The 72,089-nt window shown below is 45.7% G+C and overlaps 1 protein-coding gene across 1 annotated transcript; it reads right to left on the bottom strand.

Annotated features, from left to right (window-relative positions):
• Positions 1-20,666: 20,666 nt before the first annotated feature.
• LOC143817606 (uncharacterized) lies at positions 20,667-69,732 on the bottom strand. The gene is made up of 6 exons (XM_077299096.1): positions 69,635-69,732; positions 69,366-69,585; positions 24,014-24,151; positions 22,811-22,957; positions 22,059-22,423; positions 20,667-20,961 (listed from the first exon to the last, which is right to left on the bottom strand). The coding sequence occupies exons 1-6, from the start codon at positions 69,730-69,732 to the stop codon at positions 20,772-20,774; spliced, it is 1,158 nt and encodes a 385-aa protein (XP_077155211.1). The 3' UTR covers positions 20,667-20,771.
• Positions 69,733-72,089: the final 2,357 nt, after the last annotated feature.

The following is a 72,089-nucleotide window of genomic DNA, read 5'->3' as shown; positions in this document are numbered from 1 at the left end:
ACCTTTCTATCTATTATCTATTTTTCTATCGTTCTATCTATCTATCTTTCTGTCTATTATCTATCTATCTATTGATCTTTCTATCTCTTATCTATCGTTCTTTCTCTCTATCTATCTATCTATTATCTATATATCTATAGTTCTTTTTATCTATATATTATCTATCTATTGTTCTGTCTATCTATCTATCTCTTTTCAGCTACCTATCACATTCTATCGAACCCTTCTAACTTTCTTATTCCTTCTTTCTATCTATTTATCTAACTCATCTATCTAAGAGCATATTACATACAACATACAACCGGCAACATAAACACTGTGACATACACCCAGCGATATACAACTTGTAACCTATCACATTTGACATGCAACATACGACTTTGAACATACTATGTGCGACATGCAACGTGCGAAGACAACATGCGACATACGATAACATGTGACACACAACATGCGACTACATGTCACATGCAACAACATGTGGCAACGTACAAGTACATGCGACATGCAACAACATGAAACTACATATCATATGCATCAACATTCAACAACATGCGACATGCAACATGCGACTACATGCAACAACATGCATCAAGCAACATGTCACTACATGCGACCACATGCGGCATGCAACAACATGCAACATACAAAACATGCGACTACATGTCACATGACACAACATGCGACATGCAAGATGCGACTACATGCCAAATGCTGCAACATGCGAGTACATGCGACTACATGCGTATTGCAACAACATGCGACTACATGTCGCATGCAACCACATGCGACAGGCTAAACCATCCGTCTACATGCAAAATTCATAACCATGCGCCATGTGATAGCATGCTCGTTGCGACATGCGGAGACATGCAGCATGTAACATACACCACATACATACAATACATACATACAGACATACAGTACATACAACATAGATTACATACTCACCATCACTTGTCACTTTGATCCCCGAAGCCAGTGTCATGTATAAAAAAAATTAAACTAAAAAAATAAAAAGTCCCTGTCCGCAGAAATCCTATGTAAACGAGTGTCCAACGACGATCTCCCGTTGAGAGCAGGAACATCTGCAGATGTGACTGCTCTCCAGGGGCTCCAAGAACACAATGAAGGTAGGAAAGTATCCTTCCACATTGTGTTACTCACAATGTATTCCTCCAACACTGTGACAAAATAGTCCCTGGCCTCACTTCTGCCAATGCTGTTCAGGCAGCTTTGCTACAAATTGAGACTAGGAAAAATGGTTGACCTCTTCAGTGATGCACTGCAGGAGACATTATCTCCTGTCATTGTGTCACTGAGGGTCCTATAGATCAGAGACATCACCCGATGTCACTGTGCTATAGGGGAGATCCTCCAGGGACACGCGTCACTTGTTGGACTACGGCGAACACAGGTAGTTTAAGGTTTGTTATTTATTTTTTTTTTAACAGGTCCAGAACTATGGTAAGTATGGTCAAATGAAGAATATTAAAAAAAAATTTTTGTAAAAATGTGTGTGTGTTATTAATCCATTACTATCAATTTATTACTAACGGATAGGTGTCTTATTTACGCCTCTCCGTTAGTAATCCGGCTTAATGTCAGCTTACAATAGCAAGGTGACATTAACCCCTTATTACCCCATATCCCACCGCTACACGGGAGTGGGAAGAGAGGGGCTAAGTGCCAGAATTGGCGCATCTGACAGATGTGCCATTTCTGGGGCGGCTGTGTACTGGTGTTTGTAGCCGGGGGGGGGGGCCAATATCCATGGACCCTCTCTAGGCTATGAATATCAGCACACAGCTGTCTGCGTAGCCTTTCTGGATATAAAATATAGGGGGACCCCACGTCAATTTTTTTTGGGGGGTCACCCTATTTTTATCGCCAGGAAAGGCTACGCAGACAGCTGTGGGATGGTATTCATAGCAGGCTACAAATATTGGTACACGGTCGTCGGCTTACCCCCTCTGGCGCAGAAAATTCCGCGGGAGCACACGCCGTTTTTTGGGGTTTTTTTTTCTGTTTTACATGGGATTCTGTTTGTCAAACTTCTGACTTCGTTACTTGCTTCCCACCATGGCTTCATGAAGTTTTGCTATCTAATTTTAAACCTGCTTCAGTTAGGATAATTTGACGTCAATGCCATATATCCACTGTGGTAAACAGTAAGGGTAATATATGAATGGTCCTAGACATAAGCACTGATTAGCTGTCTACATATCCTTTGATTGTTTGGCGGTACCTTTTTGCGACCGTGCACATGTTGCATGTTTGTTGCTTAAATTTTGGGTGCTGCTTATTATTATTATTGTTCATTTTTATAGCGCCATTTATTCCATGGTGCTTTACATGTGAAATACGGGGCAAATATAGACAAATACATTAAACATGAGCAAAAACAAGGCACACGGGTACATAAGGAGGGAGGACCCTGCCCGCGAGGGCTCACAGTCTACAGGGGATGGGTGAGGATACACTAGGAGAGGGTAGAGCTGTTTGTGCGGCGGTTCAGTAGGTTCAGGATCACTGCAGGCTGTAGGCTTGTCGGAAGAGGTGATTCTTCAGATTCTTTTTGAAAGTTTCTATGGTAGGCGAGAGTCTGATGTGATGGGGTAGAGAGTTCCAGAGTATGGGGGAAGCACGGGAGAAGTCTTGGATGCAGGTGTTGGAAGAAGAGATGAGAGGGGAGTAGAGAAGGAGGTCTTGAGAGGATCGGAGGTTGCGTGTTGGTAGGTACTGGGAGATCATGTCACAGATGTATGGAGGAGATAGGTTGTGGATGGCTTTGTAGGTCATTGTGAGGGTTTTGAACTGGAGTCTCTGGGCGATAGGAAGCCAGTGAAGGGCTTGGAATAGGGGAGAGGCTGGGGAATAGCGGGGAGACAGGTAGTTTAGTCAAGCAGCAGAGTGTAGGATGGATTGGAGTGGTGCCAGAGTGCTAGAGGGGAGGCCAGAGAGTAGGAGGTTGCAGTAGTCGAGGCGGGAGATGATAAGGGCATGCACTAGTGTTTTTGCGGTGTCGCGGTCAAGGAATGTGCGGATCCTGGAAATTTTTGAGTTTGAGGCGGCAGGAGGAGGCAAGGGATTGGATATGTGGCTTGAAAGAGAGGGCAGAGTCGAGGATCACCCCGAGGCACCGGGCGTGTGGGACTGGGGAAAGTGAGCAGCCATTGACATTGATGGATAGGTCTGGTGGAGGAGTAGAGTGAGATGGGGGAAAGACGATGAATTCTGTTTTGTCCATGTTCAGTTGTAGAAAGCGAGCAGAAAAGTATGCTGAAATAGCAGACAGTGCGGGATTTTGGTAAGTAAGGAGGTGAGGTCAGGTCCGGATAGGTAAATCTGCATGTCATCAGCATAGAGATGGTACTGCATACCGTGGGATTCTATGAGCTGCCCCAGACCGAAGGTGTAGATGGAGAAGAGTAGGGGTCCTAGAATAGAGCCTTGAGGAAAACCGAGTGACAAGGGGCGAGGTGAGGAGGTGGTGTGGCGGAGGCAGACACTGAATGTCCGATCTGTCAGATATGATGAGATCCAAGAAAGGGCAAAGTCTGTGATGCCAAGAGATGAGAGGATTTGTAGCAGAAGGGAGTGGTCCACAGTGTCAAAGGCAGAAGACAGGTCCAGAAGAAGGAGGACAGAGTAGTGTCGCTTGCTCCTGGCAGTTAGTAGGTCATTGGTGACTTTAGTTAGGGCAGTTTCAGTTGAGTGATGGGAACGGAAGCCAGATTGTAATCGATCAAAGAGGGAGCAGGAGGAGAGGTGAGAGGACAGTTCAAGGTGGATGTGTTGCTCCAGCAATTTGGAGGCATAAGGAAGAAGAGATATCGGGTGATAGCTAGACACAGAGGATGGGTCGAGGGAGGGCTTTTTGAGGATGGGTGTGATCTTGGCATGCTTGAAGGATGAGGGGAAGACACCTGTTGTGAGTGAGAGGTTGAAAAGGTGCGTTAGGGTTGGGATGAAGACCGTGGAAAGGTTAGGGATGAGGTGGGATGGGAGCAGGTCGAGACGCGTTCAGGTGGTGAGGTGTGATCTTGACAGGAGGGTGGAGAGCTGATCTTCTGTCATGGTGGAGAAGCTGGTTTTGGAGGAGCAGGGGTGAGCAGCTAAGAGGGGCAGTGGGCGCTGTGGGCCAAAGCTTTCTCTGCTCGTATCGATCTTCTGTTTAAAGAAAGAGGCAAAGTCTTTAGCAGAAATGAGAGGGGAGGGAGGGGGTGCAGGGGGACGGAGTAGAGAATTGAAAGTGTTGAAAAGCTGTTTAGGGTTGTGGGACAGGGAGGATATGAGAGATGAGAAGTAAGTTTGTTTTGCGGCAGTGAGCGCGGACTTAATGGCGAGGGACTGCTTGTATGCGGTGAAGTGGTCAGCAGAGCGGGATCGCTTCAATCTCCGCTCATCGATCCTGGAAGCCCGTCTCAGTTCTTTAGTCAGGCTGGTCAGCCAGGGCTGCCTGTTGATTGTACGAGTTTTGCTATGCATGAGCGGGCCGGCCGAATCGAGTGTTGCTGTTATTGTAGCGTTATAAAAAGCAGCAGCAGCATCTGTGTCATGAAGGGAGGCTATATCGGTAAGAGGGAGAAGGGACTCAGAGAGTGAATGTAAGTTGAGATGTTTGAGATTTCTGCGAGGGAGTTCGTGGAGTGGGGGTTGCACACTAGGAGAGGAGAGGGAAGAGAATGTCAGTAGGTTGTGGTCAGACAGGGGGAGGGATGTGTTAATGAGATTAGTAAGGGAGCAGAGGCGGGTGAAGATGAGGTCCAGCATGTGGCCATCTTTGTGAGTGGCCTCAGAGGACCATTGAGTGAGGCCAAAGGAGGCAGTCAGTGATAAAAGTTTAGAGGCAGCTGAGGTGGAAGTGTCAATCGGGATGTTGAAATCACCCTTGATGATAGTGGGGATGTCAACAGAGAGGAAATGAAGTAGCCATGTGGTGAAGTGGTCGAGAAAGGTGGAGATGGCTAGTTCTGGGGGGCGGTAGATGACAGCCAGCTGGAGGTTGGAGGGGGAATAGATGCGGATGGAGTGCACCTCAAATGAGGGAAGAGTAGCGGAGGGGGGTAGTGGGATTGGAGTAAAGGAGCAGGTGTCAGACAGGAGCAAGCCAACCCCTCCACCACGTTTGTTGGTGGAGCGAGAGGTGTGAGAGAGGTGGAGACCGCCGTAGGAAAGCGCAGCTGGGGAGGCTGAGTCAGAGGGGGTGAGCCAGGTGGCCCTCTGTTGTGAATTTGGATTCTGGGCTCCCCCGGTGGCCGCTTGTGGAATTGGACTTGTCATCCTCTTTCCTGTTTCACCTGGTTCCATCAGTAGTGGGTGTCGCTATTTAAGCTCATTTCTCTGGTGGTTTCTTGCCGGTCAACAATGTTATCTGATGCCTCTCAGTGCTTGTTCCTGCTTCTGACAACTACTAGATAAGTTGGACTTTTGTCCATGTTTCGTTTGCCTATTTGTTCCAGTTCACAGCTGAAGTTTTGTTACTGTGTCTGGAAAGCTCTCGTTGATCAGGGATTGCTACTCTGGTGTTATGAGTTAATGCCAGAGTTTAAGGTAATCTCTGGATGGTGTTTTGTTAGTGTTTTTCTGCTGACCATGAAAGTATACTATCTGTCTTCTGCTATCTAGTAAGCGGACCTCAAATTTGCTAAGACTATTTTCCTGCTGCGTTTGTTGTTTCATCTGAACTCACCGTCATTATATGTGGGGGGCTACTGTCTTCTTTGGAATATTTCTCTAGAGGTGAGCCAGGTCTTATATTTCCCTCTGCTAGCTATTTAGGTCTTAGGCCAGAGCTGGGCATCTAGCAATAAATAGGAAATGCTACCTGGCTATTTCTAGTTGCGCGGCAGGCTTAGTTCATGGTCAGTATAGTTCCATCTTCCGAGAGCTTGTCCCTCTATAGGCTTGCTATGATCTCTGCTTGCAGAGATCATGACAGTTTGACCGGCCAATAAAGTGTTAAAGACCCAGGTTGAGAAAGGAGAGTTATAAGAAGTCTGCTGGTATTTTTTTTTTTTTTTTTTTTCCTCCAGTTTGCCTTGCTGCAGTCTTTTTTCTCTCTCTCCTCCTCATCTCTGTATGGCTCTGTGTGCACCTGACAATAATGGATCTTCAGAGTGTAACTGCGGGTTTGAATAATCTCATCACGAAAGTACAAAATTTACAAGATTTTGTGGTACATGCTCCAGTATCTGAGCCGAGAATTCCTTTGCCGGAGTTCTTCACAGGGAATAGAGCTAGCTTCCAGAATTTCCGAAATAATTGTAAGCTTTATTTGTCCCTGAAGTCTCGTTCAGCTGGAGACCCTGCTCAGCAGGTTAGGATTGTGATTTCCTTGCTCAGGGGTGACCCTCAAGATTGGGCCTTCTCATTGCCAGCAGGGGATCCTGCGTTGCGCGATGTGGATGCGTTTTTTCTGGCCTTGGGCTTGCTTTATGAGGAACCTCATTTGGAACTTCAGGCAGAAAAAACTTTGATGGCACTATCTCAGGGGCAAGACGAAGCTGAGGTTTACTGCCAAAAATTCCGTAAATGGTCTGTGCTTACTCAGTGGAATGAGTGCGCCTTGGCGGCAACTTTCAGAGAAGGTCTCTCTGATGCCGTTAAGGATGTTATGGTGGGGTTCCCTGTGCCTGCAGGTCTGAATGAGTCCATGACAATGGCTATTCAGATTGATAGGCGTCTGCGGGAGCGCAAACCGGTGCACCATCTGGCGGTGTCTATGGAAAAGACGCCAGAAAGTATGCAGTGTGATAGAATTCTGTCCAGGAGCGAGCGACAGAATTTTAGACGGAAGAATGGATTGTGCTTCTATTGTGGGGATTCTACTCATGTTATATCAGCATGCTCTAGACGTACAAAGAAGCTTGATAAGTCTGTTTCCATTGGCACCATTCAGTCTAAGTTTATTTTGTCTGTAACCCTGATTTGCTCTTTGTCATCCATTGCCACGGACGCCTATGTTGACTCTGGTGCCGCTCTGAGTCTTATGGATTGGTCCTTTGCCAATCGTTGTGGTTTTGATTTAGAGCCTTTGGAGACTCTTATTCCTCTGAAGGGGATTGACTCCACCCCATTGGCTAATAATAAACCACAATACTGGACACAAGTAACCATGCGTATCAATCCGGATCACCAGGAGATTATTCGTTTCCTGGTGCTGTATAATTTACATGACGATTTGGTACTGGGATTGCCATGGTTGCAGTCTCACAATCCAGTCTTGGACTGGAGAGCAATGTCTGTGTTGAGCTGGGGATGTAAGGGTATTCATGGGGACTTACCTTTGGTTTCTATTTCGTCGTCCATTCCCTCTGAAGTCCCTGAGTTCCTCTCAGATTATCAAGACGTCTTTGATGAACCCAAGCTTGGGTCGTTACCTCCGCACCGTGAGTGCGATTGTGCCATAGATTTGATACCGGGTTGCAAATATCCAAAGGGTCGTTTGTTTAATTTGTCCGTGCCGGAACATGCTGCTATGCGGGAATATATAAAGGAGTCTTTGGAAAAGGGACATATTCGTCCATCTTCTTCTCCCTTGGGAGCTGGGTTTTTCTTTGTCTCAAAAAAGGACGGCTCTTTGAGACCATGTATTGATTATCGGCTTCTGAATAAGATCACTGTTAAGTACCAATACCCATTGCCATTGCTTACTGATTTGTTTGCTCGTATAGAGGGTGCTAAGTGGTTCTCTAAAATTGATCTTCGTGGGGCGTATAATTTGGTGGGGATCAGGCAGGGGGATGAGTGGAAGACCGCATTTAATACGCCCGAGGGCCACTTTGAGTATTTGGTCATGCCTTTTGGTCTTTCTAATGCCCCTTCAGTTTTCCAGTCTTTTATGCATGATATTTTCCGCGATTTTCTGGATAAGTTTATGATAATATATCTGGATGATATTCTGATTTTTTCTGATGACTGGGACTCTCATGTCCAGCAGGTCAGGAGAGTTTTTCAGGTTCTGCGGTCTAATTCTTTATGTGTGAAGGGGTCTAAGTGCGTTTTTGGGGTCCAGAAAATTTCCTTTTTGGGGTATATTTTTTCTCCCTCTTCCATTGAGATGGATCCCGTCAAGGTGCAAGCTATTTGTGACTGGACTCAGCCCTCCTCTCTTAAGGGTCTTCAGAGATTTTTGGGCTTTGCCAACTTTTACCGCCGATTTATTGCTGGTTTTTCGGATGTCGTTAAACCACTGACTGATTTGACCAGACATGGCGCTGATGTTGCTAATTGGTCCCCTCATGCTGTAGAGGCCTTTCAGGAGCTTAAGCACCGTTTTGCCTCTGCCCCTGTGTTACGTCAGCCTGATGTGAATCTGCCTTTTCAGGTTGAGGTTGACGCTTCGGAGATCGGAGCTGGGGCAGTGTTGTCGCAGAAAGGTTCCGACTGCTCCGTCATTAGACCTTGTGCCTTCTTTTCTCGCAAATTTTCGCCCGCAGAGCGGAATTATGATGTTGGGAATAGGGAGCTTTTGGCCATGAAGTGGGCGTTTGAGGAGTGGCGCCATTGGCTAGAGGGGGCTAAGCATCAGGTGGTGGTATTGACTGACCACAAAAATTTGATTTATCTTGAGACTGCCAGGCGCCTGAATCCTAGACAGGCGCGCTGGTCTTTATTTTTTTCTCGCTTTAATTTTGTGGTGTCATACCTACCGGGTTCTAAGAATGTTAAGGCAGATGCCCTTTCTAGGAGTTTTGACCCGGACTCTCCTGGTAATACTGAACCCACAGGTATCCTTAGGGAGGGAGTAATTTTGTCGGCCGTTTCTCCTGATCTGCGGCGGTCCTTGCAAGAGTTTCAGGCGGATAGACCGGATCGTTGTCCGCCTGATAGACTGTTTGTTCCGGATGATTGGACCAGTAGAGTCATCTCTGAGGTACATTCTTCTACATTGGCAGGTCATCCCGGAATTTTTGGTACCAGGGATTTGGTGGCAAGATCCTTCTGGTGGCCTTCCCTGTCACGAGATGTGCGAGTCTTTGTGCAGTCATGTGACATTTGTGCTCGGGCCAAGTCTTGTAGTTCTCGGGCTAGCGGACTGCTGTTGCCCTTGCCTATTCCTAAGAGGCCTTGGACACACATCTCGATGGATTTTATTTCAGATCTGCCTGTTTCCCAGAAGATGTCTGTCATCTGGGTGGTCTGTGACCGTTTCTCTAAAATGGTCCATTTGGTTCCTCTGCCCAAGTTGCCTTCTTCTTCTGAGTTGGTTCCTCTGTTTTTTCAGAATGTTGTCCGATTGCACGGTATTCCTGAGAATATTGTTTCTGACAGAGGTACCCAATTTGTGTCTAGATTTTGGCGGGCATTCTGTGCTAGGATGGGCATAGATTTGTCTTTTTCATCTGCTTTTCACCCTCAGACTAATGGCCAGACCGAGCGGACTAATCAGACCCTGGAGACATATCTGAGGTGTTTTGTCTCTGCTGACCAGGATGATTGGGTTGCTTTTTTGCCATTGGCAGAGTTCGCCCTCAATAATCGGGCCAGCTCTTCCACCTTGGTATCCCCGTTTTTCTGTAATTCGGGGTTTCACCCTCGATTTTCCTCCGGTCAGGTGGAATCCTCGGATTGTCCTGGAGTGGATGCGGTGGTGGAGAGATTGCATCACATCTGGGGGCAGGTTATGGACAATTTGAAGTTGTCCCAGGAGAAGACTCAGCGTTTTGCCAACCGTCATCGTCGTGTTGGTTCTCGGCTTTGTGTTGGAGATTTGGTCTGGTTGTCTTCTCGTTTTGTCCCTATGAGGGTCTCTTCTCCTAAGTTTAAACCTCGGTTCATCGGCCCTTATAGAATATTGGAGATTCTTAATCCTGTTTCTTTCCGTTTGGACCTCCCTGCGTCCTTTTCCATTCATAACGTTTTTCATCGGTCGTTATTGCGCAGGTATGAGGTGCCTGTTGTACCTTCAGTTGAGCCTCCTGCTCCGGTGTTGGTTGAGGGTGAGTTGGAGTACGTTGTGGAGAAAATTTTGGACTCTCGTGTTTCCAGACGGAGACTCCAGTATCTGGTCAACTGGAAGGGTTACGGCCAGGAGGATAATTCTTGGGTCAATGCATCTGATGTTCATGCTTCTGATCTTGTTCGTGCCTTCCATAGGGCTCATCCTGGTCGCCCTGGTGGATCTGGTGAGGGTTCGGTGCCCCCTCCTTGAGGGGGGGGTACTGTTGTGAATTTGGATTCTGGGCTCCCCCGGTGGCCGCTTGTGGAATTGGACTTGTCATCCTCTTTCCTGTTTCACCTGGTTCCATCAGTAGTGGGTGTCGCTATTTAAGCTCATTTCTCTGGTGGTTTCTTGCCGGTCAACAATGTTATCTGATGCCTCTCAGTGCTTGTTCCTGCTTCTGACAACTACTAGATAAGTTGGACTTTTGTCCATGTTTCGTTTGCCTATTTGTTCCAGTTCACAGCTGAAGTTTTGTTACTGTGTCTGGAAAGCTCTCGTTGATCAGGGATTGCTACTCTGGTGTTATGAGTTAATGCCAGAGTTTAAGGTAATCTCTGGATGGTGTTTTGTTAGTGTTTTTCTGCTGACCATGAAAGTATACTATCTGTCTTCTGCTATCTAGTAAGCGGACCTCAAATTTGCTAAGACTATTTTCCTGCTGCGTTTGTTGTTTCATCTGAACTCACCGTCATTATATGTGGGGGGCTACTGTCTTCTTTGGAATATTTCTCTAGAGGTGAGCCAGGTCTTATATTTCCCTCTGCTAGCTATTTAGGTCTTAGGCCAGAGCTGGGCATCTAGCAATAAATAGGAAATGCTACCTGGCTATTTCTAGTTGCGCGGCAGGCTTAGTTCATGGTCAGTATAGTTCCATCTTCCGAGAGCTTGTCCCTCTATAGGCTTGCTATGATCTCTGCTTGCAGAGATCATGACAGCCCTCCGTGTCCCGCGATAATGTGATCCCGACTTGCCGCGTTGGGTATCATCAAAGTATCAGCAGACCAACAACAAAGTAACAATTCACGGTTGTGGGGTCCCTTAGTCCAATAATCACCTTTTTTTTCACATATTCAAGGACCAAAATCCGCAAAAATAAAATTTACAATGATATAACATAACCGCGGGCTCACAAACAGCTATCCTCCACCAGTCAGGAGATGTAAAATCCCGATTTGAAAAGATTCAGGGAACCATGGACAATAAGTTACCTTCCCCAGGGCTTAAAAATTAACTGACAAAGTAATATTTTGGGATAAATATCATTAAGGTCATCAATCATTAAAGTTTTTCTTCAGGCTACTGCTACTCTGTCGTCCTTCTTTGCTTCTGGGATGGGTGGGTGGGGATTAATGTTCGACCCTCTTTGTAGCGACATCTGATCACGGCTCCTCCATGCGTCCTTTTTATCACCCTTTGTCCAGCATCCTTTTTCAACAGTCCTACGTCACTCTCACAAAAATCAGTTCCCCTTTAAAAAATAAAATACTTCCTACCTCTCTTCTCCCCACCCTTTACCCTGTCATAAACAAGCATTTTTCTATCTCACAAATCAAAAATGTCACTCGCTACCTGCTCTGGTCATGCCCCCCTCATTCGTACCCTTCTTGACATATCCTTTTACATCAACGTAAATATTTCTAAATGATCAATTTGCTTGATCTAACTAATTAATTAGATGTATCTATATGTTTTTGTTTATATATAATTTTTTTTAATTTTTTTATTAATGTAACAGGAACTTCATTTATTCAGTGTTTACTGGAGTAATCAGAAGCAAAGAGCACAGAACAAAAGCAGAAGACAAGATCACAAGTGAATACCGTATGAAAGTAAAATAAAAAAATTGTGAAAATATAAATATTGATTAAATAAATAATGCTTTGACAAATTAAATTTTTTTAGTCTTTCTTTCATTTGTTAAGTTTGTGAAACTTTCTACACATCATTTTCATCTAAACATGTCTCATTCTGATTTTATTACAAGGAAATTCCTTGAAAATAACAGTGCAGGAGCATACAAGAACAGCTAAGGACAGTAAAGGTGTGAAAAGATCAATATTACAAAGTGATTTCAAAAAATAGTAGTTAATAAAACATCTATTAAATTTAGTTTTAATTATTACATTATATTTGTCTATCTGTCGTTCTATCTTTCATAACAAATGTTATTCTACCTTTATTTCTAACGACCATTTCATATCTATCATTATTTTTGTCTATCATTCCTTCTCCCTTTTTTAGACTATTTTTAAATCATTCTCTATCATTAATGTTATCTCCAATTATATTTTTCTCATTCCTTCGCTGTCATTATTTTTCTCTCATAATTATTATTCTCATTATTACTACTATTATCTCTTAGTTACTTTTATATGTACATTACTGTCATGGTGCTGTACATGTTTAAAGCGGTTCCAAATCAAGTTTATAGTTAAAAAATTTTACAAGGAAAGACTGGGACAGAGTGGAGAAGACACTGACTTTCCGACTTACATTCGATGGGATAATGGGTAGGAGACAGAGGGTGGGGGACCAGCAGCTCTGCCACTGTTGACCTGTCAGCTCCGGCACATGGTGATGCAGCAGCTCAGGTGGTTGTTGACACGTCACAATGGTTATTCAAGGCTGTACGCTTTCTGTACAAAATTGGATTTAAATTTCCTTCTAAAACATACCAGGGTGGTGGATAATCGCACATGTTGAGGCATTGAGTTCAAGAGGATGCGTCATATTTGAGAGAAATTTTACAGGCAGTTGTTTGAGCAATAAATAAGTGTGGAGAGTTCCTGAAGATATTTATACATTAGATATGAGATATAGGGAGGGGACAGGTTTGGGGTAGCCTTGTAGATCACTGTTAGTAGTTTTAAGTGTATTATTTGGGTATTATAGAGCAAGTGAAAGAATTTTAAGAGGGTGTGAAACAGGGGAGTACCTAGGAGATAGGTGGATTAGGTGTGCTGCAAATTTTAGAACACACTGGAGTGGTTCAAGAGAGTTATCGTTGAGGCCACAGAGGAGGGTGTTGCAGTAATCGAGGCGGCAGATGAGGAGGGCATGCACAATAGTTTTACTAGTTAGTTGTCAGAGGAAAGGAACTGATTCCTAAAAGATTTTGGATTTGGAGGCCTCACGAGGAGGCAAGAGTTTGTACATGCGGTAGAAAGGACAGGCACAGGATTAGGATGCGAGAGTTGAAGAAGGATGACGTGAATGATGGACACTCCGTGATTATGGACATCATTGAGGGGACAGTGGTGCAAAAGAGTTACATCTGAGTTTCTTCCACATACAGGTGGAATTGGAAGCCATGGGACTTTATCAGTTGACTTAGCCAATTGGGATTAAGGTTATAGAAGGAAAAAAGTTGTGGCCAGAGGACAGACCCTTGAGGGACTACGACAAAGAGAGGGCGGGATGAGGAGGTAGTGTGTGAAAGAGAATCAATAAATGAGCGTTTGGAAAAGTATGAGGAAATACAATACAAGGGAAGGTATTTGTTGCAAACGGAAGCTGTAAGCTGTATTCTACAGTTTCAAAAGCAGAGGATAGGTCGATAAAGAAGAGGAAGTAGACATGTATGTTAGGTTAGGCTGTTAATAACTTTTTGGTAATTTTGGAAGGCAGATTTGATGTTGTCAAAAATATAACTAGATTAACTTTAGCATTTGTGAGCATTGATATGGGGCCATAGCTTAGCATAGCTGTTTGGTAAAGGATACAATTTTTTTACTATGTGTGTGATGTTGTCAGGTTTAAAGCCTGACGGCAATGTTCCAGAGTAAATGAGTAGGTTGAAGAGATGTCTTAGGGCTGTAATGTTCATGCTAATGAGTTTGGGGAGCTGGTGGGAAAGGATTGGGACAGGTGGGGAGGTGCAATTTGAAAAGTTGGTTGAGTAAGCTATCCTTCAGTGATGTTGAACGTTGAAGAGATGGGTTAGGGCTGGAATGAGCATGTTATTGAGGTTGGGGAGCAATTGGGAGGGGATGGGGTCAAGTGCACAGGTGGTGAGGTGTGATTTGGAGAAGAGGCGAGTAAGCTCTCCTTCAGTGATGTTGGAGAGGGAGGTTATTAGGGAAGGGCAGATGTCTGGTATATGGAGTGTTTAGGGTTGTGGAACAGTATTGTTTTCCGTTGTTTCAACGATATAGGTTTTGAATTTGGTGGAAAAGTCAGAGCAAAATAACTGTGGATTTTGAGGTGGCAGTGTTGGATGGAGAAGATAAACTGTTCTTTTAGATAAAGGTCTGTTTTGCAAAAATTACGATGATTTAGAAAGGTAAATTTAGCTTGGTATTTTATTTCCAATAACGCTCCCCGACCCAGGATGCTTGACACAGTCATTTTGGTGAAGTTGTTATGCCAGGGTTTGCCTATTGTTTTGTCGCACTTCACCATGAAAAAGAGGGTCTACTGAGTCTATGGCTGATGTGAGGGTGGCGTTCTAGAAAGCCATGTCGCTGTCCGTATCGTCAACTGAAGATATGGGGTAGAGGGGTATAACACAGTGTAAGACACTGTGAATTTCAAGTTGGGCAAGGTATATGCGAGGATGTGATAATGGCTAGACGTGGGGCGCGTCGGTAGATGGTGGTCCCATAGGGGACAGAAATACTTTGGGAGATTTGATAAAGAACACAGGCTGGTGAAGATTACGTCTCGTGTATGTCAGTCTTTGTGGGTGGCTGTGGAAGACAGCAGACAGCATTCTCTTGTGCTTAAATATAAGACCCTTGATGGAACATTAAAGGGAACCTGTCCCCACGAAAATCGCGGGTGAGGTAAGCCCACTAGCATCAGGGGCTTATCTACAGCATTCTTAAATGCTGTAGATAAGCCCCAGATGTTACCTGAAATAGGAGAAAAAGAAGTTAGATTATACTCACCTGGGGGCGGTCCCGCTGCTGGTCAGGTCGGATGGGCGTCTCTGTTCCGCTGCGTCGCCTCCTATCTTCATTACAAGACGTCCTCTTCTGATCTTCATCCACGGCTCCGGCGCAGGTGTACTTAGCTCTGCCCTGTTGAGGGCAGAGGATAGTACTGCAGTGCGCAGGCGCCGGGCCTCTGACCTTTCCGGTGCCTGCGCACTGCAGTACTATCCTCTGCCCTCAACAGGGCAGAGCTAAGTACGCCTGCGCCGCAGCCGTGGCTGAAGATCAGAAGAGGACGTCTTGTAATGAAGATAGGAGGCGACGCAGCGGAACAGAGACGCCCATCCGACCTGACCAGCAGCGGGACCGCCCCCAGGTGAGTATAATCTAACTTCTTTTTCTCCTCTTTCAGGTAACATCAGGGGCTTATCTACGGCATTACAGAATGCTGTAGATAAGCCCCTGATGCCGGTGGGCTTACCTCACCCGCGATTTTCGGGGGGACAGGTTCCCTTTAATTTTGTAATCAAGAAATCTCTTGTGTATTATTTTTTATGAAATAGTAATTTTTATTTTTTTTTATTTTTTTTTTAAATTAAAGGACAAATGTGAAAGACACAATGCCAAACTGCATCATTAATGAGTGCGATAGTAGGACTGGTAGACAGGGTCAGAGCCGTGATATTACTTTACACCCATTTCCAAAGGATGTTAAGGCAATTACACAATGGCTGCTCCAAACTGGTCAAGTGTTTTCCAATGTTGATCTATTAGCACAGAATATATTGGATGGAAACAAGAACGACAAATATCGTTTATGTTCTAAACACTTCACATCTGATTGCTACATTCACAATGTTAGTGGACGATCATTGCGTCCAAATGCTGTACCATCCATATTCCCTCCTTTAGAAGAGGTACAATTTGTAATTCAAGAAAATTTGACAATAGGTAAACGTAGTCATAGAAAAAGGCAACGACAAACAGCAGAAAGTAGCAGCTCAGTTTCAACTGATACCCGTAGTGTCAACATAGATTTTTCGGATGCATCAGAAAAACAGTTCTGTAGTATTGCCACACAGACAGACTTCACACTGGAAAATTCAACAGTATTCTTCCATCAAGTGTTGGGATGTGAAGGAAATAATGGTGATGAAGTAATACCTGATTTTGAAAATTCTGCAAAGGGTGAAGAACAACCATTATTTTCAACGCCAAATTTTGAGACAGATTTACAATCCCCATTAAAGAAAAGACAACAGGTTCAAAATTCTAATGTAAAGAAATCATTGATGTTAGAAAAGCAATTTTTACAAGGGATAAGAACACTATCACCAATACCTTATAGTGCAGACATCTCTAGTGGTGAAAATCAGAAAAATACTATTACAGAAGATTCAGATTATATTCCAGAATTGCCAAGTGCTGTAGAATCGGATCTATTTGGTTTTGCATCTCTAAGCTTTGAAGATCAATTACCGATCCATGGTGAGGAATGTGTTCAAACCATTAAAGAAACTGTTGCTGAAAGGAAACTAGTTGTATTCGAATCTTGCTTAGATAATCTATTTAAAAAAGTGAAATGTCAAGAAGTTAACGGATGCAAAAATTTAATAGTAAGTGTCAGAAAAATAGTTGAGGGTAGTTACATCAAAGTTATTGGCACATGCCGACTGGGTCACCAAAGTCATATTTTTGAATCACAGCCAAAAATCGGAAATTTTGCAGCTGGAAACATCTTGCTGGCTTCCGCTATTCTATTCAGTGGACTTAATTTTCAAAAAGTTCATGAACTTTTTAACATTTTTGGAGTGTTGTCAATATCCCAAACAACTTTCTACAGGTACCAAAGCAAATTTTTATTCCCTGCTATTGACATTGCTTGGAAAACAGAACAAGAAAATGTTACAAAGGAAATCATTCAAAAAAACATCATAGTTTCCGGTGATGGACAATGTGACAGTCCTGGTCACAGTGCTAAATACTGTGTCTATACCGTCATGGACACCATATCTGACAAAATAATAGACTTTGAGGTTGTGCAACAAACCCAATGCACATCGTCTGTTGCTATGGAAATTTATGGATTCAAAGTTTGTATGGATCGCCTACTCACTTCTGGATTTAAAATCAAAATTTTTGCCTCTGATAGACACGTCAGCATAAGAAGCAAAATGCGTAAAGACTATTCAGAAATCAACCATCAGTTTGATGTGTGGCATTATGCAAAATCGGTAAAGAAAAAACTAAAAGCGGCCAGTCAATCTAAGCTAAGCAAGGAGATAATTCCTTGGATAGACAAAATTGCACTACATCTCTGGTGGTCCATTAAAACCTGTAATGACAATGTTGAATTGTTACAGGAAAAATGGTTGTCGTGCCTGCAACACATAACAAACATACATGAGTGGGATGGCTGCAACATGTACCACCAATGCAGTCATGGACCACTGGTAGAAGATGCGGAGGATGGTCAAATTCTGTGGCTAAAAAAAGATACACCACCTTACCTAAATATTAAAAAAATTGTGACAAGCCGACAATTGTTCCAAGATTTGCCACACTTAGTGCACAATTGTCACACAGGATCTTTGGAAAATTTCCATAGTCTTGTTTTGAAATACAGACCCAAACGCATCCATTTTGGGATAGATTCAATGGAAGCACGGACAAAACTCGCTGCTTTAACACACAATTATAATGTTGGCAGACAAATTGCAACAATTAAGGTACCCCAAAAAAATTCAGAAGCTGTTGGCACAACACGCACAAAAATTGTGTTTCCTAAAGGAAGAAATAGATGGATTGTACGTGATGTTTTTGAAAAAGTATCGGTGGAATATTTAGAGGAGCTCTCTGTAAATGTTCTGAGAATTGCCAAAGGAGAGATATCTTCTCCATGGATCTCCAGAACTCCTTGTATGCCCCCCAATATCAGCAACAAAGAGCGTCCAAAAAAAGAAGATTTAAAAAAAAAAAAGAATTTTCAGATTTAAAAATATTTAGATCAGCCCTCAATTTTGTAAACTGAAGTAAATTGATATGAAAAAGCACTAAACAAGTAATACAAAAATAAATGTTACCGTGTTTGGAAGATAACTCTTACAAACACTGATTTACTCCTTGAATAGTGTTTTTATTATACCACCAAAAAGTAACAGTTATATTACAAGGGTAGATGTCAACCACAAACAAAGTTTTATGATTTAATTTCACCTGCATTAGGGGTTTATCTATTAAATTTGGCTAAGGATGTACATAAGCCAACGTTGTTACCTGAAAAATGCGAAAACAAAGTTTATGTTATACTCGCCCATGGGCGTTCCAGCAGTGGACCAGTACAATGTGCGTTTCGTTATGCTCTGTTTCCTCCAAACAAAAGAGGATGACATCCTCTTCTTGTCTTGCTGTGACGGCCAGGGCCCAGGCGTACTTTGTGTGCCGTATTGATGGCTGAGCAAATTAATGCAGTGCGCATGCGCTGTGCGCCTCTTGCCTTTCACGTCTCCTGTGCACATCATTAATTCATCATAAGCTTTCGAGTTTATACAAAAAACGCCAGCAACAGAGCCACTAAAGAAACACAAGAAGAGGACAATACACTATTAAAGGGAACCTGTCAACATGAAATTCGCAGGTGAGCTAAGCCCACCGGCATCAGGTGCTTATGAACAGCATTCTATAATGCTGTAGATAAGCCCCCGATGTTACCTTAGAGAAAAAGACTTTAGATTAAACTCACTCAGGGTGTGTTCTCGCTGTTGGTCCTGGTCCGGCGCCTCCCATCTTCATCAGGTGACGTCCTTTTATGGTGTTCATGGTGTGGCTCCGGCGCAGTAGTACTTTGTCAACCCTGTGGAGGGCACAGCAAACTACTTCATTGCGCAGGCACTGTGAATTTTCAGAGAGGCATGGCGCCTGTGCACGGCAGTACTTTGCTCTGCCCTCAACAGGGTTGACAAAGTACTGCTGCGCCAGTGCCGCAGCGTGAATACAAGAAGAGTACGTCATCTGATGAAGATGGGAGGCGCCCGCCACGGCCCAGCAGTGGTAACGCCCATTGGGTGGTTTTAAAATAACATGTTTATTATTTATTTGTTTTTTGTGTTTTAGATATTATATGTTCTAAATATAATAAAAATTACTTTGGTTTGTATGATCATATTAAGTTTGTTAATAAAAACAATGAATAACTTTATGTAATTTTTTTAATATGAATAAATCCACCATAAAAAAATTTGTATTTAATTTTTAAAAAAATGAATGACAAGGGAATATATTTTTAAACTATAAAAATGTAAAATTGTAAAAGCAGGTCAATTACATGAAAGGGAATACTAAAACCCAACGGCATAATGGGGTTATCTAATGCATACTCTTAGGCTGTAGATAAGCCAACGAAGTAAGACAAACAGAGGTTATATTATACGGAATCATTTTTGGTCACAATGTGTTGCAGTACGATGTTGGTATTGGTCAAATGCATCACATTTTGATATGATGACGTCCTATTCTTGTTTTCCTTCTGAGTCTCGGGTGCAAAATTATTTTATTTGTCCTGCTGAGGTCGGAGCAAATAACTACACTGCGCAGTTGATGAGACCCTCCCTGCACAGGAGCCTTGAAATTTGAAAAAGAATAGGCCGTTATAGTATAAAATTGCCAGCCGCTGGACACGTTCTGCAACGACAATCGTACAGTGCTGCATCGTGATCGTCCATTTGAGACTATCCTCTAAAATGTATTTGTTATCCTTCATGACACATCGTTTAGTCTAGAATATGCATGTCCACGTGGTATATAGACCATTTTCAAAGTATATTGCACAGCCACGTAGCATACCACCCAGGAACATTGTATATTGGCCAGCCACATTTTTTTGTTTTTCCAGTCAGATAGTAAATTGATTCTTCTAAAACGCTAAATCTTCTGGGTAATTTCACTATGCAGCGCCGGGACCAATAGATGGCAGAAGGCGGGTTCGGCTCGGTGGAATACGGAGGGTTAGACTAGCAGTTTTTTAATTATTATTATTGTAAACATAATTTTTTTTTAATATTTAAGCCACATAGGCAGCATAAATATTAATAATTGGGGGATAGACACAGGGTAAATAGGGGCATTAACAGAGTGTATTACCCGCGCAAAAACGCGTTCCCTTGCCGCCTGTTAGCGGTGGCAGGACTGGAGTATGCAGGCGAGAGAAATTGACTGCGGGTATTTTTGGAGCGTGCATTTTCTTCCGGACTATGCCCGTCGTTGATTGGTCGTGGCTATTTTGCCACAACCAATGTTCAAATTTGATTTTCATGATATAAAGAGGCCGCGTCCAATGAATAACTGTGAGAGACAGACAGAGAGACGGAAGTTACCCTAAGGCTATTACATTGTTGAAAGAATACTCTGTTGTTATTGGTGAAATGTAAGGCATATTCAGGTGACCTAAACAACAACATAGCGCAAATTAAAGATTTACGCACCTCACCTGGGAGAGTGAGCTGCTAATGTCTAAAAGCCGGACAGACCACAGCTAACCTGATCTTTTTACCCTGGATTGAGTAATGCTATCATAATAAAACCATGGTACAAGGTCGATTGTAATAATACTCATTACTCTGATGATTTTTATCACATTTATTTCAAACCCTTGAAAATAAATAAAATTTTAGGACAAGAAATATTTTATGTTAAATAATTAAATTTTTTTAAACCTCAATATCTAACAATTACTTTTATACAAACAATGCTACTTTGAATAATTATTATTGTATCATTGGTGAAGACAGTTTCCATGTTAATAATTATAATTTGGGCCATGGAAAATCACAAAATATATATATTTTTTTATTTTTTTTGTTTCATTTGAAACACAACATCAGTAAATTACATAACAACCTATTTTTTTAAACAACGGTTATTGTAATACAAAATCAATAAAGTAATCACTATTCTAAAGCCATAAATTCGGCAGCATAGTCATTGCTAGGCTTAAAACCCATATATTCATCATCATCGTCTGGAAAAGCAAAACGGACTTTATTAACAACACATGATGGTATGGGTCGTCTATTTCCGGCACCTAAGTATCCGTGGATCCATGCAGTAAAGGTTCTATAAGCTGTTTTCCGTAGTTTTCTGTAATAAATATAAATAAAAATAACATTAATATTTTATTAATCAACAAACACATGTTATAACTTTTAATTTTTATATTAATGTAAAAATTTTATCTTATTTGGAATGTTTATATTATTTACCTAAATTTTTATTTTTTACAATAAAATGGTATTAATTTTTTTTTTTTTTTTTTAAGAAATACTACAATTAGAGTTGTATAGTTACATAGGGAGTGCACATGCATTCTTCTGGAGTACCATTAATCACTAATACTGTCACACATTATTTATGTTCTTGTTGTAATATTAAATTTGAAATATACACTAAGAATGTTTTTACTCCTCCCCTGGTCTCCCATGCCCTGAGTCCTCCTGCACCCCCCATGCATTCCCTGCCCCTTGTCCACGTGTAACATGTCTGCCCTGGTGTCAAGTCTCCCCTGTCTCCTTTCTCAACGTGTTTTCCATCAACCCTGTCCTTGTAATCCCTGTGCCCCCTTCTTCCCTGCTCCCAAGTCTCCGTCCAGTATTCCTCTGTCCCCTTGCAGGCATTGTGTCCCTATCCACTGTGCCCTCGGAGTACCCTTGTGCTTGTCTCCCTTTCCCTCTAGTCCCCGTGTGTTCCACTGTGCCCTTGTCCCCTTCCTATTAGTCCCTAGTAGTCCCCTTGTGCATCTATCCCTTGTCCCCGTGTGTAGCCTTGTGTCAGTGTCCCTTGCCCACTAGTCCCTATGTGTCCCCTTGCGCCTGTCTCCCTTGTCCCCTTATGCTTGTGTCCCTTGTCCACGTGTTCAAGTCTCCCTTGCCCATTAGTCCCTTTTTGTCGCCTTTTCAGTGCAAAAGTAAATTTGATATACTGATTTTTATAATAAAATATTTTGGCATGTTGGGGGGGGGGGGACTTTTAGAAAATTCGCACTTGGGCCCATAACTTTATTAGTTACTATTCTGTTTTCAATGTATGCAGTCTCCCCAAAATATTTTTTAAAAAACAGCTATGAAATGTAAAAATCAATGCAGTAATACTTTTCATGAAACCATACAAGCGTACTTTTGAAAAACATACTGAATAATATGCTCGTTATGGAGTAATAATAATACTTAAAACTGATTAACCTTTTAATTTCCTTTGATGGAGGTGGATGTAAATTATGATCCACAGTTCTTAGTACAATATTAACTGTTTCAGTGCGTTCACAGAATGTGTGAAAATACTCATGTAGAGTTATACAACTAAAATCCAACATATATTGTTCAGCATTTTGAATCTCTTGACAACAAATTGATTCAATATTGGTGGGCATTGCAACACAGTTTCCACAGTGACACCAATCATTTTTCCCTATTCTATTTTCTTCCGTGTCATCGTTGAATTCAATGTAATTTTGATAGTTGATACACAAAGGGTTGGAAGGAAAGCACTCTTCACTTTCACAATCCCCACCAAATTTACTATGAAGTTCAGCAAGCATTTTTTTCATCTGTGGACAAATGTAAAGGAAAGATAAAAGAAAATTTTAAAAATGTAGAAATATGTTAATTGAACATTTCGATATAGCTTGCATATATCTTTTGTCTAGGTGTCTCTCTCTGTATATATATATTAAGATATAGACATATAGTAATCTGAATGTATGTCTAGATATATGTAGTCAGATATATAAACATATATTAATACGTGCTACATCATGTAGTGTGATGCACGGATGTATATGTAGCTATGATGCCCCGAGGGTGAGTCTAATGTGTTATGGTACCACAGCCACACTCCACAGCCATAAAAGATTGTGTCGAAGTCTATAGAATAATTTTGTTACACAAAGTCATTAAAATCGCCTATTCTACAACAGTATATCCGTTAAACACACCTCTTCATCACTGCTATCAGCATGAGTCATCATGTTACTATCGGTGATGACCAATCCTTCATCCAAAGGTCTATCACCAATATAATTACTATCAATAACATCGTTTGTTGAGTTACTTGCAACATTTTCATTCTCATCAAATAAAGTCTAAAAAATAAATAAAACATTATAAAAAATTTATTTAAGTTTCATAATAATTGAATAAATAATTATAATTTTCTTTAAAAATGAGAATATATTTTATACATTATATTATAGTTAAAAAAAACAAGCCTAATTCCTTGTCAAAAGGCCTGAATAATAAGTAAATTTGGTATAATGTGACTGAGCAGTAACAATAAAACCCTAAATTTATGTGTTGTTGGCAAGGTACGACTTTGTAGGTTTTTTTTTTTTTTTCCGTATTAAAAAAAAGGATTTGAAAAGATTTCAAACAAGAAAATGCCAACAGTATTTTGTTATAAATAGTGTTGATCATTCAGATAATGCAATAATCGGTTATTGTACGCTAATTGCTGTATTGGAATACCGATACCGAGTTCCGATATTTTTGTGATATTGGAAATCGGTATTGGAGTGTGCGGTGCGTATGGTTACAAGGGTCTGGAGTAGAGGAAACTCTCCTTTAGGCCCTGGGATCCATATCAATGTAAAAAATAAAGAATACAAGTAAAAAATATGGCTATACTCACCCCTCCGACGAACCCTGGCTGTCACCGCTGCAAGCGTCTGCCTCCGTCCTTACCAATACTGTGAGTGAAGGACCTTCTATGACGTTGCAGTCAGGTGACCGGTCACCTGAGCGCTCACGTGACCACTCACCTGACCGCGACGTTATCAAAGGTCATGCACTCACAGGCAGACGCTCGCAGCGGTGACAGCCAGGGTTCTTCTAAGGGGTGAGTATATCCTTTTTTGTTTTTTATTTTATTCTTTATTTTTAACGTTAATATGGATCCCAGGGCCTGAAGGAGAGTTTCCTCTCCTTCAGACCCTGGGACCCATGGAGGATACATACCGATATTTGTGTCACATTTACTTGTATTAGTATCGGTACTTGGTATGTGCGAGATCAGATATTTTGCCGGTATCGGCCGATACCATCCGATACCAATACTGGCAAATATCAGAAGGTATCGCTCAACACTAGTTTGAAATGTATATCTATGAATGTTGAATATAAATAATTAGAAGTTCACATACCTGTATGTTTTCGTATTTATCTTCTACAATACATGACAAAATGTTGTAGTTTGTTTGCAAAACCAACTCTGAATCAGCTCCCCGTGATATTTGCATTATTAGACCATCACCGTCAGTTATCAAAATGTTTTCTTCTGTCTACAATCAATAAAATGAGGATATAGACAAATTAGTTAAACGCATGAACGTCACAGCGCTATGATGCAGAGTCATATTTTTTCTTATCAAACCTTTGAAAATCATAGTATTACGATTACTATTATTTCGAAAATTAAGTCTTGGACACTTTTGTGTGATGTAAAACCCAAGCGCCAGTAGTCCTAAAAGATCAATCAACACATGGCCTAACCACAAAGACATAGTTGTAAAGTTATGCATAGAAAATGTGGAATATAAATGCAATAGATACAATACTTTACAAAGGTTTGATGAATGTGATGAGTAATAGATAATTAAAATTTGAAAAATAAATTACTTTGTCAAGAAAATTAGGTAGTAGACATAATGATTTTTGTACAATAATATCGTATAAATTTTTGAAAAATAGTAAAATTATTTTAATGAAATATGTGTTAAATAAAAAGGTGTATAACAAATACAAGTATTGATAATTCACCATCATGGAATCCTCCTCATTGCGTCATTTTAGCTCTGCGTAAAATTAACATATGTTTTTTAGAAATCGTAATGAAATCAAAAGAATATGGATAGCCAAAATTATATTTTCTATTCCATTCAAAAACAAAAAAAAAATTACATAGTTATTATTATTATGGTGTTTTTTTCCCTAGGTTCAAGGAACATATTGTAATCATATTTCGTATATTTTATTATTATATTTATTTCTCCTCCGAATTTTTCAAAATTAATGCTGCACTAACAACTCAGCACAGAGACCTCGTTCAGGCACAGTTTCAAAGCCCTTGGTGGGGACAGGTGTGCTATGTATTTGAGGAGTCGATCTGAATTTTATTTTTTGAAAAGATCGCATTTATAAAAAAAAAATTTCACATAGGAATTCATAGCGACGTTTCCATGACCACAAACTTGACCTTCCAAAGATGGCATCTTTGCAAATGTACGTCGTCCTTTTTAGGACATGATCATTTATCAAAGCAACAAACATAAAAATAAAGTGACTATGACACTCAAACACTCCGACAACCGACACCCCTATACCCTTACACCCTACACTGTAAGTGACCCCCCATTCCTGTATGTGAAAAGTAAGTGCACCCCCTTCACAATTACATAGTTATTAAGGTTGAAGGAAGACTGTAAGTCCATCTAGTTCAACCCATAGCCTAACCTAACATGCCCTAACATGTTGATCCAGGGGAAGGCAAAAAAAACCCATGTGGCAAAGAGTAAGCTCCACCATGGGGAAAAAAATTCCTTCCCGACTCCACATACGGCAATCAGACTAGTTCCCTGGATCAACGCCTTATCAAGGAATCTAGTGTATATACCCTGTAACATTATACTTTTCCAGAAAGGTATCCAGTCCCCTCTTAAATTTAAGTAATGAATCACTCATTACAACATCATACGGCAGAGAGTTCCATAGTCTCACTGCTCTTACAGTAAAGAATCCGCGTCTGTTATTATGCTTAAACCTTTTTTCCTCCAGACGTAGAGGATGCCCCCTTGTCCCTGTCACCGGTCTATGATTAAAAAGATCATCAGAAAGGTCTTTGTACTGTCCCCTCATATATTTATACATTAAAATAAGATCACCCCTTAGTCTTCGTTTTTCCAAACTAAATAGCCCCAAGTGTAATAACCTGTCTTGGTATTGCGGACCCCCCAGTCCTCTAATAACCTTGGTCGCTCTTCTCTGCACCCGCTCCAGTTCAGCTATGTCTTTCTTATACACCGGAGACCAGAACTGTGCACAGTATTCTAAGTGTGGTCGAACTAGTGACTTGTATAGAGGTAAAATTATGTTCTCCTCATGAGCATCTATGCCTCTTTTAATACATCCCATTATTTTATTTGCCTTTGTAGCAGCTGCCTGACACTGGCCACTGAATATGAGTTTGTCATCCACCCATACACCCAGGTCTTTTTCATTGACGGTTTTGCCCAGAGTTTTAGAATTAAGCACATAGTTATACATCTTATTACTTCTACCCAAGTGCATGACCTTACATTTATCCCCATTAAAGCTCATTTGCCATTTATCAGCCCAAGCTTCTAGTTTACATAAATCATCCTGTAATATAAAATTGTACTCCCCTGTATTGATTACCCTGCAGAGTTTAGTGTCATCTGCAAATATTGAAATTCTACTCTGAATGCCCCCTACAAGGTCATTAATAAATATGTTAAAAAGAAGAGGGCCCAATACTGACCCCTGTGGTACCCCACTGCTAACCGTGACCCAGTCCGAGTGTGCTCCATTAATAACCACCCTTTGTTTCCTATCCCTGAGCCAGCTCTCAACCCACTTACACATATTTTCCCCTATCCCCATTACTCTCATTTTATGTAACAACCTTTTATGTGGCACCGTATCAAAAGCTTTGGAAAAGTCCATATATACTACGTCCACTGGGTTCCCTTGGTCCAGTCCGGAACTTACCTCTTCATAGAAGCTGATCAAATTAGTCTGACATGAATGGTCCCTAGTAAACCCGTGCTGATACTGGGTCATGAGGTTATTCCTCTTCAGATACTCCAGTATAGCATCCCTTAGAATGCCCTCCAGGATTTTACCCACAGTAGAGGTTAAGCTTACTGGCCTATAATTACCGAGTTCAGTTTTTGCCCCTTTTTTGAATATTGGCACCACATTTGCTATACGCCAGTCCTGTGGTACAGACCCTGTTATTATGGACTCTTTAAAGATTAAAAATAATGGTCTATCAATGACTGTACTTAGTTCCTGCAGTACTCGGGGGTGTATCCCATCCGGGCCCGGAGATTTGTCAATTTTAGTTATTTTTAGACGCCGCTGTACTTCCTGCTGGGTTAAGCAGGTGACATTTAATGGGGAATTATTATCACTAGTCATATTGGCTGCCATGGGATTTTCTTTTGTAAATACTGATGAAAAAAAGTCATTTACCATATTGGCTTTTTCCTCATCCTCATCCACCATTTCCCCCAGACTATTTTTAAGGGGGCCAACACTGTCATTTTTTAGTTTCTTACTATTTATATAGTTAAAGAATATTTTGGGATTATTTTTACTCTCTCTGGCAATGAGTCTCTCTGTCTCAATCTTTGCTGCCTTGATTTGCTTTTTACAGAATTTATTTAATTTTCTGTATTTATTTAATGCCTCCTCACTAGCTACTTCCTTTAATTCTCTAAATGCTTTCTTTTTGTCACTTATTGCGCCCCTTACAGCTCTATTTAGCCATATTGGTTTCCTCCTATTTCTAGTATGTTTATTCCCATACGGTATATACTGTGCACAGGTCCTATCCAGGATGCTAATAAATGTCTCCCATTTTCTTTGTGTATTTTTGTGTCTCAGGATATCGTCCCAGTTAATTGCACCAAGATCCTCTCTCATCCGATGAAAATTTGCCCTCCTGAAGTTTAGTGTCCTTGTCACCCCTCTACTACACATCTTATTAAAGGAGACCTGAAAACTTATTATTTCATGATCACTATTCCCCAAGTGACCCCCAACCCTTATATTTGATATGCGGTCTGGCCTGTTGGTTAATATTAGGTCTAGCAGTGCCCCCCTCCTTGTTGGGTCCTGAACCAGTTGTGAAAGGTAATTGTCTCTCATAGTTGTCAAAAACCGATTACCTTTGCTGGAACTGCAGGTTTCTGTTCCCCAATCTATTTCAGGGTAGTTGAAGTCCCCCATAATAATGACTTCTCCTTGAGTCGCAGCTTCATCTATTTGCTTTACGAGGATATTCTCCATTGCTTCCATTAGTTTTGGAGATTTATAACAAACCCCTATCAGTAATTTATTATTTTTTCCCCCTCCCCTTATCTCCACCCACAGGGACTCTACATTTTCATTAAATTCACCTATATTATCACGCAGGATGGGTTTTAAGGAAGATTTTACATATAGACACACCCCTCCCCCTCGCTTATCTGTACGGTCACCCCTGTATTGCACCCCCATTCCCGTGTGTGCCCATTAAGTGCACCACCAGGCCCATGTGTGATAATTTATTGAAAGCCAGGCCCGTGTGTGATAAGTCAGTGGACCCCTGGTCCCATGTGTGAATAGTTATTGATCCCCTTCCCCCGATCCCGTGTGAGAAAATATACGCCACGTTACTATGTGTTAAAAGTGCTGCTGGCCTCGCTGTTCAAGCACCTTGTATTTCCTTCAGGAAATGGCCATTTAGTTTTTATTTTTTTCTTAATTGTACTCACATCATTAATTATTGTTTCTTGTTCAGCGCTTTCCATTCTAATTACAAAAATATAAAAAAAAAAAGGCAATTAGAAAATTAAATTGTTAAAAATATATATTTTATAAAATGTAAATAACTTTTTTAACATATATATAAAAAGTAAGACAGACATTGTTTAAAAACGAGGCTTGAAAGGCAATCTGGCACCACAACACCATATAATAGTTAATGAAAAATTAATCTGGGTCTTATGTCCAGCACTCACAGATTCCGTCACGTTCCTGTGAAATGTATGAAAACCAGATTGTACAATAGTCAACAAGGGCCGGTGCATGCATATGCGATGGACGTTGTGTATCTGGTACGGCACTTCACATCTTCATAAGATGATGTCCTCTTCTTGTCTTCCTGCATAATCTACGGTGCAGGCGTACTTAAGCCCCCGTCTCACATAGCGAGATCGCTGCTGAGTCACAAGTTTTGTGACGCAACAGCGACCTCAGTAGCGATCTCGCTATGTGTGACACGTACCAGCGATCAGGCCCCTGCTGTGAGATCGCTGGTCGTGTCGGAATGGCCTGGACCTTTTTTTGGTCGTTGAGGTCCCGCTGACATCGCTGAATCGGTGTGTGTGACACGGATTCAGCGATGTCTTCACTGGTAACCAGGGTAAACATCGGGTTACTAAGCGCAGGGCCGCGCTTAGTAACCTGATGTTTACCCTGGTTACCAAAAAAAAAACAAAAACAGTACATACTCACCATCTGATGTCCGTCAGGTCCCTTGCCGTCTGCTTCCCACACTGACTGAGCGCCGCAAAGTGAAAGTGAAAGTACAGCACAGCGGTGACGTCACCGCTGCGCTCTGCTCTCACTGTACGGCGGCTCTCAGTCAGAGCAGGAAGCAGACGGCAAGGGACCTGACCGACATCAGATGGTGAGTATGTACTGTTTGTTTTTTTTGGTAACCATGGTAAACATCAGGTTACTAAGCGCGGCCCTGCGCTTAGTAACCCGATGTTTACCCTGGTTACCCGGGTGCTGCAGGGGGACTTCGGCATCGTTGAAGACAGTTTAAACGATGCCGAAGTCGTTCCCCTGATCGTTGGTCGCTGGAGAGAGCTGTCTGTGTGACAGCTCCCCAGCGACCACACAACGACTTAGGCTACTTTCACACTAGCGTTAACTGCATTACGTCGCAAATCCGTTTTTTGCCGAAAAAACGGATGCGTCAAAAAAAGTGAAAAACGTATGCAACGCATACAGCATTTCGACGGATCCGTCGCAAATCCGCTAAACGTTTCCGTCGAAAATACTGGATGCGTTGCATACGTTGCATCCGTTTTTACTATCCGTTGCATCCGTTTTTCCGACGGATCCGTTTTTAAAATGGGAGGCTCCCAAATTTGATTGGCTACTGGAAAATATGGAAAACTATATAGTTACTGTTTTTACAGCCCATCTTTGAGGGTTTTAGTTTTGTGGCAGCGATGGAAGGTGTTCTTGTGAGCATTGCTAGTTTGGTTACCGACTAGTGTTGAGCATTCCGATACCGCAAGTATCGGGTATCGGCCGATACTTGCGGTATCGGAATTCCGATACCGGGATTCCGATACTTGCCGCGTATCGGATACCGGAATCGGAAGTTCTAAGATTCAAAAAGCAGAAATTCAGCCAATGAGATTGATTCCAAGTGTGGGCACATCCTGTTTAGCATGGAGGGCATGAAACTACTGGCAAGGCTGTGATTGGCTGGTGTAATGATGTCATGATGCAGTTTAAAAGTCGCTGGCGCCATTTTGCGATCACTCTGCTGTGAATTCAGTTAGTGACAGGACGCTGTTTGCTGACTGAGGGACAGTTTAGAGATAGCGATTTGCTTCTTTGTGCTTTCCAAAGGCTAATTTAGCAACCGCTGTGTTCACCTACTATTCACCTTGCTTTTGCCTTGTAGCGCTGTTTTCACAGCAATCTGCAGGGTCTGTGTGTGTGTGTGTGTGAGTGCAGCCCAGTCTCCAGTCTGAGTGCAGCCACATAGGCCATCCATAGTTGGTTGTATTCAGTTCAGGGAGGGTGGTTCATTGCCTCATACTGTTCCTTTTTTTTTTTTTTTTCCCAAGTAGTGTAGTCTGCTGCTAATTTATTCAAAAAAATCCTATTAGTGTCTTTCCACCCGTCTCCAGCTAATTTGTGGAAAAACACTACATAGGATAAAGTAGAGGAGGGTTTTTGGGCCTTGCAGCGCCGTTTACGGCTGTCTGCACGGTCTCCGTGTGACTGCAGCTCGCCCTGTAATCTGTGAGCAGCTGTAGCCTGGTTGTCTCCAGCTCAGGGTTTTTCACTGCGTCATACCGCCAAATCAATTTTCTTTTTTTTCAAAGTAGTGTAGTCTGCTGCTAATTAATTTAAAAAAATCCTATTAGTGTCTTTCCACCCGTCTCCAGCTAATTTGTGGAAAAACACTACATAGGATAAAGTAGAGGAGGGTTTTTGGGCCTTGCAGCGCCGTTTACGGCTGTCTGCACGGTCTCCGTGTGACTGCAGCTCGCCCTGTAATCTGTGAGCAGCTGTAGCCTGGTTGTCTCCAGCTCAGGGTTTTTCACTGCGTCATACCGCCAAATCAATTTTCTTTTTTTTCAAAGTAGTGTAGTCTGCTGCTAATTAATTTAAAAAAATCCTATTAGTGTCTTTCCACCCGTCTCCAGCTAATTTGTGGAAAAACACTACATAGGATAAAGTAGAGGAGGGTTTTTGGGCCTTGCAGCGCCGTTTACGGCTGTCTGCACGGTCTCCGTGTGACTGCAGCTCGCCCTGTAATCTGTGAGCAGCTATAGCCTGGTTGTCTCCAGCTCAGGGTTTTTCACTGCGTCATACCGCCAAATCAATTTTCTTTTTTTTCAAAGTAGTGTAGTCTGCTGCTAATTAATTTAAAAAAATCCTATTAGTGTCTTTCCACCCGTCTCCAGCTAATTTGTGGAAAAACACTACATAGGATAAAGTAGAGGAGGGTTTTTGGGCCTTGCAGCGCCGTTTACGGCTGTCTGCACGGTCTCCGTGTGACTGCAGCTCGCCCTGTAATCTGTGAGCAGCTATAGCCTGGTTGTCTCCAGCTCAGGGTTTTTCACTGCGTCATACCGCCAAATCAATTTTCTTTTTTTTCAAAATAGTGTAGTCTGCTGCTAATTTATTCAAAAAAATCCTATTAGTGTCTTTCCACCCGTCTCCAGCTAATTTGTGGAAAAACACTACATAGGATAAAGTAGAGGAGGGTTTTTGGGCCTTGTAGCGCCGTTTACGTCTGTCTGCACGGTCTCCGTGTGACTGCAGCTCTATCTGTTGTCAGTTCAGCCCCCAAAAAATAAATAAATAATAAAGTTCACCAAACACACCAGTTACACCACTTTACATTTCTGTAGGCCACATTAGCTCATATTTGTGTCTAGTCCACACTTTAGATAATTAGTGCTTCTTATACCTGTTAGGAGGAGTTGCTCAGGAATAAGCACACAAATCCGTTAGTACTTTTCTGCTTATCTTTATCAGTCAACCAAGATGAAGAAGGCAGTGAGTAAGGCACGGGGGCGTGGGAGCCGTCGCGGAGCAGGGAGGGGACGTGGGGATTCTGTGCCTGCTGCGGGCACCGGTGACTCATCAGCACCCACTTTCACCAGGCAACAGTCGTTCATGCGAAGCTTTGTGTCCGAGCGCCGTACACCGCTGCTGCGTGAAGAACAAATTGAAGCTGTTGTCGGATGGATGGCAGCTAATGCATCAACTTCCATTAGTGCCACATCCTCTCAGACACAGAGCACTGGAGAGCAGCCATCTGTCTCTTCACCACCTGCCAAATTGCCCAGGCAGACAGAGAGCCCAGGACAGGAGCCGTCTCTACTTCTGTTCTCTGAATCTCTTGGCTTGGAAACAGGGGGCCAGCCAAGCAGCATTGGAGAAATGGAAGAAGAGGCAGGGTGCAGTGATGCCCAACAGCTTTTTCTGTCTTCCTCTGAAGAGGCGGGTGGGCCAGTGGCTCCGGTCACCACATCGCAGGCCGCATCAGCTGATGATGACACTCAGGTGCCACTTACTGGTGCGTGCTCTGCTGCTGAGACTACCCAGGAGGAGCAGTTGGGGGCAGAGGGTAGTGTAGATGATGAGGTCCTCGACCCATCTTGGCGTGAGGGACAGGAAGGTGGTGGGAGCAGCTCTGAGGAAGAGATTCCCCGTACGGCCCAAAGAGGGAGAGGGAGGGGGAAGACTGCGGATCCTGCAGCCTCCGCTTTGGCACCCGTTAGGAGCATGTCTCTTCCAAAAGCCAAAAAGGGCGCTCCCAAGACTTGCAGTGCCTGGTCCTTTTTTGACACAGTTGCAGATGACATTTGCTATGTCAGATGCAACGTGTGTCATCAAAAAGTCAAAAGAGGTCGAAATGTCAGCAACCTCAATACCTCCAACATGTGGAAACATGTGCGCAACAGGCACCCGGCGGAGTTAGAAAAACACACTGAAGAGGTAGGCCAACCAACAGCGGCAGCTACCACCTCTTCAGCTCGTGTTGCCTCTTCCTCTACCTCACACGCAGCTGGTTCGGCGTCCTCCCAGGATCGCCGTGGAAGAACCTCTGCCCCTGTTGTCCAGAGACCCGCTGTAATTCCACCCGCAGCGCCACTTTCCCAGTCATCCACACACTCCCAGCCCAGTCTACAGCCATCGGTAGTACAGGCATGGGAGAAAAGGCGGCCTTTCTCGTCAAACCACCCACGAGCACAGGCTCTGACTGCAGGCATTGCCAAACTTCTGTCACTGGAAATGCTGTCATTCAGGCTGGTGGAGACTGACAGCTTCCGTGACTTCATGTCATTGGCAGTCCCACAGTACAAAGTGCCCAGCCGCTTTTACTTCAGCAGGCAAGCCGTCCCTGCCCTGCAGAAGCATGTGGAGGGACACATAAAACACGCGCTACTGAACGCCGTCAGTAGCAAGGTCCACCTCACCACCGATGCGTGGACCAGTCAACATGGACAGGGGCGATACCTTTCCCTCACTGCCCATTGGGTTAATGTCGTTGAGCCGGGTACAGACCGTGCGAGTGGCGCAGGACGTGTCCTGCCCACTCCAAGGATTGCAGGAATCCATTCTGTACGCATTGACTCCTCCTCTTACACCAGTTCCTCAGAATCATCGCTGCAGGAGCCGTCACAGTCCACCTCCACATGGACCCGTGATGAACGTGTACCTGTTACGACCGACATGAGCACAGCCGTGGCCAAACGTCAACAGGCCGTCTTGAAATTAATTTTCTTGGGGAATCGTAGCCACACAGCGCAGGAGCTCTGGAATGCCATCAAGCAGGAGAGCGATGTGTGGTTTGTGCCAGCGAATCTCCAGCCAGGCATGGTAGTGTGTGATAATGGCCGAAATCTGGTGGCAGCTCTGGGCCTCGGCAACCTCACTCACATCCCATGTCTGGCACATGTGCTCAATTTGGTCGTGCAGAGCTTTTTGAGGGACTATCCGGATCTTGATGCACTGCTGCACAAGGTCCGCCTAGAGTGTGCTCACTTGCGGCGTTCCAGCACGGCAAAAGCGCGCATTGCGGCTCTGCAGCGCCGACACCGCCTGCCGGAACATCGCATCATATGTGACCTACCTACCAGGTGGAATTCCACGTTACATATGTTGGAGCGGTTGTGTGAGCAGCAGCAAGCTGTAATGGAGTACCAGCTGCTTCAGGCGCAAAAAAGTCGCAGTCAGCGCCGTACAGACTTCACAACCACAGAGTGGGCCACTATGAATGACGTCTGCCAGGTTTTGCGTCCCTTTGATTATTCCACGCGGATGGCGAGTGCAGATGATGCACTAGTCAGCATGACTGTCCCCCTTATCTGCCTGCTTGAAAAATCACTGCAAGCGCTAAGGGATGATGTTGTGGAAGAGGTGGAGGATGAGGATTCACCATTTCCATCATCTTCTGGACAGTCAGCGCCACGTGGTTCCTCACAAACGCGTAGGCAGGGGACCGTTTGTGAGGAGGATGAGGAGGAGTCAATGGAGGAGGAAGACATCCGTCCAGAGGAGGGAGTTACACAATTGTCCAGTACTCAGTGTGTACAGCGAGGGTGGGGTGATGACGAGCGGGCAGAGATCACGCCTCCAGCAGGGGACAGCGTTTCTTGGGCAGTTGGCAGTCTGCAGCACATGGTGGATTACATGCTGCAGTGCCTGAGAAACGACCGCCGCATCGCCCACATTCTCAACATGTCTGATTATTGGGTGTTCACCCTCCTCGATCCTCGCTACCGGGACAACGTAGAAAGCCTCATCACACCGTTGAACCGGGAGCGAAAAATGCGGGAGTACCAAGACACACTGGTCAATTCCATCATCTTCTCCATTCCAACTGAGAGAAGTGCTGCTAGTGCATTCCAAAGCAGCTCAGTGCGTCCAGGCCGTGGTGGAGGCTCTGCACAAAGAGGGAGCAGAAGCAGTGCCTCTGCCCAAGGCAAGACCAGTATGGCCGAACTGTGGCACAGTTTTCTGTGCCCGCCACAAAAGTCTACACCATCACAGACGGCTCCAGTCAGCAGGAGGCAACGGTTCCGTCAGATGGTGACAGACTACATGTCTTGCCCTCTTGCTGTACTCCCAGACGGCTCTTCCCCTTTCAAGTTTTGGGTCTCAAAGCTGGATACATGGCCAGAGCTAAGCCAGTATGCATTGGAGGTGCTGTCTTGCCCTGCGGCCAGTGTATTATCGGAACGTGTCTTTAGTGCTGCAGGTGGTGTACTAACTGACCGTCGCATGCGACTATCCTCCGATAACGTTGACCGGCTTACTTTCCTGAAAATGAACAAGGCCTGGATCTCGCCGGAATTTGCCACTCCTCCTCCTGATTGAATAATTAGGTCACTGTATACGTTATCCAGGTCTCCTGTTGTGTTCATCTTTCTACCACCTGAACTTAAATTCCTGGGCTCCAACACCGCCAGTTGAGGCTCAGACGTGCCGTCTGCACAGTCAAAACATACGACCCAGTGTTATTGGGTTTCAGTAATGTCAGCTGATCCCCAGCTGTGTAGCCGGCAATGTGTCATGCGACCGCCACGCTGACACAACAACTGAAATGTAAGGGAATCTGTCCCCCCCCCCCCAAGGCGTTTGTTACTGAAAGAGCCACCTTGTGCAGCAGTAATGCTGCCCAAGGAAAAGGTAGCTATTTTTGTTTAGCTCCTTGCACACGCAGAACTTAACACTTATAAAATGTGTCCACTGATACCGTAAAACCGTCCCGGAGGTGGGACTTTACTTCGTAATGTGACGCAGCCCAGCCGTCATTCCTACCCCCCCGGCGCCGCGCACCGGCTCCTCAGCGTTGTTTTATTCCGTCCTGGAGCCTGCGCTGTTATGTTATCCCGTGGCCAGGCACACTTAGCGCTGCCCGTCTTCTGGCATCATTTGGTGTCTGGATGGCTGCGCCTGTGCGGCCGCGCTGGCAGAGAGCCCGCCTCGCAGTGTCTTCTGATTTAATCCCACTGGGGGCCTGGGATCCATGGACATGCGCAGTGCATATCTGAACCTCCACCTCTCACTCATTTCCCTATGGCTTCTTCAGACTGTTCGGTGTCAGCTGGTCCCTAACAGCATGCCACGGCCGTGACACCGCACAGTCTGAAGAAGCCATAGGGAGATGAGTGAGAGGTGGAGGTTCAGATATGCAGTGCGCATGTCCATGGATCCCAGGCCCCCAGTGGGATTAAATCAGAAGACACTGCGAGGCGGGCTCTCTGCCAGCGCGGCCGCACAGGCGCAGCCATCCAGACACCAAATGATGCCAGAAGACGGGCAGCGCTAAGTGTGCCTGGCCACGGGATAACATAACAGCGCAGGCTCCTTGACGGAATAAAACAACGCTGAGGAGCCGGTGCGCGGCGCCGGGGGGGTAGGAATGACGGCTGGGCTGCGTCACATTACGAAGGAAAGTCCCACCTCCGGGACGGTTTTACGGTTGCAGGGGACACATTTTATAAGTGTTTAGTTCTGTGTTTGCAAGGAGCATGATGAAAAGAGCCACCTTTTCCTTTTGCATCTTTTGTGCTGCACAAGCTGGCTCTTTCAGCTACAAACGCCTTGGGGGGGGGTTAAAGGTTCCCTTTCGACTTTCTCAGGCTTCGGTGTCATGATCTCTGCAGGCAGAGATCATAGCAAGCCTATAGAGGGACAAGCTCTCGGAAGATGGAACTATACTGACCATGAACTAAGCCTGCCGCGCAACTAGAAATAGCCAGGTAGCATTTCCTATTTATCGCTAGATGCCCAGCTCTGGCCTAAGACCTAAATAGCTAGCAGAGGGAAATATAAGACCTGGCTCACCTCTAGAGAAATATTCCAAAGAAGACAGTAGCCCCCCACATATACTGACGGTGAGTTCAGATGAAACAACAAACGCAGCAGGAAAATAGTCTTAGCAAATTTGAGGTCCGCTTACTAGATAGCAGAAGACAGATAGTATACTTTCATGGTCAGCAGAAAAACACTAACAAAACACCATCCAGAGATTACCTTAAACTCTGGCATTAACTCATAACGCCAGAGTAGCAATCCCTGATCAACGAGAGCTTTCCAGACACAGTAACAAAACTTCAGCTGTGAACTGGAACAAATAGGCAAAACAAAACATGGACAAAAGTCCAACTTATCTAGTAGTTGTCTGAAGCAGGAACAAGCACTGAGAGGCATCAGATAACATTGTTGACCGGCAAGAAACCACCAGAGAAATGAGCTTAAATAGCGACACCCACTACTGATGAAACCAGGTGAAACAGGAAAGAGGATGACAAGTCCAATTCCACAAGCGGCCACCGGGGGAGCCCAGAATCCAAATTCACAACAGTACCCCCCCCTCAAGGAGGGGGCACCGAACCCTCACCAGATCCACCAGGGCGACCAGGATGAGCCCTATGGAAGGCACGAACAAGATCAGAAGCATGAACATCAGATGCATTGACCCAAGAATTATCCTCCTGGCCGTAACCCTTCCAGTTGACCAGATACTGGAGTTTCCGTCTGGAAACACGAGAGTCCAAAATTTTCTCCACAACGTACTCCAACTCACCCTCAACCAACACCGGAGCAGGAGGCTCAACTGAAGGTACAACAGGTACCTCATACCTGCGCAATAACGAACGATGAAAAACGTTATGAATGGAAAAGGACGCAGGGAGGTCCAAACGGAAAGAAACAGGATTAAGAATCTCCAATATTCTATAAGGGCCGATGAACCGAGGTTTAAACTTAGGAGAAGAGACCCTCATAGGGACAAAACGAGAAGACAACCACACTAAATCTCCAACACAAAGCCGAGAACCAACACGACGATGACGGTTGGCAAAACGCTGAGTCTTCTCCTGGGACAACTTCAAATTGTCCATAACCTGCCCCCAGATGTGATGCAATCTCTCCACCACCGCATCCACTCCAGGACAATCCGAGGATTCCACCTGACCGGAGGAAAATCGAGGGTGAAACCCCGAATTACAGAAAAACGGGGACACCAAGGTGGAAGAACTGGCCCGATTATTGAGGGCGAACTCTGCCAATGGCAAAAAAGCAACCCAATCATCCTGGTCAGCAGAGACAAAACACCCCAGATATGTCTCAAGGGTCTGATTAGTCCGCTCGGTCTGGCCATTAGTCTGAGGGTGAAAAGCAGACGAAAAAGACAAATCTATGCCCATCCTAGCACAGAATGCCCGCCAAAATCTAGACACAAATTGGGTACCTCTGTCAGAAACAATATTCTCAGGAATACCGTGCAATCGGACAACATTCTGAAAAAACAGAGGAACCAACTCAGAAGAAGAAGGCAACTTGGGCAGAGGAACCAAATGGACCATTTTAGAGAAACGGTCACAGACCACCCAGATGACAGACATCTTCTGGGAAACAGGCAGATCTGAAATAAAATCCATCGAGATGTGTGTCCAAGGCCTCTTAGGAATAGGCAAGGGCAACAGCAGTCCGCTAGCCCGAGAACTACAAGACTTGGCCCGAGCACAAACGTCACATGACTGCACAAAGACTCGCACATCTCGTGACAGGGAAGGCCACCAGAAGGATCTTGCCACCAAATCCCTGGTACCAAAAATTCCGGGATGACCTGCCAATGCAGAAGAATGTACCTCAGAGATGACTCTGCTGGTCCAATCATCCGGAACAAACAGTCTATCAGGCGGACAACGATCCGGTCTATTCGCCTGAAACTCTTGCAAGGACCGCCGCAGATCAGGAGAAACGGCCGACAAAATTACTCCCTCCCCAAGGATACCTGTGGGTTCAGAATTACCAGGAGAGTCCGGGTCAAAACTCCTAGAAAGGGCATCTGCCTTAACATTCTTAGAACCCGGTAGGTATGACACCACAAAATTAAAGCGAGAAAAAAATAAAGACCAGCGCGCCTGTCTAGGATTCAGGCGTCTGGCAGTCTCAAGATAAATCAAATTTTTGTGGTCAGTCAATACCACCACCTGATGCCTAGCCCCCTCGAGCCAATGGCGCCACTCCTCAAACGCCCACTTCATGGCCAAAAGCTCCCGATTCCCAACATCATAATTCCGCTCTGCGGGCGAAAATTTGCGAGAAAAGAAGGCACAAGGCCTAATGACGGAGCAGTCGGAACCTTTCTGCGACAACACTGCCCCAGCTCCGATCTCCGAAGCGTCAACCTCAACCTGAAAAGGCAGATTCACATCAGGCTGACGCAACACAGGGGCAGAGGCAAAACGGCGCTTAAGCTCCTGAAAGGCCTCTACAGCATGAGGGGACCAATTAGCAACATCAGCGCCTTGTCTGGTCAAATCAGTCAGTGGTTTAACGACATCCGAAAAACCAGCAATAAATCGGCGGTAAAAGTTGGCAAAGCCCAAAAATCTCTGAAGACCCTTAAGAGAGGAGGGCTGAGTCCAGTCACAAATAGCTTGCACCTTGACGGGATCCATCTCAATGGAAGAGGGAGAAAAAATATACCCCAAAAAGGAAATTTTCTGGACCCCAAAAACGCACTTAGACCCCTTCACACACAAAGAATTAGACCGCAGAACCTGAAAAACTCTCCTGACCTGCTGGACATGAGAGTCCCAGTCATCAGAAAAAATCAGAATATCATCCAGATATATTATCATAAATTTATCCAGAAAATCGCGGAAAATATCATGCATAAAAGACTGGAAAACTGAAGGGGCATTAGAAAGACCAAAAGGCATGACCAAATACTCAAAGTGGCCCTCGGGCGTATTAAATGCGGTCTTCCACTCATCCCCCTGCCTGATCCGCACCAAATTATACGCCCCACGAAGATCAATCTTAGAGAACCACTTAGCACCCTCCATACGAGCAAACAAATCAGTAAGCAATGGCAATGGGTATTGATACTTAACAGTGATCTTATTCAGAAGCCGATAATCAATACATGGTCTCAAAGAGCCGTCTTTTTTTGAGACAAAGAAAAACCCAGCTCCCAAGGGAGAAGAAGATGGACGAATATGTCCCTTTTCCAAAGACTCCTTTATATATTCCCGCATAGCAGCATGTTCCGGCACAGACAAATTAAACAAACGACCCTTTGGATATTTACAACCCGGTATCAAATCTATGGCACAATCGCACTCACGGTGCGGAGGTAACGACCCAAGCTTGGGTTCGTCAAAGACGTCTTGATAATCAGAGAGGAACTCAGGGACTTCAGAGGGAATGGACGACGAAATAGAAACCAAAGGTACGTCCCCATGAATACCCTTACATCCCCAGCTCAACACAGACATTGCTCTCCAGTCCAAGACTGGGTTGTGAGACTGCAACCATGGCAATCCCAGTACCAAATCGTCATGTAAATTATACAGCACCAGGAAACGAATAATCTCCTGGTGATCCGGATTGATACGCATGGTTACTTGTGTCCAGTATTGTGGTTTATTATTAGCCAATGGGGTGGAGTCAATCCCCTTCAGAGGAATAAGAGTCTCCAAAGGCTCTAAATCAAAACCACAACGATTGGCAAAGGACCAATCCATAAGGCTCAGAGCGGCGCCAGAGTCAACATAGGCGTCCGTGGCAATGGATGACAAAGAGCAAATCAGGGTTACAGACAAAATAAACTTAGACTGAATGGTGCCAATGGAAACAGACTTATCAAGCTTCTTTGTACGCCTAGAGCATGCTGATATAACATGAGTAGAATCCCCACAATAGAAACACAATCCATTCTTCCGTCTAAAATTCTGTCGCTCGCTCCTGGACAGAATTCTATCACACTGCATACTTTCTGGCGTTTTTTCCATAGACACCGCCAGATGGTGCACCGGTTTGCGCTCCCGCAGACGCCTATCAATCTGAATAGCCATTGTCATGGACTCATTCAGACCTGCAGGCAAAGGGAACCCCACCATAACATCCTTAACGGCATCAGAGAGACCTTCTCTGAAAGTTGCCGCCAAGGCGCACTCATTCCACTGAGTAAGCACAGACCATTTACGGAATTTTTGGCAGAAAACTTCAGCTTCGTCTTGCCCCTGAGATAGTGCCATCAAAGTTTTCTCTGCCTGAAGTTCCAAATGAGGTTCCTCATAAAGCAAGCCCAAGGCCAGAAAAAACGCATCCACATCGCGTAACGCAGGATCCCCTGCTGGCAATGAGAAGGCCCAATCTTGAGGGTCACCCCTGAGCAAGGAAATCACAATCCTAACCTGCTGAGCAGGGTCTCCAGCTGAACGAGACTTCAGGGACAAATAAAGCTTACAATTATTTCGGAAATTCTGGAAGCTAGCTCTATTCCCTGTGAAGAACTCCGGCAAAGGAATTCTCGGCTCAGATACCGGAGCATGTACCACAAAATCTTGTAAATTTTGTACTTTCGTGATGAGATTATTCAAACCCGCAGTTACACTCTGGAGATCCATTATTGTCAGGTGCACACAGAGCATACAGAGATTAGGAGGAGAGAAAGAAAAAAGACTGCAGCAAGGGAGACTGGAGGAAAAAAAAAAAAAAAAAAAAAAAATTCCAGCAGACTTCTTATAACTCTCCTTTCTCAACCTGGGTCTTTAACACTTTATTGGCCGGTCAAACTGTCATGATCTCTGCAGGCAGAGATCATAGCAAGCCTATAGAGGGACAAGCTCTCGGAAGATGGAACTATACTGACCATGAACTAAGCCTGCCGCGCAACTAGAAATAGCCAGGTAGCATTTCCTATTTATCGCTAGATGCCCAGCTCTGGCCTAAGACCTAAATAGCTAGCAGAGGGAAATATAAGACCTGGCTCACCTCTAGAGAAATATTCCAAAGAAGACAGTAGCCCCCCACATATACTGACGGTGAGTTCAGATGAAACAACAAACGCAGCAGGAAAATAGTCTTAGCAAATTTGAGGTCCGCTTACTAGATAGCAGAAGACAGATAGTATACTTTCATGGTCAGCAGAAAAACACTAACAAAACACCATCCAGAGATTACCTTAAACTCTGGCATTAACTCATAACGCCAGAGTAGCAATCCCTGATCAACGAGAGCTTTCCAGACACAGTAACAAAACTTCAGCTGTGAACTGGAACAAATAGGCAAAACAAAACATGGACAAAAGTCCAACTTATCTAGTAGTTGTCTGAAGCAGGAACAAGCACTGAGAGGCATCAGATAACATTGTTGACCGGCAAGAAACCACCAGAGAAATGAGCTTAAATAGCGACACCCACTACTGATGAAACCAGGTGAAACAGGAAAGAGGATGACAAGTCCAATTCCACAAGCGGCCACCGGGGGAGCCCAGAATCCAAATTCACAACACTTCGGCCTACATTGTGTTCCTCTGCTTTTCCACCTGTCCCTGGGCTCCAACACCGCCAGTTGCCGTCCAGAAGTGCTGTACGCACAGTCAACAGTCCCTCCTCTGTTATTGGGGTTCAGTAACGTCAGCTGTTCCCCTGCTGTGTGTGTGGCAATCCCTCCTTCCTCCTCCAACCTCCTCCTCCTCCACCCGTCCCTGGGCTCCAACACCGCCAGTTGCCGTCCAGAAGTGCTGTACGCACAGTCAACAGTCCCTCCTCTGTTATTGGGGTTCAGTAACGTCAGCTGTTCCCCTGCTGTGTGTGTGGCAATCCCTCCTACCTCCTCCAACCTCCTCCTCCACCCGTCCCTGGGCTTCAACACCGCCAGTTGCCGTCCAGAAGTGCTGTACGCACAGTCAACAGTCCCTCCTCTGTTATTGGGGTTCAGTAACGTCAGCTGTTCCCCTGCTGTGTGTGTGGCAATCCCTCCTACCTCCTCCAACCTCCTCCTCCTCCACCCGTCCCTGGGCTCCAACACCGCCAGTTGCCGTCCAGAAGTGCTGTACGCACAGTCAACAGTCCCTCCTCTGTTATTGGGGTTCAGTAACGTCAGCTGTTCCCCTGCTGTGTGTGTGGCAATCCCTCCTACCTCCTCCTACCTCCTCCAACCTCCTCCTCCTCCACCTGCCCCTGGGCTCCAACACCGCCAGTTGCCGTCCAGAAGTGCTGTACGCACAGTCAACAGTCCCTCCTCTGTTATTGGGGTTCAGTAACGTCAGCTGTTCCCCTGCTGTGTGTGTGGCAATCCCTCCTACCTCCTCCAACCTCCTCCTCCTCCACCCGTCCCTGGGCTTCAACACCGCCAGTTGCCGTCCAGAAGTGCTGTACGCACAGTCAACAGTCCCTCCTCTGTTATTGGGGTTCAGTAACGTCAGCTGTTCCCCTGCTGTGTGTGTGGCAATCCCTCCTACCTCCTCCAACCTCCTCCAACCTCCTCCTCCTCCACCTGTCCCTGGGCTCCAACACCGCCAGTTGCCGTCCAGAAGTGCTGTACGCACAGTCAACAGTCCCTCCTCTGTTATTGGGGTTCAGTAACGTCAGCTGTTCCCCTGCTGTGTGTGTGGCAATCCCTCCTACCTCCTCCAACCTCCTCCTCCTCCACCCGTCCCTGGGCTCCAACACCGCCAGTTGCCATCCAGAAGTGCTGTACGCACAGTCAACAGTCCCTCCTCTGTTATTGGGGTTCAGTAACGTCAGCTGTTCCCCTGCTGTGTGTGTGGCAATCCCTCCTACCTCCTCCAACCTCCTCCTCCTCCACCCGTCCCTGGGCTTCAACACCGCCAGTTGCCGTCCAGAAGTGCTGTACGCACAGTTAACAGTCCCTCCTCTGTTATTGGGGTTCAGTAACGTCAGCTGTTCCCCTGCTGTGTGTGTGGCAATCCCTCCTACCTCCTCCAACCTCCTCCTCCTCCACCCGTCCCTGGGCTCCAACACCGCCAGTTGCCGTCCAGAAGTGCTGTACGCACAGTCAACAGTCCCTCCTCTGTTATTGGGGTTCAGTAACGTCAGCTGTTCCCCTGCTGTGTGTGTGGCAATCCCTCCTACCTCCTCCAACCTCCTCCTCCTCCACCCGTCCCTGGGCTTCAACACCGCCAGTTGCCGTCCAGAAGTGCTGTACGCACAGTCAACAGTCCCTCCTCTGTTATTGGGGTTCAGTAACGTCAGCTGTTCCCCTGCTGTGTGTGTGGCAATCCCTCCTACCTCCTCCAACCTCCTCCTCCTCCACCCGTCCCTGGGCTTCAACACCGCCAGTTGCCGTCCAGAAGTGCTGTACGCACAGTCAACAGTCCCTCCTCTGTTATTGGGGTTCAGTAACGTCAGCTGTTCCCCTGCTGTGTGTGTGGCAATCCCTCCTACCTCCTCCAACCTCCTCCAACCTCCTCCTCCTCCACCTGTCCCTGGGCTCCAACACCGCCAGTTGCCGTCCAGAAGTGCTGTACGCACAGTCAACAGTCCCTCCTCTGTTATTGGGGTTCAGTAACGTCAGCTGTTCCCCTGCTGTGTGTGTGGCAATCCCTCCTACCTCCTCCAACCTCCTCCTCCTCCACCCGTCCCTGGGCTCCAACACCGCCAGTTGCCGTCCAGAAGTGCTGTACGCACAGTCAACAGTCCCTCCTCTGTTATTGGGGTTCAGTAACGTCAGCTGTTCCCCTGCTGTGTGTGTGGCAATCCCTCCTACCTCCTCCTACCTCCTCCTCCTCCACCCGTCCCTGGGCTCCAACACCGCCAGTTGCCGTCCAGAAGTGCTGTACGCACAGTCAACAGTCCCTCCTCTGTTATTGGGGTTCAGTAACGTCAGCTGTTCCCCTGCTGTGTGTGTGGCAATCCCTCCTACCTCCTCCTACCTCCTCCAACCTCCTCCTCCTCCACCTGCCCCTGGGCTCCAACACCGCCAGTTGCCGTCCAGAAGTGCTGTACGCACAGTCAACAGTCCCTCCTCTGTTATTGGGGTTCAGTAACGTCAGCTGTTCCCCTGCTGTGTGTGTGGCAATCCCTCCTACCTCCTCCAACCTCCTCCTCCTCCACCCGTCCCTGGGCTCCAACACCGCCAGTTGCCGTCCAGAAGTGCTGTACGCACAGTCAACAGTCCCTCCTCTGTTATTGGGGTTCAGTAACGTCAGCTGTTCCCCTGCTGTGTGTGTGGCAATCCCTCCTACCTCCTCCTACCTCCTCCTCCTCCACCCGTCCCTGGGCTCCAACACCGCCAGTTGCCGTCCAGAAGTGCTGTACGCACAGTCAACAGTCCCTCCTCTGTTATTGGGGTTCAGTAACGTCAGCTGTTCCCCTGCTGTGTGTGTGGCAATCCCTCCTACCTCCTCCTACCTCCTCCAACCTCCTCCTCCTCCACCTGCCCCTGGGCTCCAACACCGCCAGTTGCCGTCCAGAAGTGCTGTACGCACAGTCAACAGTCCCTCCTCTGTTATTGGGGTTCAGTAACGTCAGCTGTTCCCCTGCTGTGTGTGTGGCAATCCCTCCTACCTCCTCCTACCTCCTCCAACCTCCTCCTCCTCCACCTGCCCCTGGGCTCCAACACCGCCAGTTGCCGTCCAGAAGTGCTGTACGCACAGTCAACAGTCCCTCCTCTGTTATTGGGGTTCAGTAACGTCAGCTGTTCCCCTGCTGTGTGTGTGGCAATCCCTCCTACCTCCTCCTACCTCCTCCAACCTCCTCCTCCTCCACCTGCCCCTGGGCTCCAACACCGCCAGTTGCCGTCCAGAAGTGCTGTACGCACAGAGCCAAACACCTCGCCAATGTGTTAGTGGGGTTCAGCACCGCCAGCTGTTCCCCTGCTGTGTATACGGCAACGTGTACTGCGACCGCCACGCAGGCACAACAAGTTAAATGTAAGGGAACCTGACCCCCCCCCCCCCCACAGGCGTTTGTTACTGAAGGAGCCACCTTGTGCAGCAGTAATGATGCAAAGGGAAAAAGTGCCTCTTTTCGTGATGCTCCTTGCACATGCTGAACCAAACACTTATGAAATGTGTCCCCACACAGCGTTAAACCGTCCGGTAGGTGGAACTTTCCTTTGTCGTGTGACGCAGCACAGCCATCATTTTTACCCCCTTGGCGCCGTGCGCCGCCTCCTCAGCGTTGTTTTAATCTGTCCCGGAGCCTGCGCTGTTAGGTTAGCCCTTGGCCATGCACACATGTTGCGCTGCCCGTCTTCTGACCTCATTTGGTGTCAGGCTGGCTGCGCCTGTGCGGGTGCGCTGGCCGAGATCCCGCCTCGCAGTGTCGTCTAATGTAATCCCACCGCGGGCCTGTGATCCGTGCCCGTGCGCAGTGCATATCCTCTCCTCTCACTCCCCTCCCTACGGCTTCTTCAGACTGTGCGATGTCAGCTGGTCCCTAATAGCATGCCACGGCCGTGACACCGCACAGTCTGAAAAAGCCGTAGGGAGGGGAGTGAGAGGAGAGGATATGCACTGCGCACGGGCACGGATCACAGGCCCGCGGTGGGATTACATTAGACGACACTGCGAGGCGGGATCTCGGCCAGCGCACCCGCACAGGCGCAGCCAGCCTGACACCAAATGATGTCAGAAGACGGGCAGCGCAAAATGTGTGCATGGCCAAGGGCTAACCTAACAGCCCAGGCTCCGGGACAGATTAAAACAACGCTGAGGAGGCGGCGCACGGCGCCAAGGGGGTAAAAATGATGGCTGTGCTGCGTCACACGACAAAGGAAAGTTCCACCTACCGGACGGTTTAACGCTGTGAGGGGACACATTTCATAACTGTTAGGTTCCGCATGTGCAAGGACCATAATTAAAAGAGCTAAGTTTACCTTTTCCAGCATTAGTGCTGTACACAATGGCTCTTTCAGCTACAAACGCCTGGGGGGGGGGGGGTTAAAGGTTTCCTTTCAACTTGCTCGAGTGCAGGCTTCGGCCTACACTCCGCTCCCCCTGCTCCTCCTGCTGACCCTGGGCTCCAACACCGCCAGTTGGGGCCCGGTACTGCTAGCTGCACAGAGAAAAACACCTCGCCAATGTGTCAGTGGGGTCCAGCACCGCCAGCTGTTCCCCTGCTGTGTAGCCGGCAACGTGTCCTGCAAAAGTCACGCAGACACAACACACCCAAAGCTGCCGCCTGTGCAGGCTTCGGCCTACACTCCCCTCCCCCTGCTCCTCCTCCTCCTGCTCCTCCTCCTGCTGTCCCTGGGCTCTAACACACCGCCAGTTTTTGCCCAGATGTGCTAGCTGCACAGAGAAAAACACCAGCCAATGTGTCAGTGGGGTCCAGCACCGCCAGCTGTTCCCCTGCTGTGCAGCCGGCAACGTGTCCTGCAAAAGCCACGCAGACACAAGAACTGAAATTGAAGGGAACCTGTCCCCCCTCCCCCAGGCGTTTTTACGTTATCCAGCCACCTTGTACAGCGGTAATGCTGCATGTGTGCAAGGTGGCTCAGAAACGTATTCTCCTCGCACATGTGGAACTGAAAACACGTCTGCAATGTGTCCTCTGTGTGACCATTTAACCGTCCCGGTGGTGTGACTTTCCTTTGTAATGACACGCTGCAACCCCCTTGGTAGCGCTGCCCGTCTTCTGGCATCATGGTTTGGCTGCCTGCGCCTCTGCGGCCGCCCTGACCCACACAACGCCCCTCGGTGTCTTATTTATTGGGACTGCGAGGGTGTGATTGATGGGCAGGATCAGTGCATCAGTTCGCCTGTCCCTCCTCTCCTTCCGCCTTCTTCGGACTGTGCGGCTTCATGGCCGTGGCATGCGATAAGGGATCAGATGACGCCGCATAGTCTGAAGCGGGTGTAAGAACCCAAGCGAGAGGCGAACATATGTACTGCGCCAGGCCATGAATCCCAGCCCCGCAGTGTTTAAACTATGTCAATACACTGCGGGGCTGTGATTCATGGGCATCGCGAACCGCACCGGCCAACATTAAATGAGGTCAGAAGATGGGCAGCGCTAACGGCGCTAGGCCAGGGGATAACACGACAGCGCAGACTCCTGTACAGCAAATAACAACGCTCGGGAGGCTGCACCCAGCACCAAGGTGGGATTCTTGACACCTGTGCTGCGTCTCATTACAAAGGGAACTCTCGCCTCCATTACACAGTTTGACTGTCTAAAGGGCTGAATGTTATACGTGTTCCATTCAGCGTGTGCAAGGAGAAAAATTACAAGAGCAACCTTTGACTTGCGCAGCACTGCTGCTGCATAAGCTGTGGCTCTTCTACTTTGTAACCCCTGAGGGGGGGTTAAAGGTGACTTTTGAAATCGGTTCAATTAGGCTTCGGCCTACACTCTGCTCCACCTGCAGAGCCCGGGCTCCAACAACGCTAGTTGCTGTCCGGAAGTGCTGGCTGCACAGAGCCAAACACCTCGCCAATGTGTCAGTGGGGTCCAGCACCGCCAGCTGTTCCCCTGCTGTGTAGCCGGCAACGTGTCCTGCAAAAGTCACGCAGACACAACACACCCAAAGCTGCCGCCTGTGCAGGCTTCGGCCTACACTCCCCTCCCCCTGCTCCTCCTCCTCCTGCTCCTCCTCCTGCTGTCCCTGGGCTCTAACACACCGCCAGTTTTTGCCCAGATGTGCTAGCTGCACAGAGAAAAACACCAGCCAATGTGTCAGTGGGGTCCAGCACCGCCAGCTGTTCCCCTGCTGTGCAGCCGGCAACGTGTCCTGCAAAAGCCACGCAGACACAAGAACTGAAATTGAAGGGAACCTGTCCCCCCTCCCCCAGGCGTTTTTACGTTATCCAGCCACCTTGTACAGCGGTAATGCTGCATGTGTGCAAGGTGGCTCAGAAACGTATTCTCCTCGCACATGTGGAACTGAAAACACGTCTGCAATGTGTCCTCTGTGTGACCATTTAACCGTCCCGGTGGTGTGACTTTCCTTTGTAATGACACGCTGCAACCCCCTTGGTAGCGCTGCCCGTCTTCTGGCATCATGGTTTGGCTGCCTGCGCCTCTGCGGCCGCCCTGACCCACACAACGCCCCTCGGTGTCTTATTTATTGGGACTGCGAGGGTGTGATTGATGGGCAGGATCAGTGCATCAGTTCGCCTGTCCCTCCTCTCCTTCCGCCTTCTTCGGACTGTGCGGCTTCATGGCCGTGGCATGCGATAAGGGATCAGATGACGCCGCATAGTCTGAAGCGGGTGTAAGAACCCAAGCGAGAGGCGAACATATGTACTGCGCCAGGCCATGAATCCCAGCCCCGCAGTGTTTAAACTATGTCAATACACTGCGGGGCTGTGATTCATGGGCATCGCGAACCGCACCGGCCAACATTAAATGAGGTCAGAAGATGGGCAGCGCTAACGGCGCTAGGCCAGGGGATAACACGACAGCGCAGACTCCTGTACAGCAAATAACAACGCTCGGGAGGCTGCACCCAGCACCAAGGTGGGATTCTTGACACCTGTGCTGCGTCTCATTACAAAGGGAACTCTCGCCTCCATTACACAGTTTGACTGTCTAAAGGGCTGAATGTTATACGTGTTCCATTCAGCGTGTGCAAGGAGAAAAATTACAAGAGCAACCTTTGACTTGCGCAGCACTGCTGCTGCATAAGCTGTGGCTCTTCTACTTTGTAACCCCTGAGGGGGGGTTAAAGGTGACTTTTGAAATCGGTTCAATTAGGCTTCGGCCTACACTCTGCTCCACCTGCAGAGCCCGGGCTCCAACAACGCTAGTTGCTGTCCGGAAGTGCTGGCTGCACAGAGCCAAACACCTCGCCAATGTGTCAGTGGGGTCCAGCACCGCCAGCTGTTCCCCTGCTGTGTAGCCGGCAACGTGTCCTGCAAAAGTCACGCAGACACAACACACCCAAAGCTGCCGCCTGTGCAGGCTTCGGCCTACACTCCCCTCCCCCTGCTCCTCCTCCTCCTGCTCCTCCTCCTGCTGTCCCTGGGCTCTAACACACCGCCAGTTTTTGCCCAGATGTGCTAGCTGCACAGAGAAAAACACCAGCCAATGTGTCAGTGGGGTCCAGCACCGCCAGCTGTTCCCCTGCTGTGCAGCCGGCAACGTGTCCTGCAAAAGCCACGCAGACACAAGAACTGAAATTGAAGGGAACCTGTCCCCCCTCCCCCAGGCGTTTTTACGTTATCCAGCCACCTTGTACAGCGGTAATGCTGCATGTGTGCAAGGTGGCTCAGAAACGTATTCTCCTCGCACATGTGGAACTGAAAACACGTCTGCAATGTGTCCTCTGTGTGACCATTTAACCGTCCCGGTGGTGTGACTTTCCTTTGTAATGACACGCTGCAACCCCCTTGGTAGCGCTGCCCGTCTTCTGGCATCATGGTTTGGCTGCCTGCGCCTCTGCGGCCGCCCTGACCCACACAACGCCCCTCGGTGTCTTATTTATTGGGACTGCGAGGGTGTGATTGATGGGCAGGATCAGTGCATCAGTTCGCCTGTCCCTCCTCTCCTTCCGCCTTCTTCGGACTGTGCGGCTTCATGGCCGTGGCATGCGATAAGGGATCAGATGACGCCGCATAGTCTGAAGCGGGTGTAAGAACCCAAGCGAGAGGCGAACATATGTACTGCGCCAGGCCATGAATCCCAGCCCCGCAGTGTTTAAACTATGTCAATACACTGCGGGGCTGTGATTCATGGGCATCGCGAACCGCACCGGCCAACATTAAATGAGGTCAGAAGATGGGCAGCGCTAACGGCGCTAGGCCAGGGGATAACACGACAGCGCAGACTCCTGTACAGCAAATAACAACGCTCGGGAGGCTGCACCCAGCACCAAGGTGGGATTCTTGACACCTGTGCTGCGTCTCATTACAAAGGGAACTCTCGCCTCCATTACACAGTTTGACTGTCTAAAGGGCTGAATGTTATACGTGTTCCATTCAGCGTGTGCAAGGAGAAAAATTACAAGAGCAACCTTTGACTTGCGCAGCACTGCTGCTGCATAAGCTGTGGCTCTTCTACTTTGTAACCCCTGAGGGGGGGTTAAAGGTGACTTTTGAAATCGGTTCAATTAGGCTTCGGCCTACACTCTGCTCCACCTGCAGAGCCCGGGCTCCAACAACGCTAGTTGCTGTCCGGAAGTGCTGGCTGCACAGAGCCAAACACCTCGCCAATGTGTCAGTGGGGTCCAGCACCGCCAGCTGTTCCCCTGCTGTGTAGCCGGCAACGTGTCCTGCAAAAGTCACGCAGACACAACACACCCAAAGCTGCCGCCTGTGCAGGCTTCGGCCTACACTCCCCTCCCCCTGCTCCTCCTCCTCCTGCTCCTCCTCCTGCTGTCCCTGGGCTCTAACACACCGCCAGTTTTTGCCCAGATGTGCTAGCTGCACAGAGAAAAACACCAGCCAATGTGTCAGTGGGGTCCAGCACCGCCAGCTGTTCCCCTGCTGTGCAGCCGGCAACGTGTCCTGCAAAAGCCACGCAGACACAAGAACTGAAATTGAAGGGAACCTGTCCCCCCTCCCCCAGGCGTTTTTACGTTATCCAGCCACCTTGTACAGCGGTAATGCTGCATGTGTGCAAGGTGGCTCAGAAACGTATTCTCCTCGCACATGTGGAACTGAAAACACGTCTGCAATGTGTCCTCTGTGTGACCATTTAACCGTCCCGGTGGTGTGACTTTCCTTTGTAATGACACGCTGCAACCCCCTTGGTAGCGCTGCCCGTCTTCTGGCATCATGGTTTGGCTGCCTGCGCCTCTGCGGCCGCCCTGACCCACACAACGCCCCTCGGTGTCTTATTTATTGGGACTGCGAGGGTGTGATTGATGGGCAGGATCAGTGCATCAGTTCGCCTGTCCCTCCTCTCCTTCCGCCTTCTTCGGACTGTGCGGCTTCATGGCCGTGGCATGCGATAAGGGATCAGATGACGCCGCATAGTCTGAAGCGGGTGTAAGAACCCAAGCGAGAGGCGAACATATGTACTGCGCCAGGCCATGAATCCCAGCCCCGCAGTGTTTAAACTATGTCAATACACTGCGGGGCTGTGATTCATGGGCATCGCGAACCGCACCGGCCAACATTAAATGAGGTCAGAAGATGGGCAGCGCTAACGGCGCTAGGCCAGGGGATAACACGACAGCGCAGACTCCTGTACAGCAAATAACAACGCTCGGGAGGCTGCACCCAGCACCAAGGTGGGATTCTTGACACCTGTGCTGCGTCTCATTACAAAGGGAACTCTCGCCTCCATTACACAGTTTGACTGTCTAAAGGGCTGAATGTTATACGTGTTCCATTCAGCGTGTGCAAGGAGAAAAATTACAAGAGCAACCTTTGACTTGCGCAGCACTGCTGCTGCATAAGCTGTGGCTCTTCTACTTTGTAACCCCTGAGGGGGGGTTAAAGGTGACTTTTGAAATCGGTTCAATTAGGCTTCGGCCTACACTCTGCTCCACCTGCAGAGCCCGGGCTCCAACAACGCTAGTTGCTGTCCGGAAGTGCTGGCTGCACAGAGCCAAACACCTCGCCAATGTGTCAGTGGGGTCCAGCACCGCCAGCTGTTCCCCTGCTGTGTAGCCGGCAACGTGTCCTGCAAAAGTCACGCAGACACAACACACCCAAAGCTGCCGCCTGTGCAGGCTTCGGCCTACACTCCCCTCCCCCTGCTCCTCCTCCTCCTGCTCCTCCTCCTGCTGTCCCTGGGCTCTAACACACCGCCAGTTTTTGCCCAGATGTGCTAGCTGCACAGAGAAAAACACCAGCCAATGTGTCAGTGGGGTCCAGCACCGCCAGCTGTTCCCCTGCTGTGCAGCCGGCAACGTGTCCTGCAAAAGCCACGCAGACACAAGAACTGAAATTGAAGGGAACCTGTCCCCCCTCCCCCAGGCGTTTTTACGTTATCCAGCCACCTTGTACAGCGGTAATGCTGCATGTGTGCAAGGTGGCTCAGAAACGTATTCTCCTCGCACATGTGGAACTGAAAACACGTCTGCAATGTGTCCTCTGTGTGACCATTTAACCGTCCCGGTGGTGTGACTTTCCTTTGTAATGACACGCTGCAACCCCCTTGGTAGCGCTGCCCGTCTTCTGGCATCATGGTTTGGCTGCCTGCGCCTCTGCGGCCGCCCTGACCCACACAACGCCCCTCGGTGTCTTATTTATTGGGACTGCGAGGGTGTGATTGATGGGCAGGATCAGTGCATCAGTTCGCCTGTCCCTCCTCTCCTTCCGCCTTCTTCGGACTGTGCGGCTTCATGGCCGTGGCATGCGATAAGGGATCAGATGACGCCGCATAGTCTGAAGCGGGTGTAAGAACCCAAGCGAGAGGCGAACATATGTACTGCGCCAGGCCATGAATCCCAGCCCCGCAGTGTTTAAACTATGTCAATACACTGCGGGGCTGTGATTCATGGGCATCGCGAACCGCACCGGCCAACATTAAATGAGGTCAGAAGATGGGCAGCGCTAACGGCGCTAGGCCAGGGGATAACACGACAGCGCAGACTCCTGTACAGCAAATAACAACGCTCAGGAGGCTGCACCCAGCACCAAGGTGGGATTCTTGACATCTGTGCTGCGTCTCATTACAAAGGGAACTCGCGCCTCCAACACAGTTTGACTGTATAAAGGGCTAAATGTTATACGTGTTTCATTCAGCGTGTGCAAGGAGCGAAATTAAAAGAGCAACCTTTGACTTGTGCAGCACTACTGCTGCATAAGCTGTGGCTCTTCTACTTTCTAACCCCTGAGGGGGGGTTAAAGGTTACCTTTGAAATTGGTTCAAGTAGGCTTCGGCCTACACTCTGCTCCCCCTGCAGAGCCCGGGCTACAACACCGCTCGTTGCTGTCCGGAAGTGCTGGCTGCACAGAGCCAAACACCTCGCCAATGTGTCAGTGGGGTCCAGCACCGCCAGCTGTTCCCCTGCTGTGCAGCCGGCAACGTGTCCTGCAAAAGCCACGCAGACACTTGCTCTTGTACCTTCTGCTCCACATCCTGGTTCCAGTACCGTCAGCTGGTTCCGGGCAGAGCCTTTGGCTTAGGTGCCTCCCTCTGGGTATCCGAGTTCCACCAACGTCAGGTGGTCCTTGGTAGTGCTTTCAGGCACGGGTACCTCCTGCTTAGTAACCGGGTTCCAGTAACGTCAGCTGGTCCTCGGTAGTTCCATTGGCTCTTGGACCTTCGGCTACCCATCCGGGTTCCAGCACCGTCAGCTGGTTCTCGGCAGTGTCTTTTGCTCTTGTACCTTCTGCTCCCCATCCTGGTTCCAGTACCGTCAGCTGGTTCCGGGCAGAGCCTTTGGCTTAGGTGCCTCCCTCTGGGTATCCGAGTTCCACCAACGTCAGGTGGTCCTTGGTAGTGCTTTCAGGCACGGGTACCTCCTGCTTAGTAACCGGGTTCCAGTAACGTCAGCTGGTCCTCGGTAGTTCCATTGGCTCTTGGACCTTCGGGTAGCCATCCGAGTTCCAGTTCCATCAGCTGGTTCTCGGCATTTTCTCAGCCTTCTTGTACCTTCTGCTACATTTCCAAGTTCAAGAGACTAAACACGATGACCCGGAAGAACACCCCTAAGATGACGACGACACCAGAGACGACAACCACCGTGATGACGACGACCCTGGAGACGATGACCCTGAAGACCACCCCGATGACGACGACCCCGGAGACCACCCCGATGACGACGACCCCGGAGACGACGACCCTGGAGACGACGACGACCTGGAAGACCGAGAAGCAGAAGAACAAGAGGCTGCAGAACAAAGAGCAGAAGGACATTAAGCATAACACAAAATATCAGAGCAAAAAAATATTATGTAAATTATAAGCAGAAGAAGACTAAGCAGTGTATGGGGGTGAGTCCGTTCCTCCTCGTGGTGCCCCTGGATAAAGCCTGATGCTGCAGGCCAAACTGAACGCGGACAAATGTAACTGGTTTGTGACAGGCAGAACGGAAGGTGTAATCTTCAATCTTTTATAGATAACAACTACGGGAATGCCTGTCACAAATAAGAATATGATGAAGAAGTTGAATATGATGAAGATAATAGTAAAATAAAAAGAATATGAACAATGTAACCCAAAAAATAATAGGTAGAAGATGAAGAAGAAGATGAATAAGGTGAAGAAGTTGATGTCAAAGAAGCTGATGATGAGGATAATTAAGAAGAAAGCGTGGGAGAAGTAAAAAAGAAGGTGAAGGGCGTGGAAGTAGTGAAACATCAATATCTGACATAAAAAAAAAAAAAAATAACATAGTCAAATTCTTTCTAACGCCGAACTTCATAAAAAAAAATAAAAAATCCTGCTATTCTATTACATTGGGCTAAACCTCTGTCCCTTTAATATCTCCGCCACGTCCCCCAATACATCCTACATTATTCTTAGTTGTTTTCCTTCATGTAGAATGAACCTACAAGTTTATTAAGGGTTTATTTTAATTCCGATATTTTCGTCCCATTGACTTGCATTGGGATCGGGTATCGGTATCGGATTGGATCCGATATTTTGACGGTATCGGCCGATACTTTCCGATACCGATACTTTCCGATATCGGAAAGTATCGCTCAACACTATTACCGACGTTATCTTTGAGACGAATCGCCTGGATATCATAGTGCGGGAGAAGGAGGTGGCAGCGGAAAAACAGAGGATGCTTCTGCAGCAACGGAGACGGAGGCGACTCTGGATACATCCGATTAATGAACTACGGATGATGATAAAGGGATCCAAACCCTAACCTCACCCCTAACCGTTTAATGAACATTTTCTGACAGTCATAGTGCCACGTATTTCAGTGCCACGTATTTCAGTGCCACATATTTAACTGCCACGTATATAAGAGCCACGTATATAAGTGCCACGTATTTCAGTGCCACGTATTTAAGTGCCACGTATTTCAGTGCCACGTATATAAGTGCCACGTATTTAAGTGCCACGTATAGAAGTGCCACGTATTTAAGTGCCACGTATTTCAGTGCCACGTATATAAGTGCCACGTATTTAAGTGCCACGTATTTAAGTGCCACGTATATAAGTGCCACGTATTTAAGTGCCACGTATTTAAGTGCCACGTATATAAGTGCCACGTATTTAAGTGCCACGTATTTAAGTGCCACGTATATAAGTGCCACGTATTTAAGTGCCACGTATATAAGTGCCACGTATTTAAGTGCCACGTATTTCAGTGCCACGTATATAAGTTCCACGTATTTAAGTGCCACGTATTTCAGTGCCACGTATTTAAGTGCCACGTATATAAGTGCCACGTATTTAAGTGCCACGTATTTTAAGTGCCACGTATTTAAGTGCCACGTATTTCAGTGCCACGTATATAAGTGCCACGTATTTAAGTGCCACGTATTTAAGTGCCACGTATATAAGTGCCACGTATTTCAGTGCCACGTATATAAGTGCCACGTACTATAAATACTATAACTATGTGGTTACACGTGGCACGTAAATACCGTGGCACGTAAATACGTGGCACTTATATACGTGGCACTTAAATACGTGGCACTTATATACGTGGCACTGAAATACGTGGCACTTAAATATGTGGCACTTAAATACGTGGCACTTATATACGTGGCACTTAAATACGTGGCACTTATATACGTGGCACTTAAATACGTGGCACTTATATACGTGGCTGGCTGGGGTCTTGTGGCTGGCAGTCTTCTCTCTGGGTCTTGCTGGCATATGTGGGGATGAAGGCCCAGGCCAGGTTTATATAGATTTGGGGGTGTCTGGCCAATTGGCAACAAAATCCTGCTTCTGAGCATGCTCAGTGTAAAAAAACGTATTGCAGCGCTGCATTGCGTCGTACGACGTGTCCCGACGCATCCGTCGCTCATAGGCTTCCATTGTAGCCAACGACGCATGCCGCAGGATGCGTCGCGACACGTTTTTTAGGCGGAGACAAAAAACGTTACAATCAACGTTTTTTGCCGACGACGTGTGGCCAAATTTCGACGCATCCGTCGTACGACGTATGCCAATCCGTCGCAATACGTCGCCAATACAAGTCTATGGGGAAAAAACGCACCCTGCAAACACTTTTGCAGGATGCGTTTTTTCGGAAAAAAGACGTTTTGAGACGTAATGCAGTTAACGCTAGTGTGAAAGTAGCCTTACCAACGATCACGGCCAGGTCATATCGCTGGTCGTGATCGTTGGTAAATCGCTATGTGAGACGGGGCCTTTAGTCTGGCTTGTTACAGGCAAAGTAAATAACGCAGTGCGCAGGAGCTGGGCATCTTTACCCATTCCATGCTCCTGGGTACTGCATTACACGGAGCATGACGCCAATTAAAACGTACCGTGATGCCCATGAAACCGTTCTGCAACACCCATTGAACATTATTGCCCCTGGTTGAGTATAATATAACCTTTTTTTCTTATTTTTATGGATACATTGGGGGATTATCTACAGCATTACAGAATGCATTTCAGAATGCTGGAGATAAGCCCCTAAATAGGTTTCCTTAGGTAATATCCATTTTTTGTTGTGACATATTGCCTTTGAAAACATATATTATCTGTTTTAGTTTCATGCAAAATTTTAATTTTTATTAATGGATTTTATTTTATTTTTTTAAAGGGAACCGGTCACCTGAATTTGGCGGGAAAGGTTTTTGGTATTATAGGCAGAGTTTACGGGTGTTTGATTCACACTTTACTTACCCGTTGGCTGCAATATTGGATTGAAGTTCATTCTCTGTCCTCCTTAGTACATGCCTGCACAAGGCAATCTTGCCTTGCTCAGGCGTGTACTATGGAGGACAGAGAATGAACTTCAATCCAATATTGCAGCCAGCATGCAGCCAGCGGGTAAGGAAAGAATGAATCAAACACCCGAAAACTCCGCCCATATGACCAAAAACCGGTCACGCCAATTTCAATTGACATGTTCCCTTTAAACAGGTTACATCCCATTCTGAAGTAATATAAAATATTACTTAAGAATAATTACATAAAGAGCGGATATAAAACATAATGGTAAGATGAAAGCCCTGAGTATCATAATTTTATATGGTTTTGACATGTGCACGTAGTTTCATAATCTTATTACACAAATTTGCTGTGATTGGAAGCTGTAAGCATGGTTTGAGTCTTAACATACGCCCATAACCTTTGATGGATTGTGTATTTGGCTACTGTTGTCGATTAGCCCCCGACGTTATGTAACAGACAATGAAAATAGTATTTTAAATAATGTACCACTGTTGATCAGATTAAACACAATGGCCGTAGTGGGTCTGGTACATTGGACGTCGAAATTCTGTACTTGTTATGTTATGTCAAAAGGTCATACCAGTAGGGCTGCGCAGTATCTGTGACAATAAGCATCTTTGAGGCTGTGATCGCATGTTGTTTGTAGGCGATACACAACCTGCAACTGCAACACCAATTGTACCAGCCAAAATTAAAAAAATTGTAATGTAGTGCAATAAAAATAAGATGTACAATGTTTCCTAATAAAATCTGTGGTGTTATGTAATTAGATTTATAGATATAATAAAAGAGCTATAATGCAGAAATCATAGTGAACAAAGTAATACATAAAAGTATAATCAAAATTTCAGATAGATAGCAAAACTTCATGAACCCATGGTGGGAAGCAAGTAACGATGTCAGAAGTTTGACAAACAGAATCCCATGTAAAACAGAAAAAAAAAACCCCAAAAACGGCGTGTGCTCCCGCGGAATTTTCTGCGCCAGAGGGGGTAAGCCGACGACCGTGTACCAATATTTGTAGCCTGCTATGAATACCATCCCACAGCTGTCTGCGTAGCCTTTCCTGGCGATAAAAATAGGGTGACCCCCCAAAAAAAATTGACGTGGGGTCCCCCTATATTTTATATCCAGAAAGGCTACGCAGACAGCTGTGTGCTGATATTCATAGCCTAGAGAGGGTCCATGGATATTGCCCCCCCCCCGGCTACAAACACCAGTACACAGCCGCCCCAGAAATGGCACATCTGTCAGATGCGCCAATTCTGGCACTTAGCCCCTCTCTTCCCACTCCCGTGTAGCGGTGGGATATGGGGTAATAAGGGGTTAATGTCACCTTGCTATTGTAAGCTGACATTAAGCCGGATTACTAACGGAGAGGCGTCAATAAGACACCTATCCGTTAGTAATAAATTGATAGTAATGGATTAATAACACACACACACATTTTTACAAAAAAATTTTTTAATATTCTTCATTTGACCATACTTACCATAGTTCTGGACCTGTTAAAAAAAAAATAAATAACAAACCTTAAACTACCTGTGTTCGCCGTAGTCCAACAAGTGACGCGTGTCCCTGGAGGATCTCCCCTATAGCACAGTGACATCGGGTGATGTCTCTGATCTATAGGACCCTCAGTGACACAATGACAGGAGATAATGTCTCCTGCAGTGCATCACTGAAGAGGTCAACCATTTTTCCTAGTCTCAATTTGTAGCAAAGCTGCCTGAACAGCATTGGCAGAAGTGAGGCCAGGGACTATTTTGTCACAGTGTTGGAGGAATACATTGTGAGTAACACAATGTGGAAGGATACTTTCCTACCTTCATTGTGTTCTTGGAGCCCCTGGAGAGCAGTCACATCTGCAGATGTTCCTGCTCTCAACGGGAGATCGTCGTTGGACACTCGTTTACATAGGATTTCTGCGGACAGGGACTTTTTATTTTTTTAGTTTAATTTTTTTTATACATGACACTGGCTTCGGGGATCAAAGTGACAAGTGATGGTGAGTATGTAATCTATGTTGTATGTCTGTATGTATGTATTGTATGTATGTGGTGTATGTTACATGCTGCATGTCTCCGCATGTCGCAACGAGCATGCTATCGCATGGCGCATGGTTATGAATTTTGCATGTAGACGGATGGTTTAGCCTGTCGCATGTGGTTGCATGCGACATGTAGTCGCATGTTGTTGCAATACGCATGTAGTCGCATGCACTCGCATGTTGCAGCATTTGGCATGTAGTCGCATCTTGCATGTCGCATGTTGTGTCATGTGACATGTAGTCGCATGTTGTTGTATGTTGCATGTTGTTGCATGCCGCATGTGGTCGCATGTAGTGACATGTTGCTTGATGCATGTTGTTGCATGTAGTCGCATGTTGCCGCATGTTGCATGTCGCATGTTGTTGAATGTTGATGCATATGATATGTAGTTTCATGTTGTTGCATGTCGCATGTACTTGTACGTTGCCACATGTTGTTGCATGTGACATGTAGTCGCATGTTGTGTGTCGCATGTTATCGTATGTCGCATGTTGTCGTCGCACGTTGCATGTCGCACATAGTATGTTCAAAGTCGTATGTTGCATGTCAAATGTGATAGGTTACAAGTTGTATATCGCTGGGTGTATGTCACAGTGTTTATGTTGCCGGTTGTATGTTGTATGTAATATGCTCTTAGATAGATGAGTTAGATAAATAGATAGAAAGAAGGAATAAGAAAGTTAGAAGGGTTCGATAGAATGTGATAGGTAGCTGAAACGAGATAGATAGATAGATAGATAGATAGATAGATAATATATAGATAAAAAGAAATATAGATATATAGATAATAGATAGATAGAGAGAAAGAACGATAGATAAGAGATAGAAAGATCAATAGATAGATAGATAATAGACAGAAAGATAGATAGATAGAACGATAGAAAAATAGATAATAGATAGAAAGGTCAATATAGATAGATATAACTAACGATAGATAGATAGATAGATAGATAGATAGATAATAGATAGGTAGATAAATAGATAGAACCATAGATAGAAAGAACGATAGATAGATAGATAGATGATAGATAGATAGATAAAAATAACGATAGATAGATAATAGATATAAAGAACGATAGATAGATAATAGATAGAGATAGATAGAAAGAACGATAGATAAAAAATAGATAGATAAGACAATAGATAATGGATAGAAAGATCGATAGATAGTTAGAAAGAACAATAGATAGCTAATAGATAGGTAATAGATAGATAAATAATAGATAGATAGAAAGAGAGAACAATAGATAGAAAGATCGATAGATAGAAATAATGATAGATAGATAGATGATAGATAGATAATAGATAGAAAGATAGAAAGAAGGAAAGAAAGATAATATATAGAAAAAAATAACGATAGATAATAGATAGAAAGATCTATAAATAGATAGATAGAAAGAACTATAGATAATAGATAGATAGATAGAGAGAGAGAAAGAACGATAGATAATATATAGATATAAAGATCGATAGATAGAAAGAACAATAGCTAATAGATAGGTAGATGGAAAGAATGATAGCTAATAGATAGAAAGAACGATAGATAGAAATAACAATAGATAGATAGATAGATATATAGATAGATTCATAGAACAATAAATAGATAGATAGATAGATAGATAGATATAAAGAACGATAGTTATATAATAGATAGAAAGAACGATAGATAGAAAGAAGGATATATAGATAATAGATAGAGAGAAAGAAAGATAGATAATAGATAGATAGATAATAGATAGATAGATAGATAGATAGATAGATAGAAAGAAGGATATATAGATAATAGATAGAGAGAAAGAAAGATAGATAATAGATAGATAGATAGAAAGGATATATAGAAATATAGATAATAGATAGATACATAAAAAGAACGATAGATAATAGATAAGATAGATAATTGATAGAAAGAACGATAGATAGATAGATAATAGATAAGATAGAGAATAGATAGAACGATAGATAGAACGATAGGCAGGCGAGCGATTTTGGCACCAAACTTACGCTCGCAGTTCGGGCTGAGAAAATTTTACCGGCACGGCATCCATGTAAACACTGTGCCCATATGATCACTTCCGGGGCACCACCCGCGCATGCGCAGTGATGGTAATTATTGCTATGCCCACAGTTGGGCAAAACATAATGCGCAGGCGCCGGAGGAAAACTAACTGCGCAACTGCTAATAATAAGCGCGATCTGTGCCATTCACAGATCGCGTTTACGAAAGAAACGCCGAGAAGCAGGGGGGAGGAACCGCTATTTAGCCACGCCCATCCGACCTGACCAAGTTGAGTGACAGGACAAAACGGCCACTTCAAAAAGGTATTTCGGCAGCCTAACGGGGGAATGAAGGCACAAAAAAGGCACGAATGTAAAGCCCAGCTCTGCCCCTATTTCACACTTTTTTTATCTTATCTTTAAAAAACGGGGTGATAGGTTCCCTTTAATGTACATCACAGCTTCTCTCACCAACGGCAATGAGTTTTCTGTTGTCCGTCCCTTCACACCACACGTCTGGTTGGCGATGATGAGCTCACCCGCCACCTCACTCAGCCGATATTACAAGATCTTGGCCAGAATTTTATAATCCGTGTTTAGCAAAGACAATGGACGCCAGTTCTTTATATCTTTTAGATTTCCTTTCTTTGCCAGGAGAACCAGAACAGATTTATACTGGGACTGTAGGAGCTTCCCTGCAGAGATGAAATCATTTTAGACCTTCACCAGGTTTGGAGCTAATAAGTCCTTAAACTCTCTATAAAACTCGCTGGTCAGGCCGTCCAGTCCCGGGCTCTTGTTGGCCTTTAAACCCCTTCACCCCCAAGGGTGGTTTGCACGTTAATGACCGGGCCAATTTTTACAATTCTGACCACTGTCCCTTTATGAGGCTATAACTCTGGAACGCTTTGACGGATCTTGGCGATTCTGACATTGTTTTCTCGTGACATATTGTACTTCATGTTAAAGGTAAAATTTATTCGATATAACTTGCGTTTATTTGTGAAAAAAATGGAAATTTGGCGAAAATTTTGAAAATTTTGCAATTTTCCAACTTTGAATTTTTGTGCCCTTAAATCACAGACATATGTCACGCAAAATACTTAATAAGTAACATTTCCCACATGTCTACTTTACATCAGTACAATTTTGGAACCAAAATTTTTTTTTGTGACGGAGTTATAAGGGTTAAAAGTTGACCAGCAATTTCTCATTTTTACAACACCATTTTTTTTTAGGGACCACATCTCATTTGAAGTCATTTTGAGGGGTCTATATGATAGAAAATACTCAAGTGTGACACCATTCTAAAAACTGCACCCCTCAAGGTGCTCAAAACCACATTCAAGAAGTTTATTAACCCTTCAGGTGTTTCACAGGAATTTTTGGAATGTTTAAATAAAAATGAACATTTAACTTTTTTTCACACAAAATTTATTTCAGCTCCAATTTGTTTTATTTTACCAAGGGTAACAGGAGAAAATGGACCCCAAAAGTTGTTGTACAATTTGTCCTGAGTACGATGATACCCCATATGTGGGTGTAAACCATTGTTTAGGCGCATGGCAGAGCTTGGAAGGGAAGGAGCGCCATTTGACTTTTCAATGCAAAATTGACTGGAATTGAGATGGGACGCCATGTTGCGTTTGGAGAGCCCCTGATGTGCCTAAACATTGAAACTCCCTACAAGTGACACCATTTTGGAAAGTAGACCCCCTAAGGAACTTATCTAGATGTGTGGTGAGCACTTTGACCCACCAAGTGCTTCACAGAAGTTTATAATGCAGAGCCGTAAAAATAAAAAATCATATTTTTTCACAAAAATGATCTTTTCGCCCCCAATTTTTTATTTTCCCAAGGGTAAGAGAAGAAATTGGACCCCAAAAAATGTTGTGCAATTTGTCCTGAGTACGCTGATACCCCATATGTGGGTGTAAACCATTGTTTGGGCGCATGGCAGAGCTTGGAAGGGAAGGAGCGCCATTTGACTTTTCAATGCAAAATTGACTGGAATTGAGATGGGACGCCATGTTGCGTTTGGAGAGCCCCTGATGTGCCTAAACATTGAAACTCCCTACAAGTGACACCATTTTGGAAAGTAGACCCCCTAAGGAACTTATCTAGATGTGTGGTGAGCACTTTGACCCACCAAGTGCTTCACAGAAGTTTATAATGCAGAGCCGTAAAAATAAAAAATCATATTTTTTCACAAAAATGATCTTTTCGCCCCCAATTTTTTATTTTCCCAAGGGTAAGAGAAGAAATTGGACCCCAAAAAATGTTGTGCAATTTGTCCTGAGTACGCTGATACCCCATATGTGGGTGTAAACCATTGTTTGGGCGCATGGCAGAGCTTGGAAGGGAAGGAGCGCCATTTGACTTTTCAATGCAAAATTGACTGGAATTGAGATGGGACGCCATGTTGCGTTTGGAGAGCCCCTGATGTGCCTAAACATTGAAACTCCCTACAAGTGACACCATTTTGGAAAGTAGACCCCCTAAGGAACTTATCTACACTCACCGGCCACTTTATTAGGTACACCTGTCCAACTTCTTGTTAACACTTAATTTCTAATCAGCCAATCACATGGCGGCAACTCAGTGCATTTAGGCATGTAGACATGGTCAAGACAATCTCCTGCAGTTCAAACCGAGCATCAGTATGGGGAAGAAAGGTGATTTGAGTGCCTTTGAACGTGGCATGGTTGTTGGTGCCAGAAGGGCTGGTCTGAGTATTTCAGAAACTGCTGATCTACTGGGATTTTCACGCACAACCATCTCTAGGGTTTACAGAGAATGGTCCGAAAAAGAAAAAAAATCCAGTGAGCGGCAGTTCTGTGGGCGGAAATGCCTTGTTGATGCCAGAGGTCAGAGGAGAATGGGCAGACTGGTTCGAGCTGATAGAAAGGCAACAGTGACTCAAATCGCCACCCGTTACAACCAAGGTAGGCCTAAGAGCATCTCTGAACGCACAGTGCGTCGAACTTTGAGGCAGATGGGCTACAGCAGCAGAAGACCACACCGGGTACCACTCCTTTCAGCTAAGAACAGGAAACTGAGGCTACAATTTGTACAAGCTCATCGAAATTGGACAGTAGAAGATTGGAAAAACGTTGCTTGGTCTGATGAGTCTCGATTTCTGCTGCGACATTCGGATGGTAGGGTCAGAATTTGGCGTAAACAACATGAAAGCATGGATCCATCCTGCCTTGTATGGAGCATCTTTGGGATGTGCAGCCGACAAATCTGCGGCAACTGTGTGATGCCATCATGTCAATATGGACCAAAATCTCTGAGGAATGCTTCCAGCACCTTGTTGAATCTATGCCACGAAGAATTGAGGCAGTTCTGAAGGCAAAGGGGGGTCCAACCCGTTACTAGCATGGTGTACCTAATAAAGTGGCCGGTGAGTGTAGATGTGTGGTGAGCACTTTGACCCACCAAGTGCTTCACAGAAGTTTATAATGCAGAGCCGTAAAAATAAAAATTCATATTTTTTCACAAAAATGATCTTTTCGCCCCCAATTTTTTATTTTCCCAAGGGTAAGAGAAGAAATTGGACCCCAAAAAATGTTGTGCAATTTGTCCTGAGTACGCTGATACCCCATATGTGGGTGTAAACCATTGTTTGGGCGCATGGCAGAGCTTGGAAGGGAAGGAGCGCCATTTGACTTTTCAATGCAAAATTGACTGGAATTGAGATGGGACGCCATGTTGCGTTTGGAGAGCCCCTGATGTGCCTAAACATTGAAACTCCCTACAAGTGACACCATTTTGGAAAGTAGACCCCCTAAGGAACTTATCTAGATGTGTGGTGAGCACTTTGACCCACCAAGTGCTTCACAGAAGTTTATAATGCAGAGCCGTAAAAATAAAAAATCATATTCACAAAAATGATCTTTTTGCCCCCAATTTTTTATTTTCCCAAGGGTAAGAGAAGAAATTGGACCCCAAAAAATGTTGTGCAATTTGTCCTGAGTACGCTGATACCCCATATGTGGGTGTAAACCATTGTTTGGGCGCATGGCAGAGCTTGGAAGGGAAGGAGCGCCATTTGACTTTTCAATGCAAAATTGACTGGAATTGAGATGGGATGCCATGTTGCGTTTGGAGAGCCCCTGATGTGCCTAAACATTGAAACTCCCTACAAGTGACACCATTTTGGAAAGTAGACCCCCTAAGGAACTTATCTAGATGTGTTTTGAGAGCTTTGAACCCCCAAGTGTTTCACTACAGATTATAACGCAGAGCCGTGAAAATAATTTTTTTTTTTTTCTCAAAAATGATTTTTTAGCCCCCAGCTTTGTATTTTTACAAGGGTAACAGAATAAATTGGACCCCAAAATTTGTTTTCCAATTTGTCCTGAGTACGCTGATACCCCATATGTGGGGGGAACCACTGTATGGGCGCATGACAGAGCTCGGAAGGGAAGGAGCGCCATTTGGAATGCAGACTTAAATGGATTGGTCAGCAGCCGTCACGTTGCATTTGCAGAGCCCCTGATGTACCCAAACAGTACAAACCCCCCACAAGTGACCCCATATTGGAAACTAGACCTCCCAAGGAACTTATCTAGATGTGTTTTGAGAACTTTGAACCCCCAAGTGTTTCACTAAAGTTTATAGCGCAAAGCCGTGAAAATAAAAATTCTTTTTTTTTTTTCACAAAAATGATTTTTTAGCCCCCAGTTTTGTATTTTCACAAGGGTAACAGGATAAATTAGACCCCAAAAGTTGTTGTCCAATTTGTCCTGAGTACGCTGATACCCCATATGTCGGGGGGAACCACTGTTTGGGCGCATGACAGAGCTCGGAAGGGAAGGAGCGCCATTTGGAATGCAGCCTTAAATGGATTGGTCTGCAGGCGTCACGTTGCATTTGCAGAGCCCCTGATGTACCCAAACAGTACAAACCCCCCACAAGTGACCCCATATTGGAAACTAGACCTCCCAAGGAACTTATCTAGATGTGTTGTGAGAACTTTGAACCCCCAAGTGTTTCACTACAGTTTATAATGCAGAGCCGTGAAAATAAAACATCTTTTTTTTTCCCACAAAAATGATTTTTAGCCCCCCAAATTTTTATTTTCCTAAGGATAACAAGAGAACTTGGACCCCAGAAGTTGTTGTTCAATTTGTCCCGAGTACGCTGATAACACATATGTTGGGGTAAACCCCTTTTTGGGCGCACGGGAGAGCTCGGAAGGGAAGGAGCACTGTTTTACTTTTTCAACGCAGAATTGGCTGGAATTTAGATTGGACGCCATGTCGCGCTTGGAGAGCCCCTGATGTGCCTGGACAGTGGAAACCCCCCAATTCTACCTGAAACCCTAACCCAAACACACCCCTAACCCTAATCCCAACGGTAACCCTAACCACACCCCTAGCCCTGACACACCCATAATTCTAATCCCAACCCTAATCCAAACGTAAATGTAATCCAAACCCTAACCCTAACTTTAGCCCCAACCCTAACTTTAGCCCCAACCCTAACTTTACCTCCAACCCTAGCCCTAACCCTAACCCTACCCCTAACCCTAACCCTAAACGTGACTGAAATACGTGGCACTGAAATACGTGGCACTGAAATACGTGGCACTGAAATACGTGGCACTGAAATACGTGGCACTGAAATACGTGGCACTGAAATACGTGGCACTGAAATACGTGATACGTGGCACTTAAATACGTGGCACTGAAACACGTGGCACTGAAACACGTGGCACTGAAATACGTGGCACTTAAATACGTGGCACTTAAATACGTGGCACTTAAATACGTGGCACTTAAATATGTGATATGTGGCACTGAAATACGTGGCACTGAAATACGTGGCACTGAAATACGTGGCACTGAAATACGTGGCACTGAAATACGTGGCACTGAAATACGTGATACGTGGCACTTAAATACGTGGCACTGAAACACGTGGCACTGAAATACGTGGCACTGAAATACGTGGCACTGAAATACGTGGCACTGAAATACGTGGCACTGAAATACGTGGCACTGAAATACGTGGCACTAAAATACGTGCAACTGAAATACGTGGTACTAAAATATGTGGCACTGAAATACGTGATACGTGGCACTGAAATACGTGGCACTGAAACACGTGGCACTGAAATACGTGATACGTGGCACTGAAATACATGGCACTGAAATACGTGGCACTGAAATACGTGGCACTGAAATACGTGGCACTGAAATACGTGGCACTGAAATACGTGGCACTATGACTGTCAGAAAATGTTCATTAAACGGTTAGGGGTGAGGTTAGGGGTAGAGTTAGGGTTAGGGTTTGGATCCCTTTATCACCTTGATGGTGGTGGGTGGCTTTTCAGTGTGTTTTCTGTTTTTTTCGATAAAAATGCATGCGTTTTTAACGCAAACAAACGCATGTGCTTAAAAACGCAAGAAAATACTGCAGGTTGTATTTCTGAAAATGAACGCATGCAGAAAAAAACCGCATGCGTTTGAAAACGCGACCAAACGCGTACAAAAAAACCGCATGCGTTTTCAATGTTAAATATAGGGAAAAAACGCATGCGTTTTTTTGTGCAAAAAACGCTGCAGACAAAAACGCAAGTGTGAAACCAGCGACGCTTTTTATAGCAAAAAAGTTTTTGCGTCTCCACATTTTGAGACCTATAATTTTTCCACATTTGCTCCACAGAGTCATGTGAGGTCTTGTTTTTTGCGGGACGAGTTGACGTTTTTATTGGTAACATTTTCGGACACGTGACCGTTTTTGATCGCTTTTTATTCCGATTTTTGTGAGGCAGAATGACCAAAAACCTGCTATTCATGAATTTCTTTTGGGAGAGGCGTTTATACCGTTCCGGGTTTGGTAAAATTGATAAAGCAGTTTTATTCGTCGGGTCAGTATGATTACAGCGATATCTCATTTATATCATTTTTTTTATGTTTTGGCGCTTTTATACGATAAAAACTATTTTATAGAAAAAATAATTATTTTGGTATCGCTTTATTCTCAGGACTATAACTTTTTTATTTTTTTGCTGATGATGCTGTATGGTGGCTTGTTTTTTGCGGGACAAGATGACGTTTTCAGCGGTACCATGGATATTTATATCAGTCTTTTTGATCGCGTGTTATTCCACTTTTTGTTCGGCGGTATGGTAATAAAGCGTTGTTTTTTGCCTCGTTTTTTTTTTTTTTTTTCTTACGGTGTTTACTGAAGGGGTTAACTAGTGTGGCAGTTTTATAGGTTGGGTCATTACGGACGTGGCGATACTAAATATGTGTACTTTTATTGTTTTTTTTTTTTAATTTAGATAAAGAAATGTATTTATGGGAATAATATTTTTTTTTTTTTTCATTATTTTGGAATATTTTTTTTTTATTTTTTTTTACACATTTGGAAATTTTTTTTTTTACTTTTTTACTTTGCCCCAGGGGGGGACAATACAGATCGGTGATCTGCCAGTTTGCATAGCACTCTGACAGATCACCGATCTGCGAGAAGTACAGGCTGCTTCACAGTGCCTGCTCTGAGCAGGCTTCTGTGAAGCCACCTCCCTCCCTGCAGGACCCGGATCCGCGGCCATCTTGGATCCGGGTCTGGAGCAGGCAGGGAGGGAGGTAAGACCCTCGCAGCAACGCGATCACATCGCGTTGCTGCGGGGGGCTCAGGGAAGCCCGCAGGGAGCCCTCTCCCTGCGCGATGCTTCCCTGCATCGCCGGCACATCGCGATCATGTTTGATCGCGGTGTGCCGGGGGTTAATGTGCCGGGGGCGGTCCGTGACCGCTCCTGGCACATAGTGCCGGATGTCAGCTGCGATATGCAGCCGACACCCGGCCGCGATCGGCCGCGCTCCCCCCGTGAGCGCGGCCGATCGGCTATGACGTACTATCCCGTCGGCGGTCATACGGGCCCACCCCACCTCGACGGGATAGTACGTCAAATGTCGGGAAGGGGTTAAGGAGTGAATGCTCTTCTTTACCTCCTCCTCAGTTATGGGACTGGCCATACCATCTGCCTGTGCCAGGTCTAACGTTGGTATGGACACCCCCTTCAGATAGGCTTTAATGTCCTCCTTATTGATATGAGACCCTTTATAAAGAGCTCTATAATAATCACCAATGATCTTGTGGACTTTCACCTGCTGTGACTGCTCCACCCCATTCTTATCCAACAAGCCAGTGATTAGCTTCTTACTGATCCTGTTTTTACCGGCAATAAAGAGGGATATGGATGCCCCAATTATCAAACTGTCCCTCTGCCTCTTTGAGGCGATTGTACTGCAGCTCCCTCATTCGCTGCTTTATATGGCTGACGCTCTGTCCGTCCACCTCCTCACCGCCATTCATCCTACTATATAGCCGGCTCAGGTGCAGTATCAGGGCAGAGTATCTCATATACTCCATATTACTACGTCTCCTGGTTGCTCATATAATAAACTGCTTGATGTCATTTTTCATGGTCTCCTACCACTCGGCTGTGTCATCACACATACATTGGGTGGTCCTACGATCATTATAGAAGGTGGTGAAGGATCTTGGATCTCAGAGCTATTCACCTTCCAGTACCCCTTTCCACAGACTATAGCTTGGGACAGATCAAGCGTCAGGCTCACCATACAATGGTCCGAGAAATCCAAAGGGCTTATCTTGTATTGAGAACATCTCACCTCTCTCTTTATATACCCCCTGTCTATTCTGCTGGCATTACCCCCTTATGGAATGTGTACGTCTTACTGGTATGATGGAAACCATAGGGGTCTACTGGACTATATTATTAAGAAATGTCTCATCATATCGCAGTTTCTTGTGACTGCTGGATCTATCCACATTACAAGATACATTATTAAAATTCCCACACAATATAAACACTTTAGAGGTAAAGCCATATGGCTTCATGTGATCAAACAACCTTCGCTCCGCTATGTCCTGGTCTGTGGAGCATAAATGTTTATTGCTCTATAAAGGATGGAGTCCAATGTAAAGTCCAGCATCAGACAGCAGCCTGGACAGATCTCCAGAACTCTGTCACCTGGACATGCATGGTATTAAAGAGGATCCCCACACCATCATTTCTTTCCAGACTGAAGGACCAGAATGATGGACCAAGTCTCCAGTCTCTCTTGGCTGCATACACCTGGGCATTGCTCTTCAGATACACCTCCTGTAAGAAGAAGACGTCAGATATCTCATCAGACAAACGCTGGTAAATCACCTGCAGCCGGCTACCAGTCCCCACACTGTTCACATTAATAGAGCTTATTCTGAACCGCATCCTGATTACTTAGACTTTCTGATCTTCCTCCTTCCACTGCTGTCACCTGCAGTGCCCCATCTCTTCGTGGACACGGGAGGGTCAGGATCCACCTCATCAGAGAGATTTTCTGTGGTGTATGAAGGACCCTGCTCCATTTGTGCCTCTTCTTCTTTGTCTTCTTCTCCCAGTAAATTGTAGCGTCCGGGACTTATCGCCAGCAATGGAGGCTCAGAGGTTTCTGACTTTTCTGGAGGAATCCACAAAGACATTTTTTCTTTTTATGGTCACAAAACCTTCCTCATCCCCACTGGACACTGCGGACAGTTTATCTGCTTCTACAGATGTGCTGGGCTGAAGCTTGGATGGTTTGGCGACAGGTTTTCTGGACACCTTAGGTGTCTTTTTAGTGACTGGCATTTTAGGCCCTACTTTAGTGGCTGACCATTGCTTAGATTTTACTTTAATGGCTGAGGTGGTTTAGCCCTTGCTGGTGATACTTTAGGTGTGTGGCTGGTGGTACTTTTGGCATTTCTTCAGTGGTTGGTGGTCCTAGTAGTGCAGCATCCGTTAGTAATATCTCAGACGCTGGAGCATGTTGACTGCTACTATGACTTATCACCTCATCAGTGCCGGCTTCTTGGACAACATCTGCACCTCTGGTGACATCTTTTTTCGTCATTTCCAAGGAGGTCTGGGCATAATATTTAGTATGCTCTGAATACGGGCAATCACGGAGCGTATTCCCGGGTCCTGAGCACAGGTTACAGATGACGGGTCCTGTGCATTTGTCCTTTGTGTGCCAGAACTGTCCGCACAATGAGCATGTGATACGAGAGCAGTTCATGGCAAGGTGCCTGCCCCCACATCTATGACACAGACATGGCTGACCGCGTAGTAGCATATCCCCCTCTCTGAGCTCAGGTAGAAGGAGTGCGGCAGATGTCTGGTTACACCATTCTCTTGTACAAGCTGGATTTTCACAGAATATCCTCCATTCCATATTTGCTCCTCATCATAGATCTTCTCGGGATGTTCTCTGGTCCTGTGTACTTTCCTGACTGCGTTCCTCCTCTGAGGTGGAGGGTTCACTAGTCTTGTGACACTGCAGAACAGTCTCCTGAAGTGATGTTGGTCAGCAGATGGGTCAGTGCTGGAGTTTTCTCCAGCCACAGGTGGATCAGAGCTGGAGCTTTCCCCAGCCGCAGGTGGATGAGTGCTGGAGCTTTCCCCAGCCACAGGTGGATCAGTGCTGGAGCTTTCCCCAGCCACAGGTGGATCAGTGCTGGAGCTTTCCCCAGCCACAGGTGGATCAGTGCTGGAGCTTTCCCCAGCCACAGGTGGATCACTGCTGGAGTTTTCCCCAGCCACAGGTGGATCACTGCTGGAGTTTTCCCCAGCCACAGGTGGTTCAGTGCTGGAGCTTTCCCCAGCCACAGGTGGATCAGTGCTG

The sequence above is a fragment of the Ranitomeya variabilis genome, chromosome 3, assembly GCF_051348905.1.
Source record: "Ranitomeya variabilis isolate aRanVar5 chromosome 3, aRanVar5.hap1, whole genome shotgun sequence".
Lineage (NCBI taxonomy): Eukaryota > Metazoa > Chordata > Amphibia > Anura > Dendrobatidae > Ranitomeya > Ranitomeya variabilis.
The sequence above is the reverse complement of the archived record's forward strand: the minus strand, read 5'-3'. Positions and strand labels throughout refer to the sequence as shown.

Excerpts from the sequence above, each read along its gene's own strand:
- LOC143817606 (XM_077299096.1), bottom strand. The coding sequence starts at position 69,732 with ATGAATGGCGGTGAGGAGGTGGACGGACAGAGCGTCAGCCATATAAAG. Across the intron at positions 69,586-69,634 it reads CTCAAAGAGGCAGAGGGACA|GATCAGTAAGAAGCTAATCA; the intron begins GTTTGATAATTG and ends CGGTAAAAACAG. Across the intron at positions 20,962-22,058 it reads CCATCAAAGGAAATTAAAAG|AAAACTACGGAAAACAGCTT; the intron begins GTTAATCAGTTT and ends TATTTATTACAG.